Source organism: Staurois parvus, unplaced genomic scaffold (assembly GCF_062004578.1).
Source record: "Staurois parvus isolate SC_StPar_1 unplaced genomic scaffold, SC_StPar_1.0 ptg000154l, whole genome shotgun sequence".
Lineage (NCBI taxonomy): Eukaryota > Metazoa > Chordata > Amphibia > Anura > Ranidae > Staurois > Staurois parvus.
The window spans coordinates 19,229,263-19,301,351 of NW_028317950.1; the positions used below are offsets into that span (position 1 = coordinate 19,229,263).

The 72,089-nt window shown below is 42.4% G+C and overlaps 1 protein-coding gene across 1 annotated transcript; it reads right to left on the bottom strand.

Annotated features, from left to right (window-relative positions):
• Positions 1 to 6,526: 6,526 nt before the first annotated feature.
• On the bottom strand, positions 6,527 to 43,529 carry LOC149463585 (properdin-like). Its single transcript, XM_089675320.1, has 9 exons — positions 43,520 to 43,529; positions 40,040 to 40,190; positions 35,331 to 35,485; positions 30,044 to 30,214; positions 28,006 to 28,200; positions 24,738 to 24,911; positions 14,449 to 14,640; positions 10,266 to 10,374; positions 6,527 to 6,665 (listed from the first exon to the last, which is right to left on the bottom strand). Exons 1-9 carry the CDS (start codon positions 43,527 to 43,529, stop codon positions 6,527 to 6,529), a joined length of 1,296 nt encoding a protein of 431 aa, XP_089531446.1.
• Positions 43,530 to 72,089: the final 28,560 nt, after the last annotated feature.

Below are 72,089 nucleotides of genomic sequence, written 5' to 3' on the forward strand. Positions count from 1 at the left end.
CTTCTTTGAATTACCTCTCAAGCTCCATCAGGTTGGTTGGGGAGCATCGGTGCACAGCCATTTTCAGATCTCTCCATAGATGTTCAATCGGGTTCAAGTCTGGGAAACTCCAGGGCTGTGGGCTGTGTGCTTAGGATTGTTGTCCTATTGAAAGATAAATCGTCACCCCAGTCTAAGGTCCAGAGCCCTATGGAACAGGTTTTCATCAAGGATGTCTCTTTACATTGCTGCATTCATCTTTCCTTCGATCCTGAATAGTTCCTGCCGCTGAAAAACATCCCCACAGCATGATGCTGCCACCACCATGCTTCACTGTAGGGATGGTATTGGCCAGGTGGTGAGAGGTGCCTGGTTTCCTCCAGACATGACACTTGGCATTCAGCCCAAAGAGTTCAATCTTTGTTTCATCAGACCAGAGAGTTTTGTTTCTCATGGTCTTAAAGTCCCTCAGGTGCCTTTTGGCAAACTCCAGGCGGGCTGCCATTTGCTTTTTACTTAGGAGTGGCTTCCATCTGGCCACTCTACCATACAGGCCTGATTTGTGGAGTGCTGCAGAGATCGTTGTTCTTCTGGAAGGTTATCCTCTCTCCACAGAACAACACTGGAGCTCTTTCAGAGTGACCATCGAGTGCTTGGTTACCTCCCTGGCTAAGGCCCTTCTCCCTCAATCACTCATTTTAGCTGTATAATAATAGGCACAGGCTTGTGATTTATTATATCTTTTAGAAAAAAAATTAATAAATGCACATCTTTTTGCAGCAGATCATGGGCGCAATGCTGGGCTACTGCAGACTGTTAGTATAAGCTGTCTGCTTGTACCTCGTAAGAGCAGGCAGTTACGCAATGAGAGGAAGCATCAATGAACTACCTAGAGGTGGACATGGGATAGAGGAGATGGAACTGCAGGAGAGAAGGAGGATGGAGCAGATGGAACTGCAGGAGGAAGAGGACGTGGGATGGAAGAGATGGGAATGGAGGAGAAGGCGGACAAGGGATGGAGGAGATGGGACTGGTGGAAGAAGAGGAAATGGGATGAAGGAAGAGGACATAGGATAAGGGAGATGAGACTGGAAGAGGAGGACATGAGATGAGGGAGATGGAACTGGAGGAGGAGGACATGGGAAGGAGAATGGAGAAAGGCATAGGCTAGGACTTGGTGGGATGGTCAGTGGGTAGATTCGGTGGGACGGCCAGTGGATGTGCCCTTAGGAATGTTGGTAATCAGGCCCGGGGGGCCTAGGCCTAAGGCTGTGTAAGAGGCCCCAAAATTTCTGATAGCTGCCCCGCTTAGAGCGCTCACAGGTGCTCTGGTCATTTACTGAAAACTACAAGCCATCAGCTGAGCAAACTGTTGGTGCTATATAAATCCTGTATAATAATAATAATGAATGACGTGGCCAAGCGGGTGGAGCCCCGCACGGCCACGTTTTTAAGAATCCAAATAGGCTTAGGTTCCTTTTGCATGTTATCTGTTTCTCCTAGCCTCCTATTATATAAAGCCCATTATTTTCTAAGTTCAATAGCTCAAGTTCTAACTTACACAAATTAGGCCACTCAGAGTAGTAATTCCAGCCCTAATGCACAGTTCCATCTGAAAATTCAATCAGAGACAGAGTGTCTGAAAGGAAACAACTTTTGCTGTGCTTTCTCTTTAGATAACTCATAATACTCTGGAAACCTGGCTCATATATTCAATGGTTATCTGAAAAAAATAAATATAATGTAAATTGACCAAAAGCCATTAAAGTGATACTAAACCCATGACCCTGCATTCACTATATCTGCTCTCCCACAGTACACAGAACATGAAAATGCAATTATTTTGGTAAATATAAACTGCTAAATACCTTTTCTCATCAGCAGTTATAGCAGTTTTGTAACTGCAGCAGAGCATTGGTTAAAGCTTGCCCAGACAGTGCTGATTGGCCCTGTGCTGATCACATGCACTCTCCCAAGAAAAAAAAACATTTCTAGCAATGAGCATGTGCATGTGACTATGGATTCATTCTGTATCAGGTGGTCATTTCAACAAGAGGAGGGGCAGAGAAGAAAGGATTAAACAGCCTTTTTACACAATGCAGAGGATTAACCCCTTAAGTTCCACAGTGAGTATAACAAGCATGCTTTACTGCATATACAGACTGATTTTACTGTTGTGGGTTTAGTAATACTTTAAAGTTTTCTTTAATCTAAATACCCAGACCAAATTTTGCAGCATTGGAATGCATTGGTTGCCTACCTACACATTTTTACCTGGGTTTAACAATGGCTGATATGTGTCAAACATACATTACCATATGCACCAAATAGGAAATATTTCTTATTTGGTGCATATGTAATGTATGCTTTTTTTCAGTTTAGTTACCACCGCACTGTTCCTTTTTGTGTCTTGAGGAAGCAGAATTGAGAAATGTTCTTTGACCATAAGGACCAATTCCACAGAATATTCTACTAAATTTAAGGACAAAGAGCCATATACAATTTTGTATCTACACTTTAAATATTCAAACTGTGGGGATGTAGTTCCAGTTGGTATCTGTAATTATAAATATGTGTCAGTGCTATTGTTATGACCTATAATGGTATTTCTTTGTGATGTTAAATAAGTGTTAAAATAAAAATGTGTACTTTTCTTATATATTGTGTGAAGTATCCCCCTGATGCTAGTAAAGTTAGACAGATTTTTGTAATATAGGCTTGAGATAGATTTATTTCAGCCCTGGTTCACACTGATGCAGTGTGGAATTTGCAGCATTTTCAGTGCGAATTCCAACCGCATCAGAATCACACTCCGTTCATGCAAACCGCTGCGGGTGTGTATGTTAACAACACCCCGAAAGCGGTCTGCAAAACGTGGTGCGATGTGCAGAATCGGATCACATAGGTGTGAATACCCATGTGATCCAATTCTAGTGTGGACCAAAAAAAGGTCCTGCACGTTTTTGGTGCGGGTGCGGTACAATTAGAGCCATACAAAATGTATGGCTCCAATCGCACCGCACACAAATTTCATGTGATTTGCACAGGAATGCTTTGTGGTTCCAGTGTGAAATACCACACCGCATACAATGGGGCAAAAAAGTATTTAGTCAGCCACCAATTGTGCAAGTTCTCCCACTTAAAAAGATGAGAGAGGCCTGTAATTGGCATCATAGGTAGACCTCAACTATGAGAGACAAAATGAGAAAAAAAAATCCAGACAATCACATTGGCTGATTTGGAAAGAATTTGCAAATTATGGTGGAAAATAAGCATTTGGTCAATATCAAAAGTTCATCTCAATACTTTGCTATATATCCTTTGTTGGCAATGACAGAGGTCAAACGTTTCCTGGAAGTCTTCACAAGGTTGGCACACACTGTTGCTGGTATGTTGGCCCATTCCTCCATGCAGATCTCCTCTAGAGCAGTGATGTTTTGGGGCTGTCGCTGGGCAACACGGACTTTCAACTCCCTCCAAAGGTTTTCTATGGGGTTGAGATCTGGAGACTGGCTAGGCCACTCCAGAACCTTGAAATGCTTCTAACGAAGCCACTCCTTCGTTGCCCGGGTGGTATGTTTGGGATCATTGTAATGTTGGAAGACCCAGCCACGTTTCATTTTCAATGCCCTTGCTGATGGAAGGAGGTTTGCACTGAAAATCTCACGATACATGGCCCCATTCATCCTGTCCTGTACATGGATCAGTCGTCCTGGTCCCTTTGCGGAGAAACAGCCCCAAAGCATGATGTTTCCACCCCCATGCTTCACAGTAGGTATGGTGTTCTTTGGATGCAACTCAGCATTCTCTCTCCTTCAAACACGATGAGTTGTGTTTCTACCAAACATTTCTATTTTGGTTTCATCTGACCATATGACATTCTCCCAATCCTCTTCTGGATCATCCAGATGCTCTCTAGCAAACTTCAGACAGGCCAGGACATGTACTGGCTTAAGCAGGGGGACACATCTGGCACTGCAGGATCTGAGTCCCTGGCGGCGTAGTGTGTTACTGATGGTAGCCTTTGTTACGTTGGTCCCAGCTCTCTGCAGGTCATTCACTAGGTCCCCCCGTGTGGTCCTGGGATATTTGCTCACCGTTCTTGTGATCATTTTGAAGGGCTGAAGTACAGGAAGTACTGTAACAGCATGAGTCAACAGGTTTGTTTGTAAACGAGCCCACGTGCTTACCATTTCGTAGCTGTCATGGGGATAACATGGTCAGGAACCATGCTGATTAGTTCCCAATCACTAGAGGAAACCCACAGCTGTCACTTGATGGCAAGTCCTAAAAACTCAAAAGTGCACAGGTGCGTTAAAGTTCCCTCAGAGTAGACCATAGCGTCTGAGAAAACGAGCAGAAAGATTGCAGATGTCTTCTGGTCAAAATGTTTTACATGATGCATTGTATCTAAAAAGCTTAAAGCACAACTTCACTTTTGTTAAAGTTGATTTTTACTGCTTCCTCTTTCCTCCTCAATGTAACCCATATGGCAGAATACTTTCCTTCAGCCCCAACCCAGAGCTCTTCACTATTTGTTCATGCATCGTGCCACACAGGCTTTGACGCAACCAGTGAGGCTTCATCTAAAACTAACAACACCACTTTTGGGTGGACCAACTCTTACATGATTGAGAAAGTGAAAAATGTACAGTAAATATGTTAGTTTTGGATTGTTAAAGCTGAAGTTTAGTTTTTTCTTTTTTTTTTTCTTTTTTCTAATATGCTGCACTGCAATGAACTGCGTCTGCTGTATAGTGAAGAAATCTTCCAGGGCTCATCTTTTGGCACTGCTTGGGGTTAATATCAGCTGCTGCAAGTTTGAAAGAGTTGTGCTATTTGCCCACTCCTTCTGCCCAACTCCTCAATTCATAGCATTCTTTCCCAGAATACAGAGCACTCTGTGATTGGAGGAGACAGACCCCGTCATTTACAGTTGCAAGAAAAAGTATGTGAACCCCTTGAGATTACGTGGAGTTTTGCATGAATTGGGCATAAAATGTGCTCTGAACGTTATCTAAGTCATAACAATAGAAGAACACAGTCTGCTGAACATAATACCACACAAACATTAGATGTTGCCATGGTTTAATTGCACATAACATGTAAACATTCACAGTGCAGGGAGGAAAAAGTATGTGAACCTTTGGACTTAATAACTGGTTGACCCTCCTTTGGCAGCAATAACCTCAACCAAACGTTTCCTGTAGTTGCAGATCAGACCTGCACAACAATCTGGAGTAATTTTGGACCACTCCTCTTCACAGAACTGTTTCAGTGTAGCAATATTCTTGGGATGTCTGGTGTGAATCGCTCTCTTAAGGTCATGCCACAGCATTTCAATTGGGTTGAGGTCAGGACTCTGACTGGGCCACTCCAGAAGGCGTATTCTGTGCTGTTGCAGCCATTGTTTTGTTAAATTACTTGTATGCTTTGGGTCATTGTCCTGTTGCATCACCCATCCTCTGCAGAGCTTCAGTTGGCGGACAGATGGTCGTACGTTTTCCTGCAAAATGTCTTGATAAATTCTGGAATTCATTTTCCCATCAATGACAACAATCCGTCCAGGCCCTGAGGCAGCAAAGCAGCCCCAAACCATGATGCTCCCTCCACCATGTTTTACAGTGGGGATGAGGTTTTGATGTTGGTGTGCTGTGCCTTTTTTTCTTCACACATAGTGTTGTGTGTTCTTCCCAAACAACTCAATCTTGGTTTCATCTGTCCACAGTATATTTTGCCAGTAGTGCTGTGGAACATCCAGGTGCTCTTTTGCAAACTTCAAACGTGCTGCAATATTCTTTTTGGACAGCAATGGCTTCCTCCGTGGTGTCCTCCCATGTACTCCATTCTTGTTTAATGCTTTCCTTATTGTAGATGTGTCAACAAAAATGTTAGCATGAGCCAGAGATTTCTGTAGGTCTTTAGCTGACACTCTGGGATTCTTCTTTACCTCATGCAGCATTCTGCGCTGTACTCTTGCAGTCATTTTTACAGGACGACCACGCCTAGGGAGAGTAGCAACAGTGCTAAACTTTCTCCATTTGTAGACAGTCTGTCTTACCGTGGACACATGAACATCAAGGCTTTTGGAGATACTTTTGTAACCCTTTCCAGCTTCATGCAAGTCAACAATTCTTGATCATAGGTCTTCTGAGAGCTCTTTTTTGCGAGGCATGGTTCACATCAGACAGTGCTTCTTGAAACCAGTAAACCCAAAACAGGTGTGTGTTTTTTAAGGGCAGGACAGCTGTCAGTAATACATCCAATATCATCACACTGATTGGAGTCAAGGTTGGCTCACTCCTGGCTCCAATTAGCTCTGGGAGATGTCATTAAGCTAGGGCCTCACTTACTTTTTCCTCCCTGCACTGTGAATGTTTACATGTTATGTGCAATTAAACCATGGCAACATCTAATGTTTGTTTAGTATTATGTTCAGCAGACTGTGTACTTCTATTGTTGTGACTTAGATGACGTTCAGAGCACATTATCTACCTGCTTAAGGGTGCTCAGAATATATAACAAGTGCAGTTGTGGATCTCACCATTCATTCACAGGGAGGAAGGTTCTTGCATTCCACTCTCTCCTCCAGTCTCTTTGTTTGCCCATTGATTGGGTTACATGATACTCTGGGAGTTCCCGAAAAGAAGACTTCAGTTACTGCTATGGCTCCTTCCACCATATTTCTAGAGAAAGATAGTCTGACATTAATTCAGTAAAGCAGTGTAGAGAGCTAAGATGATATTCAAGAGTGCAGCCAACAGGCAAAGTGTACGCATCTTCTGAAAATTGAAAACACATATTCCAGATTGGGCATCTACTATGTCATTCATATCATCGTGTTTAGGATGCAAGATTATTGGTCACATACAATGTTATAAGCATTTATACATTCACATTATACATACATATACATTATATATTCACATTTGTCCCTGCCGTCAAGAAGCTTGCAATCTTATTCTTATCACAAATTTCATACATGCACACATACACACACATCCATCATCACATACCGTACATGCCCATTATTATTTTATTAAGTGCCATCAACTTGAGCATGAGTCCTAGCGACTTGATTAATAAGAGCTCTAAAAAGAAGTCTGCGTTGTGCTAGTCTTGTGAGATCCTCCAGTGTCATCCACACAGTGTGTCCAACCACCTAGTAGTCTTCACCTGGTTCCTTCGATCTTCTCAAACATAATTTCCTTCTCCAGTGATCATTCCCTTCTGATAGTGTGACCAAAATAGGACAGTCACAACTTCATTTAGGCTTCTAGGGAATTTGGGTTTTGATCCCTTCCAAAATCAACTTATTAGTTCTATGGGTTGTCCACAAATCCTCCTCCAGCACCAAGCTGGAGAAGCTGTCTAGCTTTCAAAACCGTAATTGACAACTGAGAAAATGAAAGCATAGACAAGTCTGATCTTTGTTTTCAGTGTAAATTCTTTGCATTTGAAAACTTTGTTGAGAGTCTTCATTGTGTAGCTACCAAGTGCAATTCTGAGGAATATTTCATCCCTGCTGTTTGCTTCCTTGTATATGAGAGAGCCTAGGAGATTTAAATGATTTGCAACTTCTATTCTGTCACTGTCAAGCTCAAAATTGTTGCCATTGTCTGTGTTCATGGTTTTCGTCCCATGTTACAACTTTCGACTAACGTTTTTCAGTAGATACAGCATATCTTCTTTGCTGCTGGTGATGAGCATTGTATCCTCTGAATAGCGCAGGTTGTTTGTTTAAGCTGCCAACTTTAACACAGATTCTTCTTCCAAATGTACTTTTCTGAAGATGGCCTCACTGTATAGGTTGAACAGGTAAGATGTCAAGATACATTCCTGCCTGACACCACATTTTATCGGAAACCAGTCAGTGTTACCGTATTCAGTTCTCACTGCAGCTTCTTGAGTTTTGTAGAGTGTCTTTATTACCTGTGTTATGCGTTTGTGTGGATCATGAGGACTGTATTGCCAATGGAATACCCAAACGCTTTACTGTAGTCAATGAAGCAAAAGTATACAGTCTTTTGGCATTCTTTGCTCTTCTCTAATATCCATCTAACATTGGCAATAATGTCTCTTGTTCCTTGGCCTTCTCTGAACCCAGGCCTGCGCTTCTGGTTGTTCCCACTCAACATGTAATTGTATTCTTCTTTGTATTATTTTCAGTATTACTTTGCTAGCATGTGGAATTAATGCAATCATTCTCTAATTGTTACAATCTTTGACATTTCCTTTCTTCAGTATAGGAAAGAACAGTGATCTTCTCCAGTCGGATTGCCATGTTTTTTCCTTCCAGATCTGTTGACATAGCTGGGTATAGACCATGATAGCACCTTTGGACCTCTGATTACCTCAGTTGGAATACCATCGATACCTGTTGAATTATTGTTCAATAAAGCATTAATTGTTGCTTCCTTTAGTATATTTAGTTTGTCTTTGGCGTCACTGTCTGGTCCACTTTCTACCCCGTTATCCACACTGCTTTTTTTAATATAATTTTTCAGTATAATAATATAATCTACATGCACATACTAAGGCCAGTTAAGACAGAAGCTTACTATGCTACCAGCATGCCTTTGGAGTGTGAAAAAAAAACAGTATTTGGGAGGAAACCTACGCAATCACAGACAGAACATGCAAACAGCATACAGATAAAGTCCTAGCCAGGATTCAAACCAAGGATCCCAGTGCTGCAAGGCAGAAGTGCTGACCAGTAAGACACTGTGCTGCCCATATACATATGAAATTCTGTTAATTTAGATAAACAACAAGCAGACATTCTATTAGATCTTAGGATTAAAGGTTTAAAGAAAGCCTCTCGCAAGATAAACAAGGGGGATTTAAGACTGGCGTTCTTTGTAAAATGCTATTTGCCTGGCTGTCTCTGGCTTCAGCACTTCCTCAGTCACTGACCCAGAACAAGAAGGCAGCCAGGGAAATCAGGAAGCAGATATAATTCCTTTTTTTTTTTTAAATCAGATAGTCTTTTTGAAAACAGGTTTGTACATAACATTACAAAGTTGCCAGAACAGTGGCCAGGGTACAAAATGGAAAAAAAGTACAAAATACCACAATGAAATGTCCAAGCCCAGAGTACAGTACTGGTACTTATTACACAAACACCAAATGCTCCAAACTATTATGCAGCTATACTGTATATGGGCATCATTCAGGATCCAGATCTGCACCCCTACGAGTGAACTTGCCCTACGTGCTACCCATTAGTATGGACTAAAGAGCATCCAGTCTCCGCTGAATCATAATTGCCTCTGCCATGATGGATTGCTCCTGATTTGTTTACATGTTCCATTTCAAGAACTCTAAAAGCCAGGTAATTGCCATGATAGCCAAACCAGTGGTATTTTTAGAATCCAACCCCCATATTTCTCTCATGAAAGGTTCTAGTAATGGAGCTCCATTTTTCAGAGAGACTGGGACCACTTTTGCATGAACACATATTTCAAAGATGTTAGCAAACATTATTGCAAAATTATATTTCTCTTATGAAACACACCCTTTTTTTTTTCATGGGCTGCTAAAACTTTTAAAAATGAGAGCCAAATGATGTTTCTGCATGAAGGATTATACATTGCTGAATCAGGTGAAATTAAGTCATGCTTGGCGCTGTTGGTACCCTATGGCCTGGCAAGTTTTGATTTAAGAAATTGGAGGAGATGTCAGCTGGTCTGTGACTGCATCCTATCAGATGCAGTCACTATTGGGGTATTCTGTGGGTTTTGCAGCTGTTTGAGTACAAAAGCTGGCAGTGGAGACTCCACACTAAACAGCATAGATGGCAAAATATATGCTTATGCTGGCTAAAGATTGATAGAATTTAAAATGAAACTCCTTAGGAAAATGTTTCCTAAAATTCTCAGAACATTCATTTATCCGAAAGATTTCAGTTGCCTTTAATAGTTGATTTATGAAAGAATGGACTTTACAGAACAAAAACCACATACACTGGTAGAATTCCATTAATTCAAGAGAAAATTTCCAACCTGCTCCATTGAAGTTTCCCCTCACTGTGGTCGAAAACAGAATCAATTAGACCCTCTAATTAGAAAAATGAACAAACTTCTTAGAAGCTTCTTTTCCTAAGAATTTTCCTTTGAAATTCTACCCATCTATGGCCAGCTTTAGAAGGAGAGACAGTTTCCAAATACAACAAGTTTGATCTCGTTTTTCAGACTGCTATACAAATAGAACATTTAGCACACAAAACACTTCAGAAGAGGAAAAATAATAGATATAATGGTGGACATGCCCTTTAATTGACTTACGGGTAATCTGGATACACTCCCAGACACTCCCTATGTCTTGTTCTTTCAGCTCGTCCACATGGAGAAGAGCAAAGTCCCCAAGAAGACCATTCAGACCAAGTACCATTTACTAGAACAAAGAAAAGCCATATTAATTCACTGTCAGATCTACAGACCTCTGTATGTATGCAGTCTTGCTTCACAGAGTTTCCCCTTCTTCTCTACATTGGTGCAATATGCAGATTAACATGATAGCAATCTGCTTGCTTCATATGGAGATCATTTATGGCTGGACAGTGCACACATAAACAACCATGTAGCATTTTACAGAATTTTAGATTTACAATTAATAAATTGCCTACGTGCTGGAAAACTGAACTATGGCCTCCCATTATATAAAAAAAAAAAACAACAACAACATATGTGCTGCATTACTTAATCGCTTGCCTTTTGGAAGATTTTACCCTCTTCCTACCAGGCCATTTTTTTCTATACTGCACTGCGTTACTTTAACTGACACTCTGTCATACAACACTATACCAACATAAACTTTATATCATTTTTTTCACACAAATAGAGCTTTCTGTGGTATTTTGTGGTATTTGGTTGCCACTGGGGTTTTTATTTTTTTCACTATAAACGAAAAAAGACCAAAAATTTTTACTTTCTGCTATAAAACATATCCAAAAAAATTAAAATTTCTTCATAAATTTAGGCCAAAATGTATTATGCTATATATTTTTGGTAGAAAAATCCAAATAAGTGTATATTGATTGGTTTGTGCGAACGGTATAGCGTCTACAAACTATGGGATATATACTGGAAATTTTATTTATTGATTTTTTTATACTAGTATGGTGCGATCAGCGACTTGTAGCAGGACTGTTATAGTACGGTGGTCAATCTGACACTAATTGACACTTTGTGGGAACAGTGACACTAATACAGTGATCAGTGCTAATATACTGTACACTGACATTGTACTAATGACACTGATTGGGATTGGTTAACATCTATGAGCGATCATAGGGTTAAGTGTATGCCTAACAGTGCTCTGTGTGTATACTATGAGGTGCTTTTACTAGAGGATGAGCTGGTTTTTATTCCCTGCTGCGCAGGGAAACAAAACTCAGCACATCCCCACTGACAAGGCAGAGCTCTGTATTGTTTACAATGAGATTGTCTTCCTCCTCACTGATCAGCGGGTCCTGGCCATCAATCATTGACCAGGCCCTACTGGTAGGTTTGTGTGGTGTCTAATCACAGCAGAGCTGGGGTGGCAGGTGTCCATATAAGCGCCCCCTACCCAGAAGTGCTGGATCACTTACTATTTAAGACTAGAAGTATGCAGTTGTGCTCACTCCTAGTTCTGAGGACGCTTCTATGCAGGTCTACACTAATAATCTGACACCAGTCAGTCTGGTTCCTATTTATGTGACTGACATGATAACCAATCATGAAAATCCCAGAGGTTTATTAATAACTATTATTTATGATTAACTTTGACATGCATACACGCAAGACTAGTTAAGATTTTTCTCAGCTGGGAGAGAATTCATTGATTAGGAATTTGTTGGTCCCCAATAGATTCGGTAAAAATATTTAATCCTTTTTGTTTTATTTTCTTGCTCACTCTGGTCAAAACTGATTTTTGAATGGTCCCCTTTAACTTGAACGTTTTGGAAACAGCAGTTTTCTAATTAAATTCTATTGGTGTAAAAGCAGGTTAAGAGAGGCTTCTCTTTACACCAAATATAAATAAAGAACCTCTGGGTTTAGGGAATTTTGTGCAGCAAAATATGTCCAAGAAACCATTAAAAAAATTAAGAAAAACTGTACTTTATTTATACATGTTCTAAAATGAAATGTGCATCTAAAATGGTAACTAGTACACAAACAGGAAAAATCTAAGCAATATAGAGGAACTTATAGCCTAAAAGGCATATGATAACACCCAACGCATTTCGAGATCAATTATTTTCTTCAGGGGCACATGCAGGAAATTCAAGCATCATATTCTATCATAAACATTCCAAAGAATGCATACAGTTGCCAAGTATAAAAACAGCCATGCAAGAAAGGCTGCTCACACGTGTGGCTAACATGAGACCTGAGATGTTGTGAGCTGCATGTGTCAACTACTCTGAGATTTGATCACCAATAACCCAAGATTTTATAGCGATGGCCTCTTCATTATTATAAGTACATCAACTTGGGCCAGTCATCCAGTAATCACTGGGTCTTACCTGACTTTTTCATTAACATCATCACTCTGCTACATTATATATAATAGGTCCATTGGATCTTGTCTGGAGACTCCAGTGGTCTCCTGTTAGCCACAGTTATGAACAGTGGCAACTTCTTGCATGCTTGTTTTTATATTTTGTAACTGCATGCATTTTTTGGAATGTTTATGATAGAATATGATGCTTGAATTTACCTACATGCACCCCTGAAGAAGAGAATTCATCTTCAAATGCATTGGGTGTCATCATATGCCTTTTAGTCTATAAGTTCCTCTGTATTGCTTAGACTTTCCCTGTTTGTGGACTAGTTACCACTTTAGATGGACAATTCATTGTAATGATATTAGAATATGTATAAATAAACTACCGTACAGTCTTTTTTACATTTTTTTAGGAATGGTTTCTTGAACATATTTTGCTGCACATAAATCCCTAAACCCAGATGGTCTTCATCTATATTAAATCGCAAACAAATAAAGGATTTCCCAGCAACACTTACCAGCCAGCCTGCAAAACAGCCAATTTGGCCCTGTCTAACAGTTTGCGTTAAAATCAGAGGGTTTTGTTTGCACACATTTGGAAATACATGCGTCAAGGGTCCTCTGTATACTGTGGACCTAACTCCAAAATTTTAAGAGCCTCCATAGTAGGAGCACATACTGTATATCAATGGATAGGCTAAGGGCAGGTGTGCCTGGAGGAGCCCATCTATCTATCCTAAATACCTGGGATGATCGCAGCCTCAAAACGTCCTCACTATAAAATATATTCTTCACTCCAAAAGAGCTCTAAAACAGTAAGTGAAAGAAAATCTCCCCAATGGGAAAGATAGCAAAAAAGAAAAATGTACATGTTTTAACCAATCACCATCTAAAAATAAAAAAGTATTTTACTTTAATGCAACAAAATGTTGAAAAAGTATTAAAGTGATTCTAAAGATTTTTTTTAAGAAAAAATAACAAACATGTCTATACTTACCTACTGTGCACTGGTTTTGCACAGAGCAGCCTGGATCCTCCTCTTCTCGGGTCCCCCTGCAGGCTCTCCTGATCCCTCCCTCCTGTCGGGTGCCTCCCACAACAAGCAGCTTGCTATGGGGGAACCTGTTGCTCCATTCACACACAGAGCTGCTGCTTGGCCCCATCCTCTCTCTTCTCATTGGCTACCTGGCTGTGATTGACAGCAGTGGAAGCCAATGGCTCCTGCTTCTGTCTCAGTTAATGAGAAGAGGAATTCTTGGGATAGCCGAGACTCCAATGCACATTGCTGGATTGAGAGGGGGCTTAGGTGAGTATTAGGGGGGCTGGGGGGGATGCTGCACACAGAAGGTTTTTTACCTTCATGCACAGAATACATGAAGGTAAAAACCCTTGAGCCTTTAGAACCACTTTAATATGGTTATATGCATTTAAAATATATATATATATATTTTGTCCATTAATCAGCATGTAATAAAACATGAGCGGAGTATTTACAGTATGTGTGGTTTGGACTAAAGTGTCTACAATAATGGTCATCAGTATTTACTGAGGAGAGTGAATCCTCACAGGAGGTCCTCTTTCTTTGTGGTTTGCCTAGAACCGACTGCCAGAAGTAAATAATCGAGCCTTTTTAAGAGCTGGTATTTTTTCTGTTTCATTTTAAATCTTTATAAGTAACAAATGTTTCCAGACACCAGTGTCAGAAAGAATACTCTGTAAAAACCTCCCATTTACATCCTACATTCCACACTCACTTTAAGCCTCATATTTTCCTGAGAAGTTCTTGATCCAGACACAATGCATAGAAATGGATTTTTGATAACCACACCTTAGATGTAATTGTATGGGGGCATCATACACCAGTTTTTAGAGTTAGGCAAACTAGGAAAAAAACCTGACAGCCAGTTGAAAGACATTTTTTGCATTACATTTGGTTAGGGACAGATCATTGTGATGCATGAATCATAAAATACTTACATGGGCAGTTATCAAAGTCATAGCATCTGCGACTTTGCCTGTAGTCCCCTTCACACCACTTCCCATCAGGGCTCGTACCGTTACACTTCCTCTTTCTCACTTGTGTTCCCACTCTGGGTTTGCATCTAATCAGGTCATTTGTCAGACGAGAACATTTTGGCCAACTTCCCCACTCTGTCCACTGTCCATCAACTGCAAGAGAGAACAAAAATTGGTAATTCACATGAACTGCAGTTTAAACTGGTATACACATTCAAAGAGAGATGATACACAGCACAACAAAGTCAATATACTTTTTTTTATACATTTTAATAAAAATCTATATTCATTGATACATATTAATATGGATACAAACACAAGTGCTCATAATCCCAGTTCAGTTTCTATGCTCATAATCGTTTTTTTCTTACTATAGTGCAATCTCACCTAAAAGCTTCTGGAACAGTAAAAAAAAAAACAAAATCATAAATTCTGGCACTGGGCACTAGTATCATTTGGTGCAGGAAGAGTTGGTATTTCGAGCAGAGGTTCCTGGCATGGCAAAGGTGAGTATGCAAACAAAGGTTTACATTTACTTAAAGGAGAGTCAAAGTGGTTGTAAAGGCTCAAGGTTTTTTTTTACCTTCATGCATTCTATGCATGAAGGTGAAACACCTTCTGTGTGCAGCAGTGCCCCCAGCCACTTCAATACTTACCTGAGCCTCATCACAATCCAGCAATGTGAATGACAGCCTTGGCTGTCTCGGGTTTCTGCCAACTCATTGGCTGAGATAGCAAGTCAATCACAGTCAGCCAGTGAGGAGAGAAAGGGGGTGGGGCCAAGTTGCTGCTCCGTGTGTGAATGGACTCACGGAGCAGCGGGTGCCCCCATTGCAAGCTGCTTGCTGTGGGGGCACCCGACAGAAAGGAGGAGCCAGGAGAGCCTGCTGGGGACCCCAGAAGAGAAGGATCCAGGCTGCTTAGTGCAAAATCACTGCACACAGTAGGTAAGTATAGACATGTTTGTTATTTTCCTAAAAAAAAAAAACAATCTTTAGAATCATTTTATCCTCCCTAGTGGTCTGATTATGTCATTATTTCTGTGCTCAAAGCGGTACATTATTTTCAATGGAAATATGTTGTTTTTTTATTATAGGCCTGTACTTCTTAGCAATAACTCACTGAAATCTGTTCCGAAAAAAAGTCTAGTAAACATCCCAGGTATGATAAACTATGGTCGCCCACCGCATGGTAGTATTTGCCTAGGAGGGCAATCTGCCCTCTCCTAGGTTGGAACTATCCTATATAGGAAAGACTGAGAAATCAGTGTGCTCGCTGAATATATTATTATTATTATTATACAGGATTTATATAGCGCCAACAGTTTGTGCAGCGCTTTATATATACAGTTACCCAGCACGCCAGCAGAGCCAGTCTCTCTGGGATAGGCCAGGGCTGTATCAATATACATACTGCCATCTGCATAGCTCCACACCTATTATCCAGACACTTCTGTTTTTTGGATGCAGAGGGAGCAATCGGGCTGACAGCAGCTGCATAAACTGAGCAGACCTAAGAGAATTTACTTATCAAAATACAAACTAAATCAATCTACACCTAGCACCTATCTAGGAGGGTGCTAGGCCGTGTCCTCATCTCACTACAAATCTTTTTGCAAAAATAGTGCAGAGTATCCTACCAACTTGAAGGGGGAAAAAGGAAAATTAACAATTAACAAAGGCCATGTGGTATTCCACATATTGGCAATAAAAAGATGTACAAATAAATTAGCAGTAGAAAAACACACTTTTTGTACAATATATACACATACACATTATATTTGCAGCCTGTCTGGTAGAGCCCCACTAAATTTTAAAGTAGTAGCAAATAGAGCACCCCCGCCAAAAGAAATGGAGAGGTGGGAAAGTAAATACATTTCTTATCCATACCTTATCTGAACTAACCCCTATTGCTCTCTATACACACACACACACAAGTCTTTACAATAATAGGTTACTACTGCTGCCAAATTTCAATAGTCTTCACCTAGAAGAAATCAGAATTAGTCCATCCTAACAAACCAATATGTACAATTTACCTAGCAGAGTGGAGATTAAAGTGCTATCTTCCCAGGGATACCCCTTAAAAAAACCTCACAATGCCAAATACTATCAAATCCTATTCCAAGCAGAACCGTGCTACCTACTGGCCTAACTATACATACTATGCAGACTCTTAACAGGAGGGAAAATGAGCAGTTTTTCTCCCAGGCTTTAGAGGGAGAGCTTCCTCTTGCTGAGAGGAGACCTGAGAGTGTGCACATCTGTTCCAGTGTGCCCACCTGCCTGCTACAATCTGAGGACCTGAGTGCTGAGACCAGCTTTGTCCAGGTGCAGAGCTGCTAAGGTTTCTAAAAGCCGAGGACCTGCCTTATCACTGGGACTAATGAGAGGCAACTGCTGCAATTAATTTACTGGTGCTAGTAGAGACTGAGACTATAGAGAGACTGTCCATCCACTTAGTTCTTTCTAACTATTTGCAGAGTTTGGAGGGGCTGTGCTCATGTGCACCACCTTAAAGATTGGGTCCCACCATTAGCTGAAGGATTAGAGCTAAGAACTACCTACCAACTAGCTTCTTCACGGGGACTTTGCCTTAATAACTCATAGCCAAAGATACCTTTTTAACTATATACATAGATATACAGTAATCCATAAACAGTGCACTCTGAAGTGGTTACGGACTAATGGTTGCAGAGGTGTTACTGTGGAATTACTTATAATTTGCTAATACTGTTAGATACTGTTTATTGCTGGGTTAACTTTGCTGTATTTGTACAGTGCTGTATTCTAAGCTGCAATAACCTAGTAATTACATTGTTTAGCTTACTGCGAGTGAACTGATTCTTCTACCTGCTCATTTATTTATGTATTGCCATTTACCTTAATTAGTGAGTGGCAATATACTCACTTTACTTGCAGTTGATCAGTCTACTGCATATTCCTTGCTGCTACAGCTTTGTTGTATGCAGGGTGTTTAAATTTGTGCTCCTATAAATTTTTGTGATAATCTTCACTCAACAAGGTGTGTCAGAAGGAACAAGGTTGTTCCTAGACTTGATGCCAAAGAACAGGTAACTCAATATAACAAGCATCTCCTGCAGGGGTAGCACTACATTCTATTACAGGAAGAGTTAGTGTTAGAGTCACAGGGAGGGCTAGTGTTGGGTTTTCAAGGAAGGTTATTGTACAGGTAGGGCTGGTGCTGGGGTTACACAGAGGTTTACTGAGATAGTTACTTGGGGGTTAGTGTTTGGGTTCCAGGCAGAGGCGGACTGACAACTCATGTGGCCCCTAAGCAATAGGGGATCATGGGGCCTATGTGTCCTTGCACAAACTCAAAAAAACCTATGAAAAAGGTACCAGGGGCATCTCATGGGGCCCCCTACTGACCACGGGCCCTCGGGCAGTGCCCGAGTTTCCAAATGGTCAGTCCGTCCCTGGTTCCAGGGAGGGTTAATTTGATGGTCACTGGGAAAATTAGTGTTCGGATGTTTGGCAGGGCAAGGCCATGCCAATATGGGAAAGGCAAGTGTAGTTGTGGTGCAGGTGTGTGCTGGGTGTTTATTGGCATCAGAATCAGAGTTCAGTGTTCCACCTTCCACAAAGTCAAAGTGTGTGTCTGCAAGGGAGAAGAGAGGTGCATGTGTGCACCAGGACAGAGACCGGCCTGAGCCTGAAGGACGTGTAACCCATGTACCGGGGTAGGCTCCCCAGGATACAGTGAAGTCACGAACGAGGAAGGCAACCCCAACACCAGGTTTTGCCACAACAGAATTTTACTTAGATGTGGCAAATAAACACAACCACAAATGCTGGGAACATACAATAAATTTACATACACCCAGCCCAAAGGCTGAGACCCTTGTGCTGCACAGCACGGCGCCTTCTGATGGATGACGGTAGAAAGCGAAGTAATTTACCTACTGGCGGGCACAACTAAGCTGCCACACCTTACCTGTTATTACCCTAAAAGAGCAGGAATCAGTGTATGGGTGTACAGTATGAGCTAGCCTGCGGTGCAGCACAACAGCTTATAATCTTACACAAATCTACAGTATTCCCTCTCCCATAACTGGTCCTGTAGCACGTGCCTGAGTATTCCTTCTGAGCAAAACGCCAGTCTGGCTTGAGTTTGTGGGATTTTATCAGCTCTCCAATGTGAAATGTCACTTTAAGTTGTGTAGTACTTCCAATGATCAGTAAGAACACTTGTGTCCTGACACAAACAGAGACTCTAACTAACTAACTATAGGCCTGGACTCAGTCTATAGGCACCAACACTGAAATGAGGTGCGTGCACGATCTTAAGGACCCGGGTCTGCCTTGCGTTCCGCTGGTGACTCAGAACAGAGCAAATGTCTCTCCAACAAGCATGCGATCTCATCAGCCTTCCTGGCAGCGATCTTCCTTTCTCTGAACAGGATCAGCGTCTTGAACACCGTCAGCTTCACTAGCTGCAGTTCTCACACCTGGATGCCCACGGATTCTTTGCTCACATGGCTCTTTTCCTTCACCATCATCAAAACATGGCTGAAGTCTCTCTTCCTGTTTACTGAGCTCCCATGTGTAAAACCCCACCCCTTCCTGAATATAGAAATATCTATGCAGTCTGAGGCTGTGTTAGAAAAACAGTGACATCTTGTGGCTAAATCGCAGAATGTCAGTAAAACATTTCAAAACATTTAATTCACAATGAGAGCTGTTTCCCCATCTCACAGACGTAGCAGCAGGGAGCTGCAGGATAAGAGACCAGCTGACAGAAGTACAGAGTTTGTGCATGAGCTCTGGGAATTGTGTTAGATGGTCAGAAGGACCTAGGTACTCCTTCAGTGGCAGGACTGCCAAAGAGAGCCAGGAGGCTGAATACTATTTTGTTTGTTTTGATGTTGGAATCCTCTGTGTGGGCAATTGAAATCTTTTGTTGAACTTTTCTTTGCCGCTTTAAATAAAGGTGGGCAGAAAAAGCCCTAAAAAGACACTTCTGGTGTGGAGTAAACTCATTGTCATTCACTACCATTGATCTAAGACCCTCAAGTTGTCACAGATGACAGAAAGGGTTAGCATTAGGATTACAAGGAGGGTCAGTGTGTGAAGGTTAAAGATAGATAGAGTTAGTTTGAGAGTGAAAGGGAAGGCTGTTGTTAGGACTACACAGAGGGTTAATAAGAGACCCACATGGAAGAAAAATATATTTTAAGTATATTTTAAAAATAATCTTCCAAATATATTGACAAATATTTGAAATACTACAATTTTGGCCGTATTCAATATATATATATACATGAAGGAAATAAGTATTTGATCCCCTGCTGATTTTGAATGTTTGCGCACTCACAAAGAAATGATCGGTCTAAAAATCGAATGGTAGGTGTATTGTAACACTGAGAGACAGAATAGCAACAAAAAATCAAAAGAAATGCATGTCTAACAAATTATGCACTGATTTGCATGTTTGAGGGGAAAAAAGTATTTGATCCCTTATCATTCAGCAGGATTTCTGGCTACCAGGTGTCTTTCAAACAGGTAACAAGCTGAGATTAGAAGCAGTCTCTTAAAGGGAGTGCTGCTAATCTCATTTTGTTACCTGTATAAAAGACACCTGTCCACAGGAGCAATCAAACAATCATATTCCAAACTCTCCACCATGGCAAAAGACCAAAGAGCTGTCCAAGGATGTCAGGGACAAGATTGTAGACCTACACAAGGCTGGACTAGGCTACCAAACTATCGCCAAGTAGCTTGGTGAGAAGGTGACAACAGTTGGTGCAATCATTCACAAATGTAAGAAACACAAAACAACTGTCAGTCTCCCTAGGTCTGGTGCACCATGCAAGATCTCACCTCGTGGAGTGTCAATGATCATGAGAACAGTGAGGAATCATCCCAGAACTACACGTGAGGATCTTGTCAATGATCTCCAGGCAGCTGGGACCACAGTCACCAAGAAAACAATTGGTAACACACTACACCGACAAGAATGGAAATCCTGCAGTGCCTGCAAGGTCCCTCTGCTCAAGAAAGCACATGTCCAGGCCCATCTGAAGTTTGCCACTGAACATCTGAATGATGCAGAGGAGGACTCGTTGAAAGTGTTGTGGTCAGATGAGACCAAAATCAAGCTCTTTGGCATCAACTCAACTCACCATGTTTGGAGGAGGAGAAATGCTGCCTATGACCCCAAGAACACCATCCCAACTGTCAAACATGGTGGTGGAAACATTCTGCTTTGAGGGTGTTTTTCTGCTAAGGAGACAGGACAACTGCACCGCATCAAAGGGGCAATGGACCGGGCAATGTACCGTCAAATTTTGGGTGAGAACCTTCTTCCCTCAGCCAGGGCATTGAAAATGGGTCGTGGATGGGTGTTCCAGCATAACAATGACCCAAAACACACGGCCAAGACAACAAAGGAGTGGCTCAAGAAGAAGCACATTAAGGTCCTGGAGTGGCCTAGCCAGTCACCAGATCTTAATCCAATTGAAAATCTGTGGAGGGAGCTGAAGGTTTGAGTTGCCAAACGTCAGCCACCAAACCTTAATGACTTGGAGAGGAACTGCCAAGAGGAGTGGGCCAAAATCCCTCCTGAGATGAGTGCAAACCTGGTGGCCAACTACAAGAAACGTCTGACCTCTGTGATTGCCAACAAGGGATTTGCCACCAAGTAATAAGTCATGGTTTGTGAAGTGGATCAAATACTTGTTTCCTTCATGAACATGCAAATCAGTACATAATTTGTTAGACATGCATTTCTTTAGAATTTTTTGTTGCTATTCTTCTCCCAGTGTTACAATACACCTACCATTCAATTTTTAGACTGATCATTTCTTTGTGAGTGGGCAAACATTCAAAATCAGCAGGGGATCAAATACTTATTTCCTTCACTCTGTGTGTGTGTATATATATACATTTATATATATATATATATATATATATATATACTGTATGTTGACATGCATTTTTATTACAAAATATACAAAAAATATTTTTAAAAATACATATACTGTATGTCCTTAAAAATACATTTAATCTACATTTTTGGAATGCATTTACAAATATATGTAAAAATATGTGTTAAAAAGACTTTTTATATGTTAAAAAAAATCTGAAGAATATATATATTAAAAAATATATATTTTAAAAAATATTCTTAATAAATTTTTTAATATATAAAAAACGCATTTCAATATGCAGTGTATGTATGTATGTATTTGTGTGTGTGTGTGTGTATATATATATATATATATATATATATATTTTTTTTTTTTTTTAATATGGCCAAAATTGTAGTATTTCAAATATACAGTTGCAAGAAAAAGTATGTGAACCCCTTGGGATTACGTGGAGTTTTGCATGAATTGGGCATAAAATGTGCTCTGAACATCATCTAAGTCACAACAATAGAAGAACACAGTCTGCTGAACATAATACTACACAAACATTAGATGTTGCCATGGTTTAATTGCACATAACATGTAAACATTCACAGTGCAGGGAGGAAAAAGTATGTGAACCTTTGGACTTAATAACTGGTTGACCCTCCTTTGGCAGCAATAACCTCAACCAAACGTTTCCTGTAGTTGCAGATCAGACCTGCACAACGATCTGGAGTCATTTTGGACCACTCCTCTTCACAAAACTGTTTCAGTGTAGCAATATTCTTGGGATGATTGGTGTGAATCGCTCTTTTAAGGTCATGCCACAGCATTTCAATCGGGTTGAGGTCAGGACTCTGACTAGGCCACTCCAGAAAGCGTATTCTGTGCTGTTGCAGCCATTGTTTTGTTGAATTACTTGTATGCTTTGGGTCATTGTCCTGTTGCATCACCCATCCTCTGCGGAGCTTCAGTTGGCGGACAGATGGTCGTACGTTTTACTGCAAAATGTCTTGATAAACTCTGGAATTCATTTTTCCATCAATGACAACAATCCGTCCAGGCCCTGAGGCCGCAAAGCAGCCCCAAACCATGATGCTCCCTCCGCCATGTTTTACAGTGGGGATGAGGTTTTGATGTTGGTGTGCTGTGCCTTTTTTTCTCCACACATAGTGTTGTGTGTTCTTCCCAAACAACTCAATCTTGGTTTCATCTGTCCACAGTATATTTTGCCAGTAGTGCTGTGGAACATCCAGGTGCTCTTTTGCAAACTTCAAACGTGCTGCAATATTCTTTTTGGACAGCAATGGCTTCCTCCGTGGTGTCCTCCCATGTACTCCATTCTTGTTTAATGTTTTCCTTATTGTAGATGTGTCAACAAAAATGTTAGCATGTGCCAGAGATTTCTGTAGGTCTTTAGCTGACACTCTGGGATTCTTCTTTACCTCATGCAGCATTCTGCGCTGTGCTCTTGCAGTCATTTTTACAGGACGACCACGCCTAGGGAGAGTTACAACAGTGCTAAACTTTCTCCATTTGTAGACAGTCTGTCTTACCGTGGACACATGAACATCAAGGCTTTTGGAGATACTTTTGTAACCCTTTCCAGCTTCATGCAAGTCAACAATTCTTGATTGTAGGTCTTCTGAGAGCTCTTTTCTGCGAGGCATGGTTCACATCAGACAGTGCTTCTTGAAAGCAGTAAACCCAAAACAGGTGTGTGTTTTTTAAGGACAGGACAGCTGTCAGCCACACATCCAATATCATCACACTGATTGGAGTCAAGGTTGGCTCACTCCTGGCTCCAATTAGCACTGGGAGAAGTCATTAAGTTAGGGTCTCACATACTTTTTCCTCCCTGCACTGTGAATGTTTACATGTTATGTGCAATTAAACCATGGCAACATCTAATGTTTGTGTAGTATTATGTTCAGCAGACTGTGTTCTTCTATTGTTGTGACTTAGATGACGTTCAGAGCACATTTTATGCCCAATTCATGAAAAACTCCACGTAATCCCAAGGGGTTCACATACTTTTTCTTGCAACTGTATGTCAATATATTTGGGAAGAATATTTCAAATATATTTCAAATATATTTTTCTTCCATGTGGGGAGTAACAGGGTGGTTTATTAAGAACGCTACAGGAAATGTTACCAGCAGGGTTAGTGTTAGAGTTACAGGAAGGGACAGCGCTAGACTTATAGCCAGGGTTAGCGGTAGGTTTACAAACCGCAAGCAATATTCCTATTGCATATGTTCCTGTTGTAGACTGAGAAGTCAGTACCATTGCCAGCACACCAGCGATCTTCAAACAATGTCCCAAATTTTATTCAAGATGATCACACCACAGCGGACAAATGCAATGTTTCGGCGATGCACAGGCCCCCCAGGCATGTCATATGTGATAAGGTAGGATTAGTGTGAGAGATACAAGCAGGGTTAGCAAGGACAGCCAATGTAGGAGGCAGTTGGAGAAACTAGTTATTGCTGATGGAGATATTCAAACTAAACAATAAAGTAGGGAAACCTCAAGCCTGCAGCCACTGACTAGATACAAGGACAAATCAGTTGACTCTGCCATCTGGATAAATTCCACATCTCACATAAACATATTGCTTGCAAGGTGCAAAGAGCTCCTTGTACCCTTGATAAAGCTTGGATAGCACAGAGTGGTTTTGTTGAGCTGCTTTTGTAAGATCTTTCTAGTGAATTGATTTTACAAAGTGAAAATGTGTTCTGATGTGATTTTTCTTCTTTTTGGAAATAAATACACATTTTCCACCTTTCTTGCTACTCCCAAAACCCCACACTTGACCCACAGGCCTTCTGCCTATGGGATGAGATGGTGATTCTGCTTTTTATATACAACTAAAGGCTCCCGTGTGACAGTCTAAACAGGTCCCAAATACAGTTACTATGTGATGCACAAGCCCCTTAAAGTAAACAAAAGCTTCCCTTACATTCATTGACTTAGCAAAATCCTCCGTCATTTGTGTCTCACATGCTCCCCCTCCCAACCACTGCAGCTCATAGTGGGAGGGTTTCCTCAACAGAGGCAGTGCTTCCAGAAAGTAGTGGGCAGGACAGTGGCAACTCTTTGAATTCAGGAGTAGTGCAGCATTGTAGCCACACCAACACAGAAAGCTGCATGCTACGGACATCCCTGGCAGGATGAACAGGTATTTGTGAGACTAAAAGAGAGCTTATATAAAACTTATAGTTAAGGGAGGACATAGTTCTACTTTAGGTTTCAGAGAGTGCTGAGATTTGCAGGGAAATCCAATTCTCTAACACCATTTGCTCATTTAATATACTTTACACACAATCTTTTTCATTTAATGTGTACTACATGACTACATGAATTTTCTGCTCACCAGGACATGCCACCTCTGTGTTGCAGATGGTGTTCCTTGATTCGGAACCTTCACAGTTTCTTCCCCCGTAACGAGGCAATGGGTTATCACAGGACCTCTTTTCTTTCATCCTTCCAATGCCACAGGTGACCGAACACTCTGAGTCTCTCTTCCAAGCTCCCCATTGTCCATTCACTGCAGAAATACTATATTTCAGTGATAAGGTCCCAATGTAAAAAAAATACCTAAGAGGGAAATGTATCTGCCTTGTCCCCTAGCTGACATTCTCATTTACTTTCAAACCTGGAATTGTACAGGATAGCCAACGTCAGTAAATTTACTGAAATTTGTAAAAATCAGTGATATTTACAACTGCCTGTAAATATCAGGAGCTGACAATTTGTCATGCTGTGTTGAATTTTGTAAGTGTTAACCAGTCAAATTACTTGTTATGGGTATTGTCAGTGTTTCCATATTGTGTTTATACAGTTTAAATATTGATTGTCTTACTTTTTAATGTCATTTTTCAGGTTGTTGGCAAAAAAAAAGTACTCTGTCAGTAATTTTTTTGTCAGTAAAAAATGCTGCAGGAGGTTGGCAACACTAGAACTGTATGGCTGGAATTTTATTGGCTGAAACTGGTAACATGTGGGAGTTTTCTTTCTGCTACATTTATTAAAGCATAAGCCTAGGATCACACATATGCAGCTGCAGGAACACTTGTAAAGCACACATGTTCCTGCACCCGCAGGACCCAGCAGTCAAAACGCACTGCTTTTTAGCAGACACATAAATTCTTAATGGCACCCCTCACACATTGGAAACCTCAGTGTGACTTCCAATGCAGGAAGACATCTAGCACAATGTACTTTCATTGTGGCTGCAACTTTAGAACAGATGCAGGGAACTTTTCCCATGCATTTCCTGCAGGTACAGCAGCCCATTCAAATTAATGAGCTGCTGTGCCCATGCAAATGCGGCGGCAGGGTAAGCGGAATAGTGTGAACCTAGCCTTTAGAAACTAGAACTCTTTGCAAGGATTAAAAAGAGGCATGCATGGTCTTTATATAGAAAACAGTAGCCCCCCCACCAACCTGCATACCCCCAAAAAGGGGCCCCTAGCTCACTGCTAGAGGATTCCCCAACATTCGCCTATTCAAAGTTGGGTTGACTCTCAAGTCGTTAGGTGTGTTTTCGTAGTTTTAATAAGGGGTATTGAACTTGGATAGAGTTGAGGGATGCATGGGATGCCCAAGGAACTGTGAAAACAACTCCCTAGTAATTATTTACAAGTCTATGGACAAAAAGTATGTCTCTTCTCTGAGAGCACTCCAGCTCGCTGGTTTACCTCCTCAGACTCCAGATGAATTCTCCTCTTTACCCAGCTGCCTAAGGAAATCCCTTGTCAAGGGGACCCAGAAGCTGCCACTTTAGTAAAGCAGTCCCAGATGAATAGCTAGTTGGGTTTGCCACTTGACTGCCCTCTCCCCTTATCCAGACCAGAGGGTGCAGGATTACTGACTCAGTCCTCTCCTGTAAGCTTGTGTGTTGGTGCCTGCCTTCAGGCTTTATGCTGGACTGGCTCCTTCCCTGCTTCCCAAGCTGTTCTCTCTCAGGGGACATTTAAGGCTGAGAGATCCTCCTTCCCAGCTCCTTCCTGCAGGTGGGCCCCTCCCTGGGCCCCCTCCCAGGCTCCGCACTCCAGCCTTCTCACTTACATCTTCTACTGAACACTGACCCCTTCCTGATCAGGCCTCCTGTTTGGGGATTGTTCAGAGTCCCTTGTGTATGCAGATAAGCTCCTCTTCGCCCCAACCCACTGCCTTCTAGAAACTTCTCAAGCTTCTAGAGTGGGGGGAGGTATCAGAGAACTGACCTGCAGAACCCTCAGCCCTGAACTAAAGTGAGCCTGGCTGACTCATCCTAGGCTGACTCATCCCAGACTGCTATCCAGCCTTTAAAAATTCTAGCTAGCTTCTCCTGGCTAACTAGAGTGGTGCTACATAAAGTTTCACCTATTGTCAAAGCAAAGGTACCTTGATGTGCCATTTAGCTTCCACATATTTTGGCAAAAGTACACAACTGTGTTTTTATTTTAAACCTGAACTCCAGACACAATAAGCAACTGAAATAAATATACAAGGGTTGTTTTACTGCACAAAGGATTTATAATTCTGTGCAGATAGTTTTGTGATCCTGACACAGCCCAATCAAATCCTTGACCTCCAGTGGTAGAACACCTTGGTCAAGCACCTCTGCCAGCCTGCTGATTGGACAAGTAAGGAACAACAGAAGAGGAATATCATCCCTTTGTTCAGTCTTCTCTTTTCTGCTGTCAACATGTTCAATGACAGCACGCATGCTCTGCAGCAGAGACTGGTTGGTTGCTAGTGATGCAGATTTGAAAACCTGAACCCAAAGAGGACCAATCAAATAAATGTTTGAGTTAAGAGCATGTATGTTATGTAATATGTAAGAGTATCAGTTACAAGTACATATTACCTCTCACAGAGATCACAGTACTAATGACAGTGTTTTAATCTCCTTAAGGACAGCGCCATCTTTGTTCAAACATCATCCGGGGTCAGCAACTACTTCCTGGACTGAGATGCTTGCTTAGAGATGACACGGTTTTGTAAATCCTCATGCCTGTGTACCTGTTTGTTGAATTTCAGCATATGTAAACCCAATATTTCATATTCCTGATATGTGCCTGCTGTACCACGTACTTGTATGAAAAAGTATACTGTTCCCTTTGTATTATTTCCTTTGTGTGAAACCCCTGGTGTTCCCGACAGTCCCTCTGCTTTCCTATCAAAAACTGACCACACTAGGCATGAGAACACATCATGGTCAATTCTCTAGCTGTGCTGGGAACTCAGCCTGCTCTCCTCTCCACTGATCAGACTTGTTCTGACAACTCCCCCCCCCCACACACACACACACAGCCATTCACTGGGAAGATCAGTGTACTGCTGTTTGTTCTCCCCCAGCTCTTATGCAACTGAGAACAGAGGGAATGTGATCACTTATGAAAAATGGGGAAAAAAGTGTTTAGTTTTTTTTATATCTATACACAAATATCTTTCATTTCTATTTTAAACTGAATGGTGAGGGTTTGCATATACTTTAACAAATGTCTAAACCAGACACACCCTCTGCTGCAATCTCTTTTGAAAAATGATACTGTTGCTATATATGGGGACATGTCGGTAATATATTGAGACTTGTGGATTTTCGGAACTATAACAATTCACTTTAACAATCCCAGGGTACTGTGTAGTCTTACCTGCACAGAAAGGAAGGCTGTCACAGACCCGATTCCCTTCAGCATTTCCTTCACATTGGTTCCCTGGAGGGCTGTGAGATGGCTCTGGATTGTCGCATTGGCGGAAACGTTTCTGAATTGGCAGAGTTCCCGATTCCTTTTTACAACTGGAGGAACATCCCTGCCAGGGGCCCCAATTGCCCCACTGACCATGAGCTGTGTGAGGAATGAGGGGGTCAGTTTAATGTAAAAAGCAAGAAATTTTTGATCACTCTGGTGTTTATTTGACCTTTTATCAATCAATACTTCCATCCCAACCATAGCCAAACACTTATTCTAGTTTTGAATGGGTTTGAGAACATCTAGAATCCTGTTGGAAAGACCGTTCCCTTCCTTTTCCTGTATTGTCGTACATTTACTACCTATACAGGAAATGAGGGGAAATCTCCTTCATAGGGACACACAAAGTGGTAAAGTTCTGACAGAGCTTCTAAACTTGTTTATGCTAGTGGATATAGTGGATTTTCACTGGGGGAACTTCCCTTCCCATTCTGATCTGATGCCTGTGCATCATTAATTAGGGAAATATTTAAATGTTTTCACACACACATTAAAATCAGCTTTTATTGCTAGAAATTACTTTAAACCCTCAAACATTTTATACATTTTCTGAAAGCAGAGACCCCGGAGAATAAAAGAGTGGCAGTTACAGTTTTTTATGTTGCATGATATTTGCACAGCTATTTATCAAATACATATTTTCAGGAAAAGTACACTAAAATTAATTACAGTGCAAACAATATTTTAGCCAATTTTTTTTTTGTAAAATACAAAACATGGGGTTGTGTCGAGTAAAAAGATGTGCCCATGAAATTGCAGAAAACTATGGTACGCAAATTCCCCATAGGTGATGTTTTAATAGCCTTTGCAGGTTACTAGTTTAGAGTTAATTATAGCTCTGGAATTATTGCCCTCACTCTGGTGTTTGTGACAATACCTGTAATTTTTTGTTGACATACATGTGCAAGCCTCATGCTGTGCGCTTGCATTGGGGTGTATTGATAGGAGAAGGCGGTGCTTTTAATTTTTTTTTTATTATTATTTATTTATTTAATCAAAATACATTTTTAACCCTTTTTTTTTTTTTACTTTATATATTGTAACTTTATTGCTATCAAATGGGGGTTAACAAGCCCCCTATGTGATAGTATGGCCAAGTGACAGATTCTATTTATGGAGAGACATCAAGGATCAATGGAGACATCAAGGATCGATTGGACCCCCAGTGTTTCCCCTGCCCTGCACTGCAGCTAATCAAGCACAGATTGTGCTTGATTAGCTGCTACCCCAGCTACAGGAGCCAGGGAATTACAGCTGTGAACCCCAAATCGATATACTTCACTTCTGGGTTCATTAGTTACAGAGAGGATTGGGGAATGGTAGTTCCCCAATCACCTTCTGCTTTGAATGATACAGCACTGTACCTCTGTTCTGGGTTCCCCTGAGGAATGGGAGAGCTCAGGAACCACCATAGCACCACCAGCAGGAGGAAAGCGCACCTTCAAAGCCCTTTAAAAGTGATTGGGTGGCTCTAGAGATGCCTGAGTCTCTTTTACTTGCTGGCTCTAAAAATCAATACCAAACTTATAGCTGCAGCAGACAAGGGCTTGCTTTAACCTTTAGAATACCAAGATGTTCATAAATCTACTTTGGTAAACAAGGGATTAAAGGAGAAAATTCCTCCCTCACTTCCTGTTGTGACATCCAGTAAATAGACAGGAAGTAAGGACAAGTCTTCTCAGTGGAGACATAGATACTAATAAAATCTGGCAAAAATTCTAAACCTTCTCCATGCTATCCAAAACTAGAAACTAAATCTTGGCTGCATTTGGGCTTTAAAGCTCCCAAAAACATAAAGCTTACTTGCAAATGCACAGTTTTCTTTTTCAAATGTACAGTAAGTAGAAAACATTTTTTTTCAGTACTGCATTGCTTTTACTTTTTTTTATAGGGAACCCCTATCCCTCTGGCATAAAGCAGAGTTATTTAGGCCACTTACTGGGACAGGAGCGGTAAGTCTCGCATGTATCCACCTCCTTTTCTTGGCCGTTACACCTCCCGCCACAGGAGGGACGAGGATTATTGCACTGGTGGGTTCTTTGCGTTTGTCCAGTCTTGCAGGTTGCTGAACACGGTGACCACAAAGACCAAGTAGACCAACCTCCATTTACTGAGGGAAATCAGACAAATACAGATCGTAATACAGGGCAAGATCTCATTCTATATGTAATATTGGTTGTATAATGAGAACGTGTCACCTCCAGTGACTCACAGAAGCAATTCTATGTTCCAGGACAAGTCACAGTGTGATTCTGTAGAGGTATGTTCTACCCTGAAACTTTTGGTAGTTGAGCAAAGATACACACCGAAACCTGATGGGTGAGATATATGAAAGCTGGTCCAATACTTTAACTTTAATTTTCCTAGCATATATAAATGACATAAATAAATGAAGCCCTGTATTCATTAATTCACTATTACATTTTTTATTGAAAGAAGCATAAGTACCTAATACTGTGTGACATAAATGTACAGATTTGAGTAGCTGAGATGTGATCAGTAGCAATATGTAATTGTAAATTTAGTTTCATTTAGTTGTCATTAAATAAATATTCAGTCATAGGTATTCAGAGACAGATGGTCCCCAATTTGCATCTGAAGGGACAGAGCTTCCTCTGGAAGTGACACCTGTGTGCCAATAAGATTTGTCTATAATCAGACTTTGCCACCTTTTGGAAGTTTAAAAGAGGAACACAGAAGTTTCGGCTTCATGACACCAGGGGGTCTCCGATCTGTCTGGGGAGCTTTAAAGTATATCACAGATCAAAGGAATAGATTTCATCTCTCATAAAAGCTGAAATATTAGTTGCAGAGAGATGAAAATACTTCCTTCTGATTGGGCACTCTGTGGGCTTTCCCTGACTTGCTCCAGTCACAGGATAAATCTTGGTAAAAGTTTTATTTCTGTTTTTTATTCCCTTTTATTTTATAGTGAATAGTCAATTGTGTGTCTTCTTGTATTTTTTGTATTTTCTGTAACTTTTATACTTTGTACATATTTTATGCACTGCACTGGGATATTAAATCTTAAAATTAATAAGTGACATCTGGGTACTTAACTAGTTGCCGACCGCAGATAGCCAAATGACGGCTGCACTGCGGCCGACCAGTTCTGGGTGGACGTCATATGACGTCCACCCAGAACGCACTCTCCTGCGCGCCCCAGGGGGCGCGCACCCGGCGATCTCCGTGATCGCTGTGTCCTACGGACACAGCTGATCACGTGATGTGGTAAAAGGCCAATCACAGCGGCCTTTTACCACGTGATCAGCGGTGTCCAATGACACGCTGATCACAGGGAAATGCAAGTGCCGGTTCTCGGCTGCACTTTCCTCACGCTGTCAGATCGTGAGGAAAGTACTGCCGAGAACCGGCAGTTGTCAGAGCGAGGATCGGCACCGATCATCAGGGCACTGATGATCAGTGCCCTGATGATCGGTGCCCAGCAGTGCCACCCGCAAGTTCCGCCCACCTGTGCCCAGCAGTGCGCCCACTAGCTCCGCCCACCTGTGCCCAGCAGATCACCCACCTGTGCCCAGCAGTGCACCCACCTGTGCCCAGCAGTGCACCCACCTGTGCCACTCTGCAGTGTCACACACCTGTGCCCAGAAGTGCCACCTACCTGTGCCCAGCAGTGCCATCCACCTGTGCCCACCCACCTGTGCCCACCAGTGCCACCCACCTATGCTGCCCACCAGTGCCACCCACCAGTGCAGCCCAGCAGTGCTGCCAGTCAGTGCCACCAGTCAGTGCCCAGCGGTTGTGCCAGTCAGTGCCGCCAGTCAGTGCCCAGCAGTGATGCCAGTCAGTGCCGTCTATCAGTACCCATCATCAGTGTCACCTATCAGTGCCACCTATCAGTGCTGCATATTAGTGCCACCTATCCGTGACACCTCATTAGTGCTGCCTATCAGTGCCGCCTATCCATGCCACCTCATTAGTACTGCCTATCAGTGCCCTTTAGTGCTGCCTATCAGTGCCCATCAGTGCCGCCTATCAGTGCCCATCAGTGCTGCCTCATCAACGCACATCAGTGAAGGAGAAAATTTTTTTTTTCAAATTTTTTGCACTTTTTTTTATTTATAGAGCAAAAAGTAAAGCGCCCAGTGGCAATTAAATACCACCAAAAGAAAGCTCTATTTGTGAAAAAAAAAATGATCAAAATTTCATATGGGTACAATGTTGCATGACCGCGCAATTGTCAATCAAAGTGCGGCAGCGCTGAAAGCTGAAAATTGGCCTGGTAAATAAGGGGGTATAAGTGCCTGGTAGGCAAGTGGTTAAACGGGCTCATATCTCCGGAGAGATTAGATTGTATTGTATTTTAGTGTCTTTAAATGCTCGGTCAAGTTCATTGCCTATCTGTATGCAATTGCACTGTGTGTTGACAGATTATGTGCAGATTGTAAAGGTAGCAGATCTGCCAGACGGAGACCTGTGTGTGTGTGGTGTCCCAACAGACCGTTCTGCGGATAAACTGTTGGGTGGTGGCAAGCTACCGTTTGTGGTGTGTCTGGTGTGGGGGGGTGTGGACAGTGGAAGAGTGATTAACACCGGGGTTCTGGCTTGTAGGATAGCTGGAAGAATCCTAGAAGGGTGTGTGATTGCTAGGCTGCTCCTCAACCCTAGTTAGTGCATCAGTTTGTATGTAAGATTTGTATTTGCCAGTATGTGGTCGGCCGGCTGGATTGGAGTGGAGTCTCCCTCCAGTGGTGGCCAAGAGGTAGTACGTGCTGTGAAAGTATATCACGGCCAGTTTTATATATTAGAAGTTAAGTCCCCCTTATTCCCTCTTACCCCAAGTCACGGCCGCACATGCGCGTCTCGGTTAGCTAGTCGCTGCGGGCGTGGTGTGTGGGTGGACCGTGACATACTCCAGTACTGCAAAACAAGAGTACTATCCACTTACACTCCTCCTCCTTATTTCATTGTGTAGCTGGCCCTTCAACCTTTACCATACCATCCAATGGCTCTATATTCCATGTGGCTGTCCTCAGTTTCTAACACAATCCCTACATTCTGCAGATCCGGGCTGTGTCTAGGACCCTGGCTTTAATTCCATTTAGACTCTGTGCAGCAGAGTGATCTCCTGATCTGCAGTCTGTACAGCCCTGGCAGCTGGAAGAGGAGTCAGAGAGCAGTAGTGCAGGACCCAGACTACAATGCAAAGATAAATGTTTTCCATTGACACCAATGTTTACCCCCATCCCCGTTGAGTACTATTGTTCCCCTTCCTTCCTCCACTGGACACTATTGTTCCCCTTCCTACCTCCACTGGACACTATTGTTCCCCTTCGTTCCTCCACTGGACACTATTGTTCCCTTTCCTTCCTCCACTGGACACTATTGTTCCCCTTCCTTCCTCCACTGGACACTATTATTCCCCTTCCTTCCTCCACTTTGCACTATTGTTCCTCTTCCTTCCTCCACTGGACACTGTTGTTTCCTTTCCTTCCTCCATTGACACTATTGTTCCCCTTACTTCCTCCACTGGACACTATTGTTCCCCTTCCTTCCTCCACTGGACACTGTTGTTCCCCTTCCCTCCTCCACTGGACACTATTGTTCCCTTTCCTTCCTCCACTGGACACTATTGTTCCCCTTCCTTCCTCCACTGGACACTATTGTTCCCCTTCCTTCCTCCACTGGGCACTATTGTTCCCCTTCCTTCCTCCACTGGGCACTATTGTTCCCCTTCCTTCCTCCACTGGACACTATTGTTTCCTTTCCTTCCTCCACTGACACTATTGTTCCCCTTACTTCCTCCACTGGACACTATTGTTCCCCTTCCTTCCTCCACTGACACTATTGTTCCCCTTTCTTCCACCACTGGACACTATTGTTCCCTTTCCTTCCTCCACTGGGCACTATTGTTCCCCTTCCTTCCTCCACTGGACACTATTGTTCTCCCCCATCCTCCACTGGACACTATTGTTCTCCCCCATCCTCCACTGGACACTATTGTTCTCCCCCATCCTCCACTGGACACTATTGTTCTCCCCCATCCTCCACTGGACACTAATATTTTGCATTATTGTTTTCCCTCTTATGCTAGTATTGTTCCTCCCCACCACTCTATTAGGGACACTATTGTTCTCCTACGTGGTGGCCCCCCCCCATCCCCCACTGGGCACTATTTTCCCACTGCTAAGCCCTATTGTTCCCCCCCTCCCACCTTCTGCTGGGCATTATTTCTCCCCCCATCACCTTTTCAGCACACCTTTCCCCCTCCTCAAGCATAAATTTTGCCCCCACACCTCAGCCTGAGCTTCCAATGCCCCCCACCATGCCCAGCTGACACAAAAGCATTTTCCTCCCCATCTCCCACAGACCATTGACTTTAGGGCATTCTTCATTCCTTTGAGACACCTAACTCCAGCCATTTTGACTTCCCAATGACCACCAACAATTGGCATTCTTAACTCCCACTGTCCACTGACATTTGGCATTTTTTCGCTCATGCACTCTCAAATCAGCCATTTTTCTTCCTGGGCATTTGTGCTCCCACTGATCCCAGGGTTTTTTCTTCTCAAGTACCACTGATTCCTCAGTGCATCCCCCACCACTGACTAGACACCCTTTTTTCCTCACAACTTACACAGAAATATTTTTCCAGCCACTGACTACCAATGTAAGGGGCTCTATGATACATACTCCTTACTGGTGCACCTATGTACTCTATTGTACATTACCTTGTGTTGAATGCATTGTGCTGTGTAGTACGTTACATTGACTTGAACTCTGCCCTCTGTACATTATGTTGTGTATTACATAGTCCTGAGCAAAGTGTTTATCCTGAACAATTGCTCATTGCTGTGCTTCTTAAATGAGGTTGCTCTTTAAGGAAAGTGTTAACCCTTCTTTGTAAATTCGGTTGTATTTATTCATTTTTTTAATTGATCCTTCAGGTTTATGCAACAGGGCTCTCACTTATAGCACAGTAAGTATGGAGTATGCTGTGAGGACTGCAGACTATGTACAATGTATACAGTATGTAGGCTTAGCCTCCCCTTAACCATGATCCTTTAAGCCATGGCCAATATTCAGCACAATTAAGCCATGTCCATCTTCATAGTGGTGCACTCAGCTCAGGTCTTCCCCTTTCCCTATTTCTCCAGTTCTGAAGTTGGGATGTATGCATTTACCGATCTTACCAGTTGCCATTACTGATTTGTATGCACACGTAACCGGTATGTATTAGGACGCAAAATGGCCCCAGGACTCACCAGGGCAACACTCTTGCACCATGCAAGCTTGGACCTCCACGCTATTTCCTGGGCAGTTTCCTTGTCCAAGGCAGGTCCTTCTTCTTTTGTGCACTCCTTCCTCACAGGACACAGAGCACTGGCTCCAGCTACTCCACTCTATCCACTCTGCTGAGCTAAAAAATATTCGGCTGATTTATATAAAAAAAAAAGCAGCAGAAACATGGAGCATTTTTTCCCCCACAAAATACAGTATTTTTATATTTCCTCTTTGCAAGTTAGAGAATATAAGGGACCATGTATCTTAGAAGTGTCTTCCATTGGAATGCTTAAACTTTGTATTTGTCCCCATGCCAGGACACTGTTGGACTTTATCAACCACTTGATAAGGCTTCTTTGAAGAAATGTACTTAATAAAGCTAAAGTGTAATTCCAGCCAAAGCTTTACACAGCTAGTCTGGTTAAAAAAAAAAAGTCCATCTAGTTCAACCAATAAAAAGTAAAAGAAAAAACAATTTATACAAATCTATACACACAATCCTATACCCACAGTTGATCCAGAGGAAGGCAAAGCCCCCTAATAAAGTATAGTCCAATTTGCTCCAGCAGGGGAAAAAAAAATCCTTCTTGATCCCCCAAGAGGCAATTGGATATTCCCTGGATCAACTTTACCTATAAATATTAGAATCCAGGTATATTATGTACATTTGGGAAAGAATCCAGGCCTTTTTTTAAAACAGTCTGGCCAAGACCACCTCTTGAGGGTGGTATTTCTTTCTGTATTTTGAGATTAAATCTTTTTTCCTCCAGATGTAGAGTGCCCCCTTGTCCTCTGTGAAGACCTCAGGGTGAATAACTCTACACCGAGTTCACTATATGAAGCACTGATGTATTTATACATGTCGATCATATCCCCCCTTAATCTCCTCTTCTCAAGAGAGAATAAATTCAGTTCCTCTAATTTTTCCTCATAGCTGAGCTCCTCCATACCTCTTATCAGTTTGGTTGCCCTTCCCTGTACTTTCTCCAGTTCCCCAATATTCCCCAATATTCTTTTTGTGAATTGGTGCCCAAAACTGAACTGCATATTTCAGATGAGGTGTTACTAATGATTTGTACCGGGGTAATATGATATCTCTCTCTGGAGTCTATACCTCTTTTAATACAAGAGAGGATTTTGCTCGCTTTAGAAACCGCAGCTTGGCATTGCATGCCATTATTAAGCTTGTGATCTACCAGAACCCCCAGATCCTTCTCTACCATTGATTCCCCCAGTTGTACCCCCCCTAGTATGTATGATGCATGCATATTCTTAGCCCCCAAGTGCATAACCTTACATTTATCAACATTAAACCACATTTTCCACATAGTTGTCCAATTAAACAGTGCATTGAGGTCGGCTTGTAAGTTGTGGACATACTATAAGAATGTAGTTCTACTAACTAGCTTGGTGCCACCTGCATAGGCTGAAATGGTACGTTTAACCACTTGCCCTCCAGAGGATTTACCCCCCTTCCTGACACTGTACTAATGGCACTGAGCAGGAATGGGTTAACGTGGGGCGATCAAAGGGTTAACTGTGTGCTGTTTCACAGTATACTGTGTTTATGCTTTCCACTGTAAGCACACTGCTTTATATGGCTCTGCTATGCAGAGCCATACAAAGCAGTGTGCAGGAGCTGACAGGGGAGAGATCTGTGTTGTTTATACACAGGTTTCTCCCCTGTCGGAGATACTTGGTGATCACCGGGTGCTGGCGAGTAATCACTGGCCAGGAACCGGTGATTGATAGCCAAGGACGCAAATGGCGGTGCAGGTAGGATGCACGCGTGCCCCCTACCCAAAACTGCAAAATCACATTTTTTAATCTTTGGACAGAGGGAAAGGGTAAGTTCTTTTGTCGGGTGCAATTGTTATTCTGGGAAATGTATGGTATTTGAAATTTGTTTTCACTTCCAAAATGTATACATAGGCTTAATTTACAATCATTGCTGCTCAGCAACTACTGTCAAGGTGAGTTTAATTGACAGAAACCTCATGCTTGCTAACTGTAAACTGGACTCCTATCGTGATTCTGTACATATCTGACTGGCTGTTGCCAAACTCAGATTGTGGCCTGACTCCATGCTTCTGCTCATTGGACCTCAGCACTTCCAAGCTGAAGTTGATCCAACTTCTTGGCACATAAGTCCTTCTGCTGCCCTAGCAGTCCCTGTCTCCCTACCAGAGGTGCTTGGTCGGAATTGTGCAAGAGGCCACTCTTGTCCTCTCCAGGTCTACTGACAGGTACGTGACATTATAACTGGTTCTAATATAGATCTGTAAAGTCACTGTTTTCTCTAAGTCCATCTGAGTTTTTCTCTATGTTGAGCCCTGATGAAGAGTAGACATGTGCAGAATGAAAAAAAATGTTTTTGTTTGGAATCAATTTGTTAAGTTACTAATTTTGTTTTGCTGCATTTGTAACCAAATTTTGTTTTGTTTACTTTTGTTTATTTGTTTTCGACCGGATTCAAAGTTTTTCAATGGATTCAAAGTATCCAAATCAAATTTGAATGGAAAATATTGAATCGATCCAAATTCATTGTGAAGAATAGCTGGTTCTATTCTATTTGAAATTAAAAAGTTAGAATTTCGGTAGAATTATATTCTTTCTATTTTATTCTATTCTATTCTAATATATTCTATTTTTTCTATTCTATTCTCTTATATTCTGTTATATTCTATTCTATTCTTTTTTATTTATTTTTTATATTCTATTCTATTTTATATTCTATGCCTTTATTTTCTATTCTGTTTTATTCTATTCTTTTATTTTTTATTTTATTCTATTCTGTTTCACTCTATTCTTTTCTATTCTGTTTTATTCTGTCCTATTCTTTTTGAAATTAGAATTTTGGAAGATGGCTATATTCTATTTTATTCTATTCTAATCTATTAAACTTTTTTCTATTATTTTCTATTCTACTCTATTCTTTTATTTTATTTTCTGTTATGTTCCTTTATGTTCTATTCTATTCCTTTATTTTCTATTCTATTTTTTCTCTTCTTGTATTTTCTATTCTAATCTGTTTTATTCTAATTTATTTTGTTTTCTTCTATTCTATTGCAATGCTAACACTAATACCCATAGTCTTTGAAGGAAATCAACAATAGTCAGCAATATGTTTTTTTCAAATTTGTTTTAGAATTCGATTCAAATTTTAGATGACATTTTGTTTCGTTATTTTGGATATGTTTAAATTCATTACTATTGTAATTCAAAAATTTGGGTACATCTGAATCTCCGAATTAGGAAAATTTCATCTGAATTTAAATTTGGACCAAAATGAAGTGCATGTACCTGGATAAAAAACTGGTTACAGGGACGCATACAAAGGGTAGTTTTAAATAGAGAGCACTCAGACTGGTCTGGAGTGGTAAGTGGCTCTGTCCTGGGACCTATTCTATTTAATGTATTCATAAATTATATAGAGGTTGGTATAAATAGCTCAATCTCAGTGTTTGTTGATGATAAAAAGCTAAGCAGGCTATTAAATTCACAGCAGGATATAGAAACCTTACATGAAGACCTCAATAAAATCAAGGTGTAAGGGAATGCATGGCAAATGAGGTTTAATGTTGAAAAATATAAAGTAATGCATTTGAGGGCCAAAAATATGAATGCAAATGAATCGCTAGGAGGGGAGCCATTGGGGGATTCAAGGATGGAAAAAGATCTGGGGGTCTTAGTAGACAAAAGGCTCAGCAATGGCATGCCAAGCTGCAGCAAGCAAAGGCAGCAGAATATTAGCATGCATAAAAAAGGGGATTTACTCAAGAGATATAACTATAATCCCACCACTTTACAAAACTCTAGAGTATGCTGTCGAGTTTTGGTCACCAATCCTTAGGAAGGATGTGCTAGAACTGGAGGGAGTCCCGAGAAGGACAACAAAGCTAATAAGAGCACTGGAGGACCTCCGTTATGTGGAATGACTACAAAACATTAAACTTATTCTCCCTGGAGAAAACATGCTTGGGAGGAAATATGATAGCGATATACAAGTATCTCAATGGTGATCCCAGCATAGGAAGAAAACTATTCAGCTTCAGGAAGCTTAAGAAGACACGTGGCCACTCCATGAAATTGAAGGGGAAGCGGCTTAACCTTAAACTGTGCAGAGGATTCTTTACTGTTAGAGCAGTAAGGATGTGGAACTCCCTACCACAAGCAGTGGTGTCTGCAGTGGAAGTATCAATTGTTTCAAAAGACGCTTAGATGGGCATCTTGGTGAATGCAACATACAAGGATATGGGAAATGATATTGACACACAGGTTGAACTGGATGGACTGGTGTCTAATCAACCTTCCCAACTATGAACCGCATGTTTCTAATGAAAACATGTTGTTTGTTTTTATATTACTTTTACCAACAACTAAAATTCTCTTGGACTCTTTTATCTGGTTTTGGTCTGGCACTCCTTTATGTATTTCTATAGTCTGGGACATAAAGGTTCTTGTTAATCCAATGCAGTATAGAGATTCTATTTCAGATGTGCCCATGACTAAGGGAAGTAGCTGAGGAAAGGTGAAGTTGGGGGGCAAAGGGTGGAGTAACAAGCTTGTCCTGTGCCGTGTCTCTCTGGCATGAACTTCATTCAGGCAACTACCCTGGAACTAGTATGTTGGAAGGGTCCCTTTAAAGTTTAAAGGATTCATTGTTTTTTTTAGAAAGAAAGGGACTCACCGGCAGGACTGGCACAGATCATGAGCCTCTCGCCTGAAGCCATATTTGCTATTAAGACAGCAATCTTCCTTGGACACACCATCTCCAAGATACTCCTCACACTCACCAGTCTTCACATTCACAGCTTCATAGCACATCACATCATCTGATCCTACCGATGGGAAAGAACAGAAAGTGCAAGCAGAAGGTATCAGACAACACAAAGTTTAAAGCTGAACACTATACAAACTGGTAAATCTATAGTTAAAATACATACAGTATGTAGGAGATTTTCTACCTGTCAAAAAATGTTTATTTCTGTCCATCCAGTCCTGGGATTTATAACAACCGTGCAGAGAGCACAGCTAACCTGATGACCTGACCTTTCTGTGCTACAATTAAACAACATGTATAAGTCATCTCCCTCTCCCCATCCTGTGATTGGACAGTGAAAGAGCAGTAATGCCTTGATGAGGTCATCACTCTGCTCCCTCCTCCTGTCAGTATGTTCCTCATTAGCACATGTAAATGCAACACACCTGATGACCCTAGTGCCTCCATTCCCTCTCCCAGGCCTAAATAAATCAGGTAACGGTTTTCACACCACTTTACTTATACCATAGTTGCCAACATTTAAAAAAAAGTTTTAGGGACACTTTTTTTCTGCATGTCCAGAAAACCAGTGTAGGCAGAGTAGTATGTTAATTAGGGGTGGGATATTCATTTGTGGGTGTGGTTTATCCTGGAAGAGAAAGGTGGGCGTGGATTAAATAACACTAAATATTGGGCATGGCTTAAAGGGGGTGTGGTTAAATAGAGTGAGATTTTCTTGGACTCCCCCAAAACAATTTTGCTCTCCACTCCAACATCCCAAAGAACAAATAAACACACGCATAGACATAAACATAAATAACTGGTCCACACTCACTGATTGGTTGCTAAAGGTTATAGCAATTTCTAAAATATTAGTGCAGTGTAAACGCTGCATTAATATTTTAGAAATTGTAATTCCGGGACTGTTACCTATACCCTGCGTGCTAGCTGCTTTTAATTCATTTGAATATATATAATTTTAATATCATATACTGCATTTAGCGCTCGCTCTATTGTCTTTTCTACATATTTTGATCAAAGGTTATAGCACATCATTACTGCTCACTGATTGGTTTCTAGAGGTTACTGCACATCATTACCACTCACTGATTGGTTACTTGAGGTTACTGCATTTAGCATAGGAGAGGGTCAGAGACTGCAGGCGTAGTAAAGGAGTGGGTCAGAGACTGCAGGTGTAGTACAAGAAAGGGTCAGAGACTGCATGTGTACTACAAGACTGGGTCAGAGACTGCAGGAGTACTACAGTAGCAGGTCATAGACTGCAGGAGTAATACAGGAGCAGGTCAGAGACTGCAGGCGCACTATAGGAGAGGGTCAGAGACTGCAGGCGCACTATAGGAGAGGGTCAGTGACTGCAGGCACACTATAGGAGATGGTCAGAGACTGCAGGCATACTACAGGAGAGGGCCAGAGACTGAAGGCATACTACAGAAAAGGGTCAGAAACTGCAGACGTGCTACAAGAAAAAGTCAGAAACTGTGATGCTGCACCTGATTGCTCTGAGAAGAGAGCCGTGACTGTCAGTCTCCAGCTCTCTGCTCCACCCCTCCAGCACTCACTGGAGTGCAGGACTGTGGAGGGGGTGTGAGAGGCTGGTTCAGGATCTCAGCGTAACAATGCATGAAGGTAAAAAACCTTCAATATGCAGCTCCTCCCAGCAGCACCCCCAATACTTACCTGAGTCAAATCTAGAAATGTGCACGAGAGGGGCTGCTGTCCTGGCTCTCTGCCTCCTCACTGGCTCAGAGCCAATGGCTCCCGCTGCTGTCAATCACAGCCAGTGAGGAGAGAGCAGGGGCAGGACCAAGCCCCGTTTTGTGTGTCTTCTGGACACACAGATCGGAGTTTGGGAGCGAGCATGCACAGTTGGGGGCAGGGGGGAGGAGCCAGGAGCTCGGGCAGGGACCCGAGAAAAGGAGGATTGGGGCTGCTCTGTGCAAAACCATTCCACAGAGCAGGTAAATATAACATGTTTGTAATTTTTCAAAAATGTAAACCTTTGATATTACTTTAATTTCAGTGGCAGCTGTTCCAATCAACGCAAATCAAGTCGCCGCGATTTAGCGCTCGCTCTATTATCTTTTCTACATACTTTGATCACAGGTTATAGCACATCATTACTGCTGACTGGTTGGTTTCTAGAGGTTACTGCACATCATTACCATTCACTGATTGGTTACTGGAGATTACTGCATTTAGCACAGGAGAGGGTCAGAAACTACAGGCATAGTATAGGCGTTGGTCAGAGACTGCAGGAGTAGTACAGGAGATGGTCAGAGACTGCAGGAGTAGTACAGGAGATGGTCAGAGACTGCAGGCGTAGTACAGGAGATGGTCAGAGACTGCAGGCGTAATACAGTAGATGGTGAGACACAGTAGACATACTACAGGAGTAGGTTTGAGACTGCAGGCATAGTACAGGAGAGGGTCAGAGACTGCAGGTGTAGTACAAGACTGGGTCAGAGACTGCAGGAGTACTACAGTAGCGGGTCAGAAGAGGAGATCAAGTCACCACGACTTTTAAAAAGGTTCCTACACTACTTTGATGCAACTTGAGTCTCATAGACTCTAATGTCATATGAAAGTTGGAAGCGAGTTGCACTGCATAGTTTCACTGGAAATCGCACAATTGTTGCAACAGTGTGAACTGAGGCTAAATGTATTTGTAAATGGATCTATTATAAGTACTGGAATTTGTCTTGCTATCAGCTTCTAGTAATCACATACTGGATAAGGAAGGGGCAGCAATTGGAGGCAATCAGGCTCTGCTACAGTACACATCTGCTTTCTGATAGCATGATGATTGGAGGACAGAGCAGAGTGAACAGAAATATGACTTTCGCAGTGTGTTGCTGCTCCATCATTGTCCAATCAGCACGAGGTGCATTTTTTTTACTATTGCTGCTGATCACACTGTCCTGTTGCTGCTGCAGCACAATTTTAGATTTTTCAGTCAATGGAGTCAAATTTAAGTAATAGTAGCCTGTGTAATTATGTAATTCAGCATCAGTATACACTCACCGGCCACTTTTTTAGTGTACAGTACACCAGGAGTTTGTCTTGGATGGTAGATACATTTCCCCGATATTTGCGGTGTGGTCTCTTTAAGGGAGACCGTTGCAGAGACTACCCGGACTTTGGTCCCAGGGGGGTTAAATCCCAGGTGAGGGAGACTTAAATGGCAGCAGAGGGAAATTGGCAGGTGTGTCAAGGAAGTGGAGAGAGAGGATCTCACAGGCTGTGAGGCAAGGGGAAGCTCTTGGAGAAACTGAGACAGGGGCTGTTGATCCCCCCAATGTGGCCTGCCTTGTATGGAGGAGCCTAACCCTCCATACAAAAAAAGAAAAAGCCATTTGGAAGCAGAAGTAACATTTAAAGGACCAGTACCAGGACCCATGTTTGCATGTCCTGGGTCAGGGCGGCAGAAGCTCTGAAAACCTCTGGAGACAACATGGAGGAGGTTATAAAAGTCCTGGCTCAGAGCACAATAGCCAAGCAGCAGGCCGCTGCAGAGGCCAACCAGTGCCATGAGGTGGCAATGGCCCAACAACAAGAAACTACTCGCTTGCTGGTCGCCCAGTTCACACTCCAGCAAGAAACTACTCAAGCGCAGGTGGCTGCTTTACAAGAAGCAGTGCTGCATCTTGCACAGGGTCGGGAACAAACAGTTGTTGCCCTAGCAACCAGGTCGCATTGCGGCCGAGCCACTACCTGCAGAAATTGACGCCAAGTGATGATGTGGAGGCATTTATGGCTACTTTTGAGAGAACAGAAAGAGAGGGTTGGGTCCAAGACCAGTGGACTGGTATTGTTGCCCCTTTCCTCATGGGGGATCTGCAGAAAGCCTATTTTGATCTGTCTTCTGCTGATGCCAAGGACTACAAATGGCTGAAGGCAGAAATCCTGGCCCGCCTTGGAGTGACAACTGCTATGCAAGCTCAAACGGTACACCACTGGAGGTACTGCCCGGACTGTCCACCAAGGGCTCAGATGCATGACCTAAGTCAGCTGGTCAAGAAATGGCTGCAGCCTGAGGTGTTGACTGGTCCCCAGATGGTGGATCGGGTCGTGTTAGACCGGTACCTAAGGTCGCTGCCAACTGACCTTCAGCTCTGGGTGAGTCATGGGGACCCCAAAACCGCAGATAAACTAGTGGAAATGGTCGAAAGATACTCTGTGGTGGAGGATCTAGTAGGATCCGCAAATCTCGAGGACCCTTACCAGTGAGGAGAGCCAAGCCACCCATAAACTGGTAGTGGGAGTATCCTCTGATGGTCGCTCAGATGGCAGCCCCTGGTTTCATCCACCTTTTTGGACCTTATATGTTTTTCCACCAGGGGCTTCCTATATAAGGTCCAAAAAGGTCAGACTCACCACAGATTTCCATTTCCAGGTCTGTTTTCAATCACATCCACCATCACGGTGCCTTTGATGTGGGATGGAGTGGATGAAACCAGGGGCTGCCATCTAAGCGACCACCAGAGGATACTCCCACTACCAGGCTATACCTTCACAGGACCTCCGGCTACATGAGATCTCTATACACGCATTAAGATTGCGCTTCCGGTGAATGGGCAATCTCTCCATACCTCCATGTTGGGATACTGGAATACACTCATTTTGATTGAAGTCATATTTATTACCTTGGACTGTTTACCATTCAGTTTACAGAACTCCTTTATGTAGGATTTATATCCGGCTAATTGTATATACCACATTTATTTATTCATTTATTATTATAGCGCTGCACTCCCAATTTTATGTTGCATATATAAGAAAGGCTTTGTGGTTCCTTTTTAGTGCATTAGCTGCTTCACACGGTGCGCTCGCTAGCTCACACACCTACACCCATAAACTGAGGAGTCAGCACTCAGGAGAGCACTCAGGAGAGCGGTCTCCAGTGTCCCAGAGCTGTGCTCCAGCCCGAAGGAATGAGGGCGTGCTGTGCTGGCGGTGTCGCTCCCCAGGCCATATCCAGGCCCACTGTCCCCTGCAGGAAGAGCCCATGGAGTGTAGTGCTCTAGAGTGGATGTCCTTTTATGCCCAGATGGTCTGTGCTGCCCACCTAGACCTAACCGTGGGGGGGGGGGTTTGAATGTGACCTTTGGGTGAACCAGCTTCACGCTAGAGTGCTGTTGGACTCCGGAAGTATGGTAACTCTTGTGGATACCAGGGTAGATGGGTCTGGCAGCAAGAACTCTGAGGGTGGTATGCATACACTGGGACACCAAGAAATACCCACTGGTGTCAGTGGCTATTACTACGACCTGTGGCACGATTGTCCAGGAGGTTGGGGTAGTACCTGCCCTCATCCATGATGTTATTATAGGAAGAGACTGCTCTTTATTTGTCGAACTTTGGGACTATGCAAGCCAAGGATTGCTGGAGAACAAGACTGTAGAGGACACTGGTAGATTTGCACCTGGGGCAGATGGACCACCAGCTAAGGAGACCCCTGAGGAGGGGGAGGACCCACTCTTATGCAGGTCATGGCTGGGGAAAACATAGAGGAAGCCTCTCCTCTGCAGATTATGTCCGAGGAGGACGAGGGAGAGAGCTCCTCTAGTCTTGCCCATCCTGATCTCGAGGTGTCACAGGGTGCATTCTATTCTGCCCAAAAGAGGGATCCCACATTGAAAAATGCCTGGGAACAGGTTACCATAGTTCTTGGAGTGTCACAAATACCCAAAGCTGAAAAAAGGTTTCCCCACTTTGCGGTCATTGATGAGCTGCTATACCGGGTTACTGAGGTTAGGGGAGAAGTGGTCGACCAGTTACTGGTTCCCCAGCCTTTCCGATGCACAGTACTTGACCTAGCTCACAATGACGCAATAGGGCTCACCTGAGGGCTGACAAGACTGAGACACGAATTACAGACCTTTGCGATAGATTTGGTGGGCCCTTTGGTGAAATCAGCTCGGGGCCACCAATACATCCTCGTGGTACTCTATTATGCCCCCAGGTATCCAGAGGCCATTCCCCTAAGGCAGAATACTTCAAAAGCAATTGCCAGGGAATTGTTTAATATGTTCACAAGGACAGGATTCCAGAAGGAGATCTTGACAGACCAGGGCACCTCATTCATGTCGCGGGTAATGGCAGCTCTGTGCAAGTTGTTCCAAATTAAACAGCTGTGCACATCTGTCTATCATCCAGAGACAGATGGACTGGTAGATCGATTCAAAAAAGCTCTCAAGCCTATGCATAAAAGGGTTGTGCAACAAGACAGTAAGAACTGGGACTGTCTACTCCTGGCAGTGATGTTTGCAATTAGGGAGTGCCTCAGGCGACCACAGGATTTTCCCCGTTTGAAATGGTATATGAGCGAAGACCACAGGGACTTCTTGACGTAGTGAAGGAACAATGGGAAAGTGAGTCCTCTCCTCATAAGACAGTTCTAGACCATATAACTCAAATGAGAGAGAGGATCGCTAATGCAGGCCATAGATGGGTCGAAAATCGGCCGATTTTTTGGCCGAAAATCAAATCGGCCGATTTTCAGATCGTTAGTGGGCTATTTGTTCGGCCTTTTTTCGGCGGGATTTTGGCCGGTTTTTTTTTTTGGTAAACTTGGAAAAAAATTGGCAGATCGGCCGATTAGCCCATTAATGCCGCGAAAATCGGCCGATAAAAAATCTGCGCATCTTCTTCTTCTTCTTCATCCTCATCCTCTTCTTCATCATCCTCATCCTCTTCTTCATCATCCTCCTCCTCCTCTTCTTCTTCCTTATCCTCATCCTCTTCTTCTTCATCCTCATCCTCGTCCTCTTCTTCTTCATCCTCATCCTCTTCTTCTTCTTCTACATCCTCATCCTCTTCATCATCCTTATCCTCCTCTTCTTCTTCCTCATCCTCATCCACTTCTTCTTCTTCTTCTTCATCATCCTCATCCTCCTCCTCTTCTTCTTCTTCCTCATCCTCTTCTTCCTCTTCTTCATCCTCATCCTCTTCTTCTTCTTCATCCTCATCCTCTTCTTCTTCATCCTCATCCTCTTCTTCTTCTTCTTCTTCTTCCTCACCCTCATCCTCTTCTTCTTCTTCTTCATCCTCATCCTCTTCATCCTCATCCTCATCCTCTTCTTCTTCATCCTCTTCTTCTTCATCCTCATCCTCTTCTTCTTCTTCTTCATCCTCATCCTCTTCTTCCTCTTCTTCATCCTCATCCTCTTCTTCTTCATCATCCTCTTCTTCTTCTTCTTCTTCTTCTTCATCCTCATCCTCTTCTTCTTCTTCATCCTCATCCTCTTCTTCTTCTTCCTCATCCTCTTCTTCTTCATCCTCTTCCTCATCCTCTTCTTCTTCATCATCCTCTTCTTCTTCCTCTTCTTCTTCTTCTTCATCCTCTTCTTCATCCTCTTCCTCTTCTTCTTTTTCTTCTTTTTGTCTTCCTCTTGCAGGTCACTGCTCATGCGCAGATTTTTTATCGGCAAAAAATCGGCCGATTTGCCCACTAATGCAGGCCATAGATGGGGAGAAAAACTGCAGATTTTTCTTTTAAAAAATGAAAAATCGGTTGTTCAAGTGGCCGACGTTACCATCAATGGTAAAAAAAATCGGCCGATTTTCTACCCGTCTAGAGCCGGCAAAAAGTGTCCCTGCAGAGAGCTCTGCTATTTCTTTGACAGTTCTCTGACAGTTCCTTGACATTTATAGAAGTTGCAACAATGTATCTATTTGTTTCCATTTAGGATACAGATGTTTTTATTCGGAAACAAATAGATACAATGTTTCAACCGCTGTAAATGTCAAGGAACTGTCAGAGAACTGTCAGAAATAGCGGAGCTCTCTGCAGAGACACTTTTTGCTGGACTGGAATTCTTCTTATTTTCATCCTACTTCTTCTTCTTCTTCTTCTTCTTCATCCTCATCCTCTTCTTCTTCTTCTTCTTCTTCATCCTCATCCTCATCCTCTTCTTCTTCATCATCCTCATCCTCTTCTTCATCCTCATCCTCTTCTTCTTCTTCTTCTTCATCCTCATCCTCTTCTTCATCCTCATCCTCTTCTTCATCATCCTCATCCTCTTCTTCTTCTTCTTCTTCTTCTTCTTCATCCTCATCCTCTTCTTCATCATCCTCATCCTCTTCTTCTTCTGCATCCTCATCCTATTCTTCTTCTTCTTCATCCTCATCCTCTTCTTCATCATCATCCTCATCCTCTTCTTCTTCATCATCCTCATCCTCTTCTTCTTCATCATCATCCTCATCCTCTTCTTCTTCATCATCCTCATCCTCTTATTCATCTTCTTCTTCTTCATCCTCATCCTCTTCTTCTTCCTCATCCTCTTCTTCATCCTCATCCTCTTCTTCATCCTCATCCTCTTCTTCTTCTTCATCATCATCATCATCATCCTCTTCTTCTTCTTCTTCTTCTTTATCCTCATCCTCTTCTTCTTCATCTTCTTCTTCTTCATCCTCATCCTCTTCTTCCTCCTCATCCTCTTCTTCATCCTCATCCTCTTCTTCTTCTTCTTCATCCTCATCCTCTTCTTCTTCTTCATCCTCATCCTCGATCGGCAAAATCGGCCGATTTTTTTCCAACTTTAACGGGAAAAAAACTGCATAATGCAGGCCATAGATGGGTCGAAAATCGGCCGATTTTTCAGCCGAAAATAAAATCGGCCGATTTTCGGATCGTTAGTGGGCGATTTGGTCGAAATCGCCCACTAACGATTTTTTGGTCGAAAATCGGCCGATTTTTCTTTTAAAAAAACGAACAATCGGTCGTTCAAGTGGCCGACGTTACCACCAATGGTAAAAAAAATCGGCCGATTTTCATCCCGTCTACAGCCGGCAAAAAGTGTCCCTGCAGAGAGCTCCGCTGTTTCTGACAGTTCTCTGACAGTTCCTTCACATTTACAGCGGTTGAAACATTGTATCTATTTGTTTCCATTTAGGATACAGATGTTTTTATTTGGAAACAAATAGATACAATGTTTCAACCGCTGTAAATGTGAAGGAACTGTCAGAGAACTGTCAGAAATAGCGGAGCTCTCTGCAGAGACACTTTTTGCTGGACTGGAATTCTTCTTATTTTCATCCTACTTCTTCTTCTTCTTCTTCTTCATCCTCATCCTCATCCTCTTCTTCTTCATCATCCTCATCCTCTTCTTCTTCTTCTTCTTCTTCATCCTCATCCTCTTCTTCGTCTTCATCCTCATCCTCTTCTTCATCCTCATCCTCTTCTTCTTCTTCTTCTTCTTCCTCATCCTCTTCTTCTTCATCATCATCCTCATCCTCTTCTTCTTCCTCATCCTCTTCTTCTTCTTCATCTTCTTCATCTTCTTCTTCATCCTCATCCTCGTCTTCTTCTTCTTCTTCTTCTTCTTCTTCTTCTTCTTCCTCATCCTCTTCTTCTTCCTCATCCTCTTCTTCATCCTCATCCTCATCTTCTTCTTCTTCCTCATCCTCTTCTTCTTCTTCTTCTTCTTCATCCTCATCCTCTTCATCATCCTCATCCTCTTCTTCTTCATCCTCATCCTCTTCTTCTTCATCATCTTCTTCTTCTTCATCATCCTCATCCCCTTCTTCTTCTTCATCATCTTCTTCTTCTTCCTCATCCTCATCCTTTTCTTCTTCTTCTTCTTTTTCTTTTTCTTCATCCTCATCCTCTTCTTCTTCTTCATCATCCTCATCCTCTTCTTCTTCATCCTCATCCTCTTCTTCTTCTTCTTCTTCATCTTCTTCTTCTTCATCCTCATCCTCTTCTTCTTCATCATCTTCTTCTTCATCTTCTTCTTCTTCCTCATCCTCTTCTTCTTCTTCTTCCTCATCCTCTTCTTCTTCCTCATCCTCTTCTTCATCCTCATCCTCATCTTCTTCTTCTTCCTCATCCTCATCCTCTTCTTCTTCTTCTTCTTCTTCCTCATCCTCTTCTTCATCCTCATCCTCATCTTCTTCTTCTTCCTCATCCTCTTCTTCTTCATCCTCATCCTCTTCTTCTTCTTCTTCCTCATCCTCTTCTTCTTCCTCATCCTCTTCTTCATCCTCATCTTCTTCTTCTTCCTCATCCTCTTCTTCTTCCTCATCCTCTTCTTCTTCATCATCCTCATCCTCTTCTTCTTCTTCTTCTTCATCCTCATCCTCTTCTTCTTCTTCTTCTTCTTCTTCATCATCTTCTTCTTCTTCATCCTCATCCCCTTCTTCTTCTTCTTCTTCATCTTCTTCTTCATCTTCTTCTTCTTCCTCATCCTCTTTTTCTTCTTCTTCTTTTTCTTCTTCTTCATCCTCATCCTCTTCTTCTTCATCATCCTCATCCTCTTCTTCTTCATCCTCATCCTCTTCTTCTTCTTCATCATCTTCTTCATCCTCATCCTCTTCTTCTTCATCATCTTCTTCTTCTTCTTCTTCTTCCTCATCCTCTTCTTCTTCTTCTTCCTCATCCTCTTCTTCTTCCTCATCCTCTTCTTCATCCTCATCTTCTTCTTCTTCCTCATCCTCTTCTTCTTCATCATCCTCATCCTCTTCTTCTTCTTCATCATCCTCATCCTCTTCTTCATCCTCTTCTTCTTCATCATCCTCATCCTCTTCTTTTTCTTCTTCTTCTTCTTCATCTTCTTCTTCATCTTCTTCTTCTTCCTCGTCCTCATCCTCTTCTTCTTCCTCATCCTCTTCTTCATCCTCATCCTCATCTTCTTCTTCCTCATCCTCTTCTTCATCCTCATCCTCTTCTTCTTCTTCATCATCATCCTCATCCTCTTCTTCTTTTTCATCCTCATCCTCTTCTTCTTCTTCTTCATCCTCATCTTCTTCATCCTCATCCTCTTCTTCTTCTTCCTCATCCTCTTCTTCATCCTCATCTTCTTCTTCCTCTTCTTCGTCCTCTTTTTCATCCTCTTCTTCATCCTCTTCTTCTTTTTCTTCTTTTTGTCTTCCTCTTGCAGGTCACTGCTCATGCGCAGATTTTTTATCGGTAAAAAATCGGCCGATTGGCCCATTAATGCCGCGAAAATCGGTCGATTTTTTTCCAACTTTACCAAAAAAAAACAAAACGCCAAAATCCCGAAAAACGGCCGACCAAATCGCCCACTAACGATCCGAAAATCGGCCGATTTTATTTTCGACCGACAAATCGGCCGATTTTCGACCCATCTATGGCCTGCATAACTCCAGCTCTACAATTATGCAGGCCATAGATGGGGAGAAAAACGGCCGATTTTTCTTTTAAAAAACTAAAATTCGGTCGTTCAAGTGGCCGACGTTACCATCAATGGTAAAAAAAATCGGCCGATTTTCATCCCTTCTACAGCCGGCAAAAAGTGTCCCTGCAGAGAGCTCTGCTATTTCTGACAGTTCTCTGACAGTTCCTTCACATTTACAGCGGTTGAAACATTGTATCTATTTGTTTCCATTTAGGATACAGATGTTTTTATTCGGAAACAAATAGATACATTGTTGCAACCGCTGTAAATGTCAGAGAACTGTCAGGAATAGCGGAGCTCTCTGCAGAGACACTTTTTGCTGGACTGGAATTCTTTTTATTTTCATCCTACTTCTTCTTCTTCTTCTCTTCATCCTCATCCTCTTCTTCTTCTTCTTCTTCATCCTCATCCTCATCCTCTTCTTCATCCTCATCCTCTTTCTCTTCATCCTCATCTTCTTCTTCATCTTCATCCTCTTCTTCTTCTTCATCCTCATCCTCTTCTTCTTCCTCATACTCATCCACTTTTTCATCCTCATCCTCCTTCTCTTCTTCTTCTTCCTCATCCTCTTCTTCTTCTTCTTCTTCCTCATCCTCTTCTTCCTCATCCTCTTCTTCTTCTTCTACATCCTCATCCTCTTCTTCTTCTTCTTCTTCCTCATCCTCATCCTCTTCTTCTTCATCCTCATCCTCTTCTTCTTCATCCTCATCCTCTTCTTCTTCTTCTTCTTCATCCTCATCCTCTTCTTCATCCTCATCCTCTTCTTCTTCTTCTTCTTCTTCCTCACCCTCATCCTCTTCTTCTTCTTCTTCATCCTCATCCTCTTCTTCTTCACCCTCATCCTCTTTTTCTTCATCCTCATCCTCTTCTTCTTCATCCTCATCCTCTTCTTCATCCTCATCCTCTTCTTCTTCATCCTCATCCTCTTCTTCTTCTTCATCCTCTTCTTCTTCTTCATCATCCTCATCCTCTTCTTCTTCCTCATCCTCTTCTTCTTCTTCATCCTCATCCTCTTCTTCTTCTTCCTCTTCCTCATCCTTTTCTTCTTCATCCTCTTCTTCTTCCTCTTCATCCTCTTCTTCATCCTCTTCCTCTTCCCCTTTTTTCTTTTTGTCTTCCTCTTGCAGGTCACTGCTCATGCGCAGATTTTTTTTATCGGCAAAAAATCGGCCGATTTGCCCACTAATTGCCGCGAAAATCGGCCGATCGGCAAAATCAGCCGATTTTTTTTCCAACTTTACAGAAAAAAAAACCGGCCAAAATACCGAAAAACGGCCGACCAAATAGCCCACTAACGATCCGAAAATCGGCCGATTTTATTTTCGGCCGAAATATCGGCTGATTTTCGACCCATCTATGGCCTGCATTACCCTGGCTGAAGTTAATTCTAATGCAGGTCATAGATATCCTAAATGGATACAAATAGATACATTGTTGCAACCACTATAAATGTCAAAGAACTATCAAAGAAATAGCAGAGCTCTCTGCAGGGACACTTTTTGCCGGCTGTAGACGGGATGAAAATCGGCTGATTTTTTTTTTTTACCATTGCTGGTAACGTCGGCCGCTTGAACGACCGATTTTTTTCGTTTTTAAAAGAAAAATTGGCCGTTTTTCTCCCCGTCTATGGCCTGCATAAGCCAGACTTCAATTCCATTATCCCAGTTAGATTGATCTGGGAACATCTCAGGAAGACCACTTATGCAGGCCATAGATGGGTCGAAAATGAAGAAGAAGAAGAGGATGAGGATGATGAAGAAGAAGAGGATGAGGATGAAGAAGAAGAAGAAGAGGATGAGGAAGAAGAAGAAGAAGATGAGGATGAGGATGAAGAAGAGGATGAGGAAGAAGAAGAGGATGAGGAAGAAGAAGAAGAAGAAGAAGAAGAGGATGAGGAAGAAGAAGAAGATGAAGAAGAAGATGAAGAAGAAGAGGATGAGGATGAAGAAGAAGAAGAAGATGAAGAAGAAGAGGATGAGGATGAAGAAGAAGAGGATGATGAAGAAGAAGAGGATGAGGATGAAGAAGAAGAAGAAGAAGAAGAAGAAGAGGATGAGGAAGAAGAAGAAGACGAGGATGAGGATGAAGAAGAGGATGAGGAAGAAGAAGAGGATGAGGAAGAAGAAGAAGAAGAAGAAGAAGAAGAAGAAGAGGATGAGGATGAAGAAGAAGAGGATGAGGATGAAGAAGAAGAAGAGGATGAGGATGAAGAAGATGAAGAAGAAGAAGAAGAAGAAGAAGAAGAAGAGGATGAGGATGAAGAAGAAGATGAAGAAGAAGAGGATGAAGAAGAAGAGGATGAAGAAGAAGAAGAGGATGAGGATGAAGAAGAAGAAGAAGAGGATGAGGATGAAGAAGAGGATGAGGAAGAAGAAGAAGAGGATGAGGATGAAGAAGAGGATGAGGATGAAGAAGAGGATGAGGATGAGGATGAAGAAGAAGAAGAAGAAGAAGAAGAAGAGGATGAAGAAGAAGAAGAAGAAGAAGAGGATGAAGAAGAAGAAGAAGAAGAGGATGAGGAAGAAGAAGAAGAAGAAGAAGAAGAGGATGAGGATGAAGAAGAAAAAGAAGAAGAGGATGAAGAAGAAGAAGAGGATGAGGATGAAGAAGAGGATGAGGATGAAGAAGAAGAAGAGGATGAGGATGAAGAAGAAGAAGAGGATGAGGATGATGAAGAAGAAGAGGATGAGGATGAGGATGAAGAAGAAGAAGAAGAAGTAGGATGAAAATAAGAAGAATTCCAGTCCAGCAAAAAGTGTCTCTGCAGAGAGCTCCGCTATTTCTGACAGTTCTCTGACAGTTCCTTGACATTTACAGCGGTTGAAACATTGTATCTATTTGTTTCCGAATAAAAACATCTGTATCCTAAATGGAAACAAATAGATACAATGTTTCAACCGCTGTAAATGTGAAGGAACTGTCAGAGAACTGTCAGAAATAGCGGAGCTCTCTGCAGGGACACTTTTTGCCGGCTGTAGACAGGATGAAAATCGGCCGATTTTTTTTTACCATTGGTGGTTACGTCGGCCACTTGAACGACCGATTGTTCGTTTTTTTAAAAGAAAAATCGGCCGATTTTCGACCCATCTATGGCCTGCATTAGTCTTGATTATTTCTTCAGGAGGGGCTCCTCCCCCAAATAATGCTGCTGTACTTTATTGTGTGGTTAGCTAGCTAGTGCTAGGACTGAAAATTTGGTGTGTTTTTATTTACTGTCTCAGCACAGAAGATGACCTCTTCTTACCGTCCTTCCTTGCTGTTATTGGACATTTTATTATTTGGCTAATACAAGTCAGCAGGTTGTACCTGTTCCTGAGTTATTGTTATGCTCGGCCCCGTGTGGGCATATATTGAGCTTGTTGTGTTCATAAAACAAAACTTTCTTAATAAAAAATATTGAAACAGAAGATGATCTTTTCATACCATAAAGGACTTCCCTTGAGGGGGAGGTACTTCATAGCTTTGATTTAACATTTATATATATATATGTTACTGTTGCTTTTTGTTAGCAGCATTTAGCTAGGATCAGGAATTGTACATAACTTTCTATATTTTGTATAATACATTAAAAAATTTATTTTTTATACAAATATTTATTTTGTACATACATTTTTTTCCCCTTCTCCCAGTTTTTAATCTATGTCCCCCTCCCTTTTTTTTCTGTATGGGATGCCCTGCTCCTGGGTTCAGGAGTCATGTTTGGGTTTTTTTTGTCCCCCCCCCAGGCAATGAGGACATGGTTGTTTTCAGCAGGGGGTGGGAGTGAATGTAGAACCCTCTTATGTAGCTAGGGGGAGCTATACTCAAATTGTTAGAGAGGGGCTGAGTAGCAGCAGGTGCAAAAGTGGAAGCTGTCACAACCAGGTGCCCACAGTTGAGATGCCAGCACCAGGAAGAGAAGAGGGAGAGAAGGAATGGTGTGAGGAGCACATCGCTGGACCATTGGACCTGTGAGTGCCAGCAGCTACAGGTTTTGTAATTTCTTACTATTATTAAACACAAAAATAACTGGAACTCCACTTTAAGAAGTAAGCAGAGTCATTGGAGCAGCAAGTCTGCCCTGCCTCTTGTGGTTAATTTACATTGTACAAAATCCTACATTTAATATAATACCAAATAATGAAAAGCCAAATCTGTACAAATGTATATGACAAATAAAAATTACATTAGGAAAACCGTACAAAAGTAATTCAAAATGTGTGCTCTCTGCTTATACACTATACTTTTCATCAACCCCTTTCCATCGCCACCTGATCACAAGTATGCATCGATTTGCGGTACCTGCTGGGAACGCGCTCTCAGTACAGAAAGATGTTTACATAGGACCTCATTTACAGTATGCAGCCTCTCTGCGTTAAGCTCAACCGCCGAGAGGCCACATAAACACAAGGTGAGCAGGAAGGGGTTAAAATCATTGAAGTTGATGGCCTCTGCTGAATTGCATTACCACAATTTTGTAAAAAGGACCCAAACCAAAACAATAAATACTCATCACAATAAACAAACATAAGATCTGAGAATAATGTAATAAATAGTAAGCGCTCTCAACAATTGTAGCAGCTGAACATCAAAGGAAAACGCATAACAAGTCCTCAAAATTCTTATATAAACAAAATGCAGCCTACAGATCCTAATCTTCCCACTGCACAGGTTTCTCAATATAATATACAGTGAGAAATGTTTTTGCATATGTTTGGCTGGAAAATTTTTGCAATCTTTACATCATCGTTTCTGCTTCGTTCTCCTCAGTTTGTAAATATTTTGGCTTTCATGCAGGCTATATATTTTTGTTTGTATCAGTCTTATGACCCTACTTGAGTATTCCACATTCTAGAGTTATTTGGATATACGCTCTTTAAAGTAGTATAGCCCAACAGCACATGCTAACATCATTACAATATAATGTCTGCGATAAATACGATTCTGGCTGAAATATGACTTCTCCATACTTCTGAAATTTCCTTGGATTAAAAAATAAGCTTTTCAACCCTTACAGCCCTAAGTGATCCTTGTGTCAGTGCCTGAGAAGGGGGAGGCTTATCTTGATTGATTCTTCTCTGACCTGCTGGACCATTCTTTCACCACATGAGGGCGTAAGATCTCCATCTTTCCCAGCCATTTCCTTGACCAGACCAGAAAGGAGAGGGGGACCTTCAGGATATATACTCACATGCGTATTTTCATACGCCTTCTGGTTAGTGTGTATTTCTGCCATTTGCACTGGGAATCCATTTGCACTGGGAATCAAGGAGCACCTTTATTGGACTGTGTTTCACCATTATTTCTAATGTTCTTTAAGTGCTGCATTTTGTTTATATAAAAACATAAGATCTGGATTGGGCTAGGGTCTTTGAAGGCACATATGACCGCTAAGCAGCACAGTGGTTAAATGGGTAGCACTTCCGCCTGGTAGCACTAGGGGCGTTGGTTTGAATCCCAACCATGGCACCACCTGCCTGGAGTTTGCATGTTCTGCCTATGTGGGTTTCCTCCAAGTACTCTGGATTCCTCCCACACTCTAAAGCAAGGGTCCTCAAACTTTTTAAACAGGGGACCAGTTCACTGTCCCTCAGACTGTTGGAGGGCCGGACTATATTTAAAAAAAAAAAATTGCTATTAGTAAAATACCTATATATATATATATATATATATATATATATATATATATATATACACAGCACTACAAAAAAATATACCAGCAATAACTTTGCCCACACAGAGACATACAGACTGCACTGCGCATCAATGCAGTTTTATCAGTGCCCATCAATGCAGCCTCATCAGTGCCCATCAATGCAGTCTGATCAGTTCCCAACAATGCAGCCTCATCAGTGCCCATCAATGCAGTCTGATCAGTGCCCATCAATGCAGCCTCACTAGTGTCCATCAATGCAGCCTCAGCAGTGCCCATCAATGCAGTCTGATCAGTGTCCATTAATGCAGCCTCACCAATGCCCATCAATTCAGTCTGATCAGTGTCCATTAATGCAGCCTCACCAATGCCCATCAATGCAGTCTGATCAGTGTCCATCAATGCAGTATGATCAGTGTCCATTAATGCAGCCTCAATGGCATTGATGGACACTGGTGATGCTGCATTAATGGACACTGATCAGACTGCATTGATGGGCATTGGTGAGGCTGCATTAATGGACACTGATCAGACTGCATTGATTCAATGCAGTATGATAAGTGTCCATTAATGCAGCCTCACCAGTGTCCATCAATTCCATGCAGTCTGATCAGTGTCCTTCTCCTTGGCTGTCTGTCACTGCCCAGCGCGGGAGAACTGCAGGCAGCCCCTCCAGAGATCACAGACTCCACCCCTCTATCATTTACTCGCCGGATCCATATCCCCAGCACACAGTACTATCACTGGGGGTGGAGCCGAGGGGCAGGTGAGGGAGGGAGAGGCAGAGCCAGTCAGAGTGGTGCTGGGGGAATGAAAGTGACAGTATGCAGGGGATGCCGCTGTGAATGTACGCAGGGGGATGCCAAATATTTCAAAACACCCGGTGGGCCGGATCAATGTCCTCGGCAGGCCGTATTTTGAAGACCCCTGCTCTAAAGACATGCTGGTAGGTTTTTTTGGCCCTAGTATGTGTATGTATGAATGTGAATTAGGGACCATAGACTGTACACTCCTTGAGGGCAGGAATCTGAATGTACAATACATATATATAAAAGCGCTATGTAAATTGACTGTGCTATATAAGTACCTGTAATTAATAATTTTACTTAAATAAAAAAAAAAGGAGTCACTCACCCATGCCTCACTGTCTCAGAGACAGTAGATTAACTGTATCTTGAATAAAACTACACTATGGAGCAAACATAATAACGGGGGGTTTCTTTCATGATATGGGGGTCCCTTGCCTAATGTAATCCTAAAGTTGGCATCAAAGCCCTGTCCATGCATTTGTGCTTTATTTACAGAAAAAGGTAAAATTCCTCATGACCTGTAGGGTGAGTGGGGGTAACTCTCAATTTAACGGCAACCAAAGCTGACCGTAAATGGAACACCTCGCTTACCCTTTAAAACTCCAAACATCACTCCACTCAGACCTCTCGAGCTTAATGCTGCTCAGGCTTGCATATCATCTCTTTGGAAACAAGAGACTCCCCCATCTCTCTCCATGTGGTTGAATAGGATTGATGAAATCCACTCAATGGAAAGTATCATGTAAATCAAACTTTACAATCAGATGTACCGATTACAAAGTTGAAGTCAATTCCCAATAGATTTGCGCTCTGTAGATTGTTGTAATGAAAACTTAAGCCTTGGTGACAACACCTTGTTCTGTGTTTGACTACCTCTAGATACAGAACATGCAAAATGCAATGCCATGGCATGGCTCAATATCTAAAAAGTTTATTTTCAAAATTACGTACTTGCGAAATGCAGGATGAACATTAGCTTGGTAGCGACCACCAGTTGCAAACTGACTGGAGACATATGGAGAGGATGTCAGAGTCCAGTTTATGGAATAAGATGAGATAGGATGATACAAGATGAAGGAATCAAATTTTCTTTTCCTATATTGTTTGACCGTCTCTAGAAGAAGGACTGTGCGGCTCCTTCCTAAGTCTCCTGGGCTGTTCTTCTGATCTGAATGTCAACAACTCTCCTCTATAAATTTATGAATTCTCTTGGTGTTGGGCTATCCCTTCTTGGCTGGCATACAATCAGGAAACAACTACTGCAGATTGTCATACAATACTCTTTTATTAACAATGCCAACATACCAGCTCAACGTTCTGTGCTGCTAGATAAAGTGATGATTACAAGGTGTTAACTGTCAGAGAAGGGTTAGCAAGTGAAGACAAAAGTACATTTTAGGAAGCTGCTTGAGTCATTGCTGGAAACGATATGCAAATATGTTCCTAAACAAAAGGAAAAAATAATTTATAAAGTATATGCTTCTCCGAAAGAGGAAAGAGTTAATAGTGGACAGTAAAAATTAATGCATAGAAAAAAATAGAATTTTTAGGGCACCAAAAATAACAACAACCTAAATATTAAAATCTATATTGTTTATTACAAAACATTTGTAAAGTTTAACAATCCAGTAGAATTTTTTTTTTTAAAAGAAAATCATAAGCAATAACCATAATAATAAAGACTCATGTACACTGCAGCTGATTAAACTCATGTTTAGGAGCTGTTCAGCATTTTTTTCAGCAGCCCCTGAACTCTCCCTAATGTTTTCCTATGTGTCCATGTACACATCTTCGTTTACAGGCATTAGAGTTTACAGTCATTATTTTTTTTTTTAACGCAGAAAACTTGCGTTCAGCAGTCGACTTTATCAGCGTTACAAATGCATAATGCTTGCAAATGTGTCAAATCGCATTTATAAGTGTTTGCGTTTGAAATTGTTTTTAACTCTTCTAGTTCCCAATGCTGTCCAGAGCCTTTTTTTATCATGAAAAATGCATGCAAAACGTTTTCAAGGTACTCAGATGGACAAAACATTGTACACAGGATGTTCCTACCAAGCTTGTCACACATTGTAATGACCAATTCACACCTCAGACCTCTTCCACCCTTGGAAACCCTTGTTTAGGTATAAAAAATATACCTAAACAGGTATAATTCACAGCCAAGTTAAAGGTATCTATACTCGTGTTCTTATAATGATTTCATTCAACCAGGTGTTTCAGAGGCCTAAGGGTGTTGTTGAAGTCCAGGCACAGAACAGAGAATCCAAATTACTAAGCAGCTCCTGCGGGGGAAGCGCTACATACCGCTTTAATTTTTCACTTTCACTTTTTCACCATTGAGCTTGCCAGGTGCTAGGTACACCAGAAGCAGTTATTTGGGGAATCTTATATTTACTGATTTAAAAATGTTTTTTTGTTTTTTTAAATAAAGAAAAAATTTATACAGGTATACCTCGGTTTACGAATTTAATGCATTCTCCGAGACGTTTCATATTGCGAAAAAAATTCATAAACCGAAATGCGGTTTCCCATAGGAATGCATTGAAAACCAATTAATCCATCCCGAAGGTCAGAAAAAAGTAAAAAAAAAGTCGCTGTCACTATAGGTCAGTGCCGGTTTTTAAATGTAATTACCATCTTTTTTTTTTTTTCTTTTTTCCTTCACTATAGCTCAGAGAATCAGCTGTCACTTTCCCCCAAGCTAAAAGAAAGATTCCTTTTAGTTTATTTCCCGAGTAAAGTATTCTTTTAGCTCCGGGGAAAGTGACAGCTAATTCTGTGAGCTATAGTGAAGAAAAAAAAAATCTAGCAATTGCATTTAAAAATTGGCACCAACATACATTTCGTATTGCAAAAAAAATTCATAAAAAATTTGTAAACCGAGGCATTATTTTCAGTGGATTTTCATTCGTAAAACAAATTATGTTAACAGAGGTACACCTGTACACAATATAGATATTTTAGGTGAGTGCCCTTTATCAATAGGGAAAATTAACTTGAATCTACATTAACAGAGGTCCGCACAAAAAAGCTGTATTTATGACAATTAACCCCCTTTCCTCTCTCATTCCGAGTAATAGATATGTTGCAATCGTTTACACAAGAAATGCTGAAGGTCAATTATACTGGTACACTACTGAAAAACAAACAATGGTGTTAAGAGCAGCAAAAACAAGCAACCTCCTTGCTGAGGGTTTTCCCAAATGTTACAACACTGCTATATAAAAAGAAAACAAAGGAAGCAGAAACTGGAGAAATAACGTATATGTAAACCAACCACTATAATCTCATATAAGCTTTACCATTACCAGCAATTAAATGTAATTTCAAAAGTCTTTTTATGATTTTCAAATCTGCAGCTAATAATCAAAATATCCCTGGTGATCCTGCTGTGAAAATCCTTGTTCAGGAGCTTCCTGTTATTGGGTGACAACTGTGCTTCTGCGATGTGACCCTGTCACTTAGGATTGTGATGCAGACACCTTGCAAAAATCATTCACTGTTGTCATCATCAGATAACCTGCCCAGGGAAATGCCATGCAAGCATTGCTGTATTGCATACATATAGACAAGATGTGGCTGCAAATAGGTTGGCAGCAGGGCCAGTGATTCCACTAGGCAAACTAGGGAGCCGCCTAGGGCGCACTGCCATCTAGGGATGCCTGGGTGCAGCACAGACTAGTACTCTCTCTGTTGGGACACCGTCACGTCATGAATAATCCTTCATCTGAGGGGAGGGACGGCAGAGGGGAGGAAGAAAGGACAGAGGAAGATGTGGGGTGTCTGGGGCCAGTGTAGCAGCTGAGCTGACGCTCCTTCCAGTGTTCCTCTCAGACTCAGTCCCTTACTGCAAGCTGGATGGTGGCTGCTGATCACTGTGGAGTTCTAGCCCTTCTCTCCCCATTCATAAGCGGAGGTGGAGCTGCGCCTACAGAGAATAGTAATGTCTGACTCTGACGTCTTATGTCTGTGTGAGTGTGACCCAGCTAGCCGTCCATCAGATGTGCAATGTGTCAGTGAGTGATGACATCATCACAATCCCACAGCCTGCTCATCTAGTGCCTGCTGAGCCTGCTGGATCTGTGTTGGTAGTGGTGTGTTGTGTCAGATCTGTCACTGTGCAGTATTGCTCAGTTCAGGTGTTCTCTGTGTGTGTGTGGGCTTGGTTGCCTGCTGTCACAGCCTTTTATCTCCCCCTCATTGTCTGGGGAATTCCAGCCTGGTATCTGTCAGAATGTGGATCCATCATTCTCCACTCACTGCAACTGTCACCCTGCCACTGCCAGCCACAGATACAGTCCATCCATGATACTGATTTTGTCTTTAATATTGGTGTTAATTGGTATCTTATGGCACTTATTTTTGCAAATTAAAAGAAATTTAGCAGTTTCATGTTTTGTTGATTTAATATTTTCTACTGTTTTTAAAAACTTCAAAGACAAATGAGCATGTAAGTCATAGGCTGGCCATACACTATACAATTTTCTGTCCAATTTCTGCCCAATTTCCTTTAGATTTACCTTCAACTATGTAATGGAAGGGCCTGCCTACTTGAATTCAACTGAAAGTGTTGTTAGTTTTGACCTCATATTATATGGTTTTTGGTAAATCTAAACCAAAAATCTCAGGAAAATGGTATAATGTATGGCCAGACATAGTGGCGGCTCCAGGAAGGCGTGGATGACATCAGCACAATCTCCGCCCAGCTCCGACATACATTTATTTAATTTAATAAATAATTTGAATATTATCACAGTATCTGGAGTATTATCCTTTTTGACCGAGTACACAGCAGATCACTTAGGGAGGAAGAGTGGAGGAGAGATATCGAAGTCTGTGGCACCTCTTTTCCATCTAGGACAGGGATCTCAAAACTTTTTAAACCAAGGGCCAATTATTGTCCTTCAGACTTTAGGGGGGGCTAGACTGTGGCCTGTGGGAGCAAACAATGTCCTATCGTTGGTGTCAGTGGGAGGACTAGTGCACCATTGTCAATATCAATGGCAGGAACTATGCCTTACTGTTGCTGTCAGCGGGAGATTAGTGCCACACGGGCCAGATAAAAGCAGGCAAAGGGCCACATCTGGCCCCCAGGCCGCAGTTTGGAGACCCTGATCTAGGAAGTTACAAGCAAGATATGTTCAGCATCATGCTCTGTTAGACCACCTATAATCTGGGGTCTAATTATTCGGTAAGGAGCAGAGTGTTTTTGTGGCGATGGGCACGAGAGTCTCTATTTCACTACACACATGGAGGATTATTGTGGACACAGCTGTTCATCATAATCGGGATTTTGACATCAAAAGTCGTTTCATTGTTTGGGGTTTCTTGTATTTTGACTTAATAATGTTATTGGTAGGAACACATTTAGACTATAAGTAACTCACTGTTTAGTATATTTTCTAACAATAGTGCAACTCAACTTATTATCAAACATGGATAGATAGCTGGTAAGTGTATTAGGCAAACTTTTTGGGTTTTGACCTTGGGAAGAGTCCCAGTAAAAGCCTGATTCTGGCATTATCTTTCAGTGGTGGTATGTAGACTTGTCCTGAAACGTTGAAGCAGGCCTCAAAATTTCCATTCGCCTGCTCGTATTTGGCGAGAGGATCCAACGTGGGAGTGAGCAGGGCCGGGACTAGAGGTTGGCGGAAGAGGTGGCTGTCCTATGCAAGGTTGTATCATGTGTAGTGGGGGGGCGCCACGTGGAGTCTTCCTGCCCCTTTAATCTGAAAGAATTATTGACAGCAGTGTTACTGATACTGTCAGCATTGAGCTGGAGAGGAGGCGAGAGCGGGGAGATTCGCAAGGTGCTCTCTCTCCCCTCCAGGTTCTCCCTCTGGTCACTGCCTACCAGTCTGCCATGCTCCTCGATCGGGACTGTCAGATTGGGACTTTGTAGTGTTTGCTTATCCGTCCTGTCTCCTCCCAGCAAAAGATGTGGGTAGGGGGTGGGTAAGCAAACTCTGCTCAGTCTCAATCAGACAGCCAGTTGTACCTCTAGTGAGGGTCCCTGAGGCCGCTATCCCATTCCCCCCACCTCTCCCTGCAACTGCCTGTCAAAACTGTGCAAAGAAGCATCCCCTAGGCTCCTCCTCAAGTGTGAAGTATCAAGATGAGGAGGAGCCTGGGAGGAAGAACATCCTACAGACACCTACCGTGCTGTATCTGAGGTCTGTGAGGGAGGGGGGATTGTACTGGGGACACAACTGGAATGGGGGGGGGGCAGTATTTGTCCTAGGAGTGGGAGGGAGAAGTGGATTAGTGATAGGAGAAGGGGTTGGGGGGATATGTGCTAGGACTGGGAGATTTGTGCTGGAAGAGGGGAAAATTTTCTGCTTGGAGGCGGGATTAGGGAGGAGGATTTATACTGGGAGGAGAAATTTGGGGGGTGGCAGAGGGGAGGTAAAATTTGTTCTAAGAGGGGAAATTTGGGGGAAGGGAGGGGATTTGTGCTTGGGGTGATTTGTAGAGGATGTGTTAGGAGGGGTGATATGGAGGGATTTGTGCTAGAAGGGAGGATGGGGGGATGAATTTGGGGGGGTGGCAGAGGGTAGAGTCTGTTCTAAGAGGAAGCATTTTTGGAGAGAGGATTTGTGCTGCGGGGAGAATTGAGGGGTGGGGGGGTGCTAGAATGGGTGATTTGGGAGAGGAGCATTTGTGCTAGGAGGGAAAGTGTGGGGGGTGAATTGTGATAGGAAGGAGTAACTACTACCAACAGGACAGAAGAGGAAGAGGGCACCTGAATCAGATGAACTGTGCACTGTAAGTCAATGTTCTTTGTGTTACACCGCTGACCTTTGCACTATGGATCACACCGCTGACCTCCGCACTGTTTGTCATTTTCTTTCCCTATTGATGTAAAGCACTTATTTTCCTTTTCTGTTTACATTGCTTTATGTTAACCACTTACCGTCCGCCCTATAGCAGAAATACTGCTACAGGGCGGTACGGGTGCGCAAAATCATGAGTATAGATACATACGTGATTTTGCATTTCCAGGTAGGGGGTCCTACCCTCGCCGCCGATTGCAGCCCGGGTGTCAATCATCGGGTCCCGGCCGGTGATTACCCGCTGGCGCCCGGTGATTGCCGAGGATCACCGACGGGGAGGAGGGCTGCTTTGCTTACCAACAGTCCTCCTCCCTGTCAGCTTGGACACACTGCTCTGGATGGCTGAGAACAGCCATCCAGAGCAGTGTGCTTTACAGTGAAGCACACACTCCCTGCCCCCAGTAAACCACTCCCAGCACACAGTTAACCCTTTGATCACCCCTCATTGTTACCCCGTTCCTGCCCAGTGCCATTAGTACAGTAAGTGCTTTTTTTTTTTTTTTTAGCACTGATCACTGTAGTGGTGTCTCTGGGGATGTCCGTGACACCAAGTCAGTTCTACCCAGTGTCAGAATGTCCACTGCAGTCCTGCTATAAGTCGCTGATCGCCGCCATTATTAGTAGAGAAAAAAAAATTCCAGTATCTATACTTCCCATTTGTAAACACTATAACTTTCACGTAAACCAATTCATTTACACGTACTGGGATTTTTTTTTTTTTTAGTAAGGACGTAGCAGAATACATTTTGGCCTAAATTTATGACGAAATTAGATTTTTAAAATGTATTTTAATGGACATGTTTAACTGCTTCCGCGCTTCCCTATAGTAGAAATACTGCTACAGGGTGGCGCGGGTGCGCAAAATCACATACAGTATATATACGTGATTTGCACTCCCGCGGTTTTCACGCCCCTCCCAGATAGCGTCAGATTGCCCGTCAGTAAACCAGTAATCACATTTCACCCCTTGATTGCCAGGAACATGCTGATACACAATAAACCTCCATTGCTAGTATAGTGTCTGAATGAAACAAGATATTTTATCAGATCAGCACTATACCAGCATTCACATTAGTATAGTGTCCACAAAAATGCAGCGTTAACGGGATCAGCCCCAGCACCTGCCAGCACCTGCATTTAGCCCTTATGCTTACCCCCCCTTCTCCCCCAGCAAGTGCATTGGCAGTAGGTCACTGTCACTTGATACATTGCACACAAAACCCGCAATGTTCGCAGAATCAGGCCTGATCTCTGTTAGCACTTGTCGGTAAACGTTTTTGTAATGGTTCAAGCAGTCCCTGACAACCAGGTCCTCCGTGGCGAGTCCCATAAGTCCAGTACAAGCTGGTGCAGTGGCGAGCACAAGTAGTGTCCCGCGGCCAACAAGGATTCGCACACAGGCCCGTAGATGTGCTTGCAAATCCCAATTGGCAGCCCACAAATTCTGAAGCACCCGTACTTCCCCCATTCTCTGCCCAACCCGGAATTCAGGTGGAAACAGTAAATTTAAATACCCCCCTTGATTTTTTGGAACTGTTTTTAACGTAAGATCTGTATGTATTGATTGTAGATCAAAGCAATTTATGTGCACAACAGTTTATCGCCACTAACCCAGATTCAAACCTTGCCAGACCATTTGCATGGAAACCCATTACAGTTTCCGAATTTAAAGTTTTTTTGGGCCTAACCCTCAACATCGGCATTACTAAAAAAAATGAATTGCGGTTGTATTGGTCCGCAAACCCGATTCATCATATGCCCCTGTTCTCTGCTGCCATGGTCAGGCATAGATATGAGAGTGTAATGTGTTTTATGCATTTCAATGACAACACACTCTGCCATCCTCGGGGTGACCCTGAATTTGACCGGCTCCACAAAATTCAGCCCCTCGCAAATCACCTTAACAAAAATTTTGCTCATGTTTTTACTCCCCAGCAAAACATATGCGTTGATGAGTCCCTCATTAATTTTTCTGTCCGCCTTGCATTCAAACAATTTCTCCCCAGCAAGAGTGCCAGATATGGGGTCAAGATGTAGAAGACCTGTGAGAGGGCAACAGGCTATACATATAAGTTTCAGATTTACGAGGGAAAAGATAGTCACGTGTAGCCCCCCCGGATGCCCAGACTACATGGGGAGCAGTGGCAAGATAGTCTGGGACTTGGTGTCATCCTTTTTCCATATGGGGTACCACTTAAACGTGGACAATGTTTATTCAAGCGTGCCACTATTTAGACATTTGTACAATCTTGAAATTAGCGCATGTGGCAAAGTGCAACCTAATTGCTGGGGTTTCCCCCAACAGCTTGTAAATACCCCCATTAGAAAGGGGGAAAAAGTCTGCTTGAGAAATGAGGATGTCATTCAGCTGGAGCACCGACTTGTTTATTCTGACAGCAACAGGGTCTTGCTCTCAGAATATACAGTGTGTCAGTGTGGGCAGCGCTGTTGGATGAGATTTTTCTTTCGCAGTTAAAAAAAAGAGCATATGTGCATGGAGGCCTGGGGTGGCCAGTGGGTGGATGACCCCTATGCTTTGGCATATATATTTTATAATATTTTCGGCACATTAGAAGTGGGTGGATGCAGGGTGGTATATTCTAATGGTGGGCATACCACACACTTTTTCTCACAGAGATTTCTTCTCTTTTTCATTCAGCCCACATTTAAAAAAAAGAACATAGCATATACACCCAACATGGACCAGTTATGTACTGGTACATCACTGCACTTTGAGTGGTTATACCAGGATGATGCCTACAGCTGCAGTCATCATCCTGGTATCGTTTTTTTTAGTCGGCGATCAGCTTTCATATAAAAGCAACCCTAGTGGCTAATTAGCTGCAGGATTGCTTTTACAAGCAGCAAGAGAAGATGCCCCCCCCCTCCCCCGCTGCCTTCCACGGCCTTCTCGGGAAGTCCCATGCCTTCAGGGGAACCTGAGAATGCAGCCGGTGGTTCTGCCAGCTGACCAGCTGGCAATTATCTCTATAGTCTAAGAAATTGGAAGCTACGAGCATTTCATCACTTCAGTTTTGCAGGATATAAACAGCGCCATTTGTAAATTGGGAAAGCATCTGATCACATCGATCTTGGTGAGATTAGATAATGTAAGGGCAGAGGAGATATCTAGAGTCTGATAGACCCCAGATTTCTCAAAAAAGAATATGACAATGCCCATTGAAGTTATAGGGGATATTTGCATTCATTATGATCACATTAAAAGTGATCAAAAAAAAATGAAAGGGACCGTGTAAAAAAAAAAAAAGCACCCTCGTCCCCCCCGTGCGCACACCTGTATGTATGGAAACAGCGGTTGCACTATGCATGTGAAGTATTGTTGCAAACGTCAGATCAAGAGAAGTAATTCTAGCACTAGACCTTCTCTGTAAATCTAAAATGGTAGCTTTTAAAGAGTTGCCTATGACTATTAAAAATGTATGCAGTTTGTCGCCATTGCATGGGGCATGCGCAGTTTTAAATCATGTCAAGATGGTATGCCAAGTAAATAGATACCAAACATCTTTTATATTGTACCAAAATAATTGGCCAATATATTGTGTTTTTGTGCATTAAAAGTTAAAGTGTACTTTTTAAAAAAAATTTGTGATTGAAAAATCACTGAGCGAGTACTTTGTGACATAACAAATTTCAGCACCCACCATTTTATTCACTAGGGTGTCTGCTTTAAAAAAATATATAATGTTTGGGGGTCCAAAGTAATTTCCTAGCAAAAATACAGATTTTTGTCATGAGAACAGAAAGTGTCAGAAAAAGGCTTGGTCTTCAGGTGGTTAGAAGAGTGAATGATGTGTGGCATAAACTTCTAATGCTGGGCATAAAACGCCCTCACCCACCAAAATGACCCCTTTTTGGAAAGTAGACACCCCAAACTATTTGCTGAGAAAAATTGTCACTTAAATGATTTATTGCTCACACATGCCATGGGTATATGTAGAATTACTCCCCAAAATACATTCTGCTACTTCTCCCGGGTATGTGGGGTACCACATGTGAGAGACGTTTTGGCAGTCTAGCCAAGTACAGGACCCCAAAATCCAATAAGCACCTTCAGGCTTTTAAAGGGCTTTGTTTCCTCATTACACTTCCTGACTACCTATCACAGTTTCGGAGGCCCTGAAATGCTAGGATAGCATCAAACCCCCCAAATGATCCCTTTTTGAAAAGAAGACACCCCAAGGAATTTGATAAGAAGCATGGTGAGTATTTTGCAGATCTACTTTGTTGCCACGAGTTTTTGGAAAATGAAAAAAGAAAACAAAAACATTTTTTCTTTTTTTTCTATTTCAAAACCTTGTGAGAAAAAATTAGATCTGCAAAATACTCACCATGCCTCTTTTTAAATTCCTTGGGGTGTCTACTTTCCAAAAAGGGTCATTTGGAGGAGTTTGGTGCTATCCTGACATTTCAGGTCCTTTGAAACTGTGATAGGTAGTGAGGACGTGAAATGAGGAAGTTACGCACCTTCAGGCTTTCAAAGTGGCCATTGGATTTCAGGCTCCTGTATGTGGCTAGGCTCCCAAAAAGTTTCACACATGTGGTATCCTCATACTTGGTAGAAGTAGAAGAATGTATTTTGGGGTGTAATTCCATATATACCCATGGCTTGTGGGAGCAATATATAATTTAAGTGACAACTTTGTGTAAAAAAAACAAACAAAAGTTTTTGTCATTGTCCAAAAACTTGTGGAAAAAAAATAAATCTTCCATGGACTCAATATGCCTCTCAGCAGATAGCTTAGGGTGTCTACTTTCCAAAAAGGGGTAATTTGGGGGTATTTGTACTGTCCTGGTATTTTAGCATCTAAAGAAATGTAATAGGCAGTCAAAAAGTAAAAGCTGTGTAAATTCCATTATCTATACTATAGTTTGTAGACGCTATAACTTTCACACAAAGCAATCAATATACACTTATTGGGAAATGTAGCAAAACACATTTTGGCCTAAATTAATGACTAACTTTGAGTTTTACTATATGTTATTTATAGCCCCCAGGCCATTCTGATGCCCCCTGAAAAGCTGCACCGCATCTGCTGCAGACATCCAGAGGAAGTGGTGGAGAAGCGATCAGTTATAAATCAAAACTGTGGGGTAGATGACACATCCAAGCCATCCAGAGCAGACAGAGAGGGGAGCTCCCGCTGTCACACAGCCTGAAGCAGAAATGCAAGCCTCTGCCATATTTTTTGTTTAAGGCTCTTTTTGAACTGGGTTTCACAGCTTGAGGGCCCATTTACACTATGAATTACAAAGGAATGCATTCCAGTGCGATTCACATGTGATCCGAGAGCAGTGTGGTGCAGTGCAATTTCAGCCCATGCATTTCAAATGGGCTGAAATCACATTGCACCACACCAAAAGTAGTGCATGCACTACTTTCAGTAAAGCACTGTAACTGGATTGCATGGAATTTCTGTACCATGAAAAGGCGTTCAGGCAAACGCACTGCAATTTTGACCTGCATTTGGGGTATCCTGAACTTTGCATTGACACCCATTGCAGATTGCAAGGGCAGTGCATTTGGAATGCAATGTGGGAAACGTGCACAGAACAAGGGTTTCCCGAACTACGTTTCAATATGAATAGGCCTTAAGAGAGTTCCCTGCTCCACTATCCTGGGTTGCATAGGACTGCTTCACAGTTTTAGGGTCTTCACGCTAGAAATGCAGTGTGGGAAAGCCACATTCCTGTGCAGCTTCCCTCACTGCAATCCAGTTGCACTGCCCTTGTGATGTTCTGCGAATATAAGTGCAAAGTTCACAACCCCCAAACTCAGGCTGCAAAAATGATTGGAGGGGGGGGGTGACACCATGTTTTACTGCACCAGCCCACATGGAAAAAAAATATATTTGAAATATATTTTAAAAATATGCTTCCCAAATATATACTGACATATATTTGAAATGCTACAATTTTGGCCATATTCAGAATATTTCAAAATATATTCATATATATATATATATATTGTGGGAACTCGCTTCAAAGTGGTAGAGCTTTTAAACGCATACAGCTACTCGCTTTCTTTTTCAGGGCCTTTTTAGCCCACTTTTATTTACAAGAAAAAAGTTCCAGAAACAGAAGTTTCCCACACAGGGGTATCAATCATCCACAAAACAACGGTTCAGCCTCCTGGCTTATACTCAGCTCGCTGTCTGTCTCCTGCAGACTTCTTCCCAAAATATGGCACTTGCACACTGCTGGCCTCTAGCACACAGCTAGTCTCTAGCAGCCCCTTGCTGCTTTTGGCTTCCACCTCTCCTAGGTAGAGCCCACCTGACTTCCAGGCAGTGACCTCCTGTTTTCCAAGTGGAGCCCTCCTGACTCCTATCTGCCCAGAACCCTGGTCCTGACTCTCTGAAAAGGCCTGCACACACCTGTGCAATCAGTCTCCTGGCCTATTCCAACACCTGGTCCCAGGATTGGAGATTTCATCCCTCCCAGATATCTTTGAAATCTCCAAGCTCCAGATCCCAAAACAGACCTTACAAACAAAGGAGGAAAGTGAAAAGCCACTTTCCTCCGTATCAAACACTTACCCTGGAGCCCCTCAACCTGCCTTGTTGAGAATCCCGGGTGACAGATTGCCACACTGTCACAATATATATATATATATATATATATATATATATATATATACCATATTTTCCGGCGTATAAGACGACCCCCTACTTTTCCTGTTTAAAATGTAGTGTTTGGGCTATACTCGCCGTATAAGACTACCCCTCTTCCAGTGCACACCAGTGGGAAGAATCGTGCCCCATCATTGGTGTCAGTGGGAGGAATAGTGCCCCATCATTGGTATTAGTGGGAGGAATAGTGCCCCATCATTGGTATCAGTGGGAGGAATAGTGCCCCATCATTGGTGTCAGTGGGAGGAATAGTGCCCCATCATTGGTGTCAGTGGCAGGAATAGTGCCCCATCATTGGTATCAGTGGCAGGAATAGTGCCCCATCATTAGTATCAGTGGCAGGAATAGTGCCCCATCATTAGTATCAGTGGCAGGAATAGTGCCCCATCATTGGTGTCAGTGGGAGGAATAGCACCCCATCATTGGTGTCAGTGGGAGGAATAGTGCCCCATCATTGGTGTCAGTGGAAGGAATAGTGTCCCATCATTTGTATCAGTGGGAGGAATAGCGCCCCATCATTGGTGTCAGTGGGAGGAATAGTGCCCCATCATTGGTATCAGTGGCAGGAATAGTGCCCCATCATTAGTATCGTTGGGAGGAATAGGACCCCATCATTGGTGTCAGTGGAATAGTGCCCCATCTTTGGTGTTAGTGGGAGGAATAGTATCCCATCATTGGTGTCAGTGGGGGGGGGGGAGGAATAGTGCCCCATCGTTGGTGTCAGTGGGGGAGGAGGAATAGTATCCCATCATTGGTGTCAGTGGGGGGTGGAATAGTGCCCCATCATTGGTGTCAGTGGGGGGTGGAATAGTGCCCCATCATTGGTGTCAGTGGGGGGGCAGGAATAGTGCCCAATCGTTGGTGTCATTGGGGGGGGGGGAATAGTGCCCCA

Bases quoted from the DNA above. Each gene is read 5' to 3' on its own strand.
- LOC149463585 (XM_089675320.1), bottom strand. The intron at 30,215-35,330 runs GTGAGTCCTGGG...GATTTCCCTCAG, and splicing joins GGTGCAAGAGTGTTGCCCTG to TAAATGGAGGTTGGTCTACT. The intron at 28,201-30,043 runs GTAAGTGGCCTA...TTCCTCACACAG, and splicing joins GACTTACCGCTCCTGTCCCA to CTCATGGTCAGTGGGGCAAT.